Genomic DNA, 72089 nt, shown 5'->3' on the forward strand with positions numbered 1-72089 from the left:
TTCCATCCATTGAAATAAGCCCTATGCCCTATTGTTATACCAAATAATATATACAAAAAAGAAAAAAGGTATGTGATAGTGCCATACACCTGGAATTGGCTAATTATCACCTGACAACTCCACACGTGCACTCGTTCGTTAATTTTCGCTGTTTATTTCCCCTTGAAATATGCCGTATAATCTATTCTCGTAATAAAAATATATGTAAGAAAGGAAGGGAGAAGCCTAAGTGATATTTACATTCACCTGGAACTACCTAATTTATTATGTATTGTCTAGATTTCCTGCCAATCATTTCATAGTGTATATATTAGCAGCTGTCTCCACGCTGACATTGGCAGCATTGCACTCCCCCTAGGCCACCACACTGTATTCAGTTTACTGTCGTCTTTCAAGGTGAAACCACGTCGGAGTCGCGCCTGTCCAATTCCGCAGCTTTTTAGCCCCATGCAAAGGGCCCTGTAACCTCTATTCCCTACTAAACCTCGTGTGGAAAGGGGTAAAGGGCTAAGTGACTGCTGTGGAATGTCAGCTGGCTAATTTATCAATGAAAATGATGGACAGTAACTATGATCTTTCTGGTGAGTAAAACAGTGCAAGTGGAAATGTAAATAATGTGTAAATAATGTGTAAACAGCAAGTGAAAGCAATGAATGTAAATATAAGTGAACAGTGGAAAATAGTTTTATAAGTTACTGCAAGTGACAGTGCATAACACAGTGTAAATAAAATAGAAATGTAAATAATGTAAATATAATAGATAATGTAAATAGAAACGTAAATGAGTAGTAATATAAGAATACGAGTATAATATACTAGGAGTAATAAAAGTGAAAGGGTCACCCTAGTATGTATGAATACTATGAGTTATGAAAGTGGATGTGAAAGTGACAGATTCACTTTCAACACTAGTATACAGGACGAGAAAGTGAATGCTCCGTATTTAACTGAAAGATAAATTGAATACCTAAAGTGACAATAAACTACTATTACTGAAGGAAACTTATGAATAAAGACTGTAGATATATAAAAGTGTTATATAGTAAAAGAAATATAAAGTGTGTTTTTATGAATAATAAATGACAGAACACCAGCGGCGAACGAGCGTAAGTTGGAAGGTCATACGCGCTCGTAATTTTCATTGCTTTCACAGTGTTTTTTTTTTTTGAGAATGGATTTCAAACTATTTGGGAATCATAGAATAGTGTTTCTAGTGATAATATCAGGCTGTGGTAATCATTTTACGGGTTGTCGGGAAGTGTAAAGTGGAGACTTCATTACCCAACTTCAGAAGTCTCCACAAGTCCTATGGTACTCGACGAAGGCTCAACAAACATCCCAGGAGAAAGCTGAAGGTATTTACCAGAAGCTTAAAAATTTTAATATTCTAGGACTAATAACTGATTTTTGGCAAATATTTTTAGAGAGTCTGTCGGAGCGCGAATATGCCCGCGAGACATGCAATACAAGCAAAAACAACCCCGCGGTTTAGGGGTTAAGCAACAACGAAATCGAACAAACACCTCCCAGCCAATCAGAATCTCGGTGGGAACAGTGTTGCCTGACATGCATGGTCAGATTAATTGGTATGAGGTATACAGTCTTTGATTCCATTACCAGCTAACTCCACTTACTCGTTCACACTTGACTGGAGACAGCTGCCTACATAAATTAATTCCTGAATAGGACAGAATATATTAATTTCAATATCTGGAGTATGTGTACATGTCGATGGGTATTGTGGTAAATAGATTTTGCTTTAATTAAATTCAAATCTCTCTCTCTCTCTCTCTGCCCTAGCTTGGAACTAATATTTCCCTTCTCTTACCTCTGCAGGTGGCGCTCAGTCTCAACCACCTCCAGGGCCCCTTCTTGGTCCTACTTTTAGGCTGTGGAGGTGGTGTGCTGCTCTTGCTTCTGGAGATGTATGCTGGCAGGGCAAGAAGACCCAACTAATAAATACAAAATTCTTATTACTTATGACAGCATAATGTATTTCCCTGATAATGCACCAGTTTCAATCATTGCTGTATTCATCTACAAATGATTCTTTAAGTTAAAAAACTGTTACATAAGCCAGTTAAAGAATAAACAATTTGTTCATTTTTCAGTGACAGCATGATGTATTTCGCTGATTGTGCACTAGTTTTAGTTTTTCCTGTCTTTATCTACAGCTATTTCCAAAAGTAATTAAAAAAGGTAGGCGATGATGACCAGCTCTAAGCGAACTAAGTACTATTGTTTTGCCACTATAAATCATTTCTATATGAAGGTACTCCACTGCAAAATTCCACTCAGGAATCATGTCCCTGGCTTAATGATCTTCGCAGCCTTTGCATTTCGCGTGAGCAACGTAAGTATAGTGCTTTTCATATTTTCCGCATTTGATGACTTTTGACCCCTAACCAGGCAGATATTGGTGATGCATGTACAAAGCACACTTGTACTCATTATCGTCTATAACCATGCAAAGTTTCATTCGATTCCATCCACCCACTGTGTAGCTAGGCAACTTGAAATTCGGAGAATTGTCTACCAGAGGTACAACTTCTATGTGTAAAAAGGTGTTGACTCTAAAGGTTATTTTTGTATGGAGATACTCCACTCCAACTTTCCACCCAATAATGTTGGCCCTGGCTTAATACTTTTCAGAACCTTACCATTTTATGCGAGCACAGTTGTTGTTTTAGCTTTTTTCACTGCTTCCACATTTGATAATGTTTGACCCCTGACCTGGCTAATGTAGCACATACTATAGATGTACAGTAGAATGTTCTAGTGCTAGTCAATGTCTGTAAGCATGCAAAATTTCATTCAATTCTATCCAGCCGCTGGGGAACTAGGGGGGAGATATTTGAAAACCAGTACTGGTTGCTAGGGACGCTGAGTCCAATCTTCGCAGAGTTGCCACTCGAAAACTGTAGGACAGAGGGGAAAATTGAGTGGTGCACTTCTGATACGGAATGACATAAAGATTACTCCTAAAGAAGTCAGGGATTTCTACGCCCATTAACCCCTACACCGAGGTCATGTTTTTGCTCTCCTTGTGCGTACCGCGAGGATATTTGCGCTCCAACTGACTTTTTACAAATATTTGCCAAAAATCAGTTATTAGTCCTATAATATTATAATTATATGTGCCTATGGCACATACCTTCAGCTTTCTCCTGAGATGTTTGTTGAGCCTTCGTCGAGTACCGAAGGACTTGTGGAGACTTCTGAAGTTGGGTCACGAAGTCTCCACTTTACACTACCCGACACCCCGTAATATGATTACCACAGCCTGATATTATCACTAGAAACACTATTCGATGATTTTCAAGTAGTTTGGAATCCATACACCCCCCCAAAAAAAAACACTGTGAAAGCTTCCCACTTGCACTTGTTCCCCGCTGGTATTCTGTCATTTATTATTCATAAACACACTTACACTTTATATTCCTATTACTTTATTACACTTATATATATATATATATATATATATATATATATATATATATATATATATATATATATATATATATATATATATAGATATATATATCTATATATCTATATATATATATATATATATATATATATATATATATATATATATATATATATATATATACAGTATTTATCCATACGTTTTCTTCAGTAATAGTAGTTTATTTTCACTCCAGGCAACTTTCTCATTCAGTAAACTAGGATAGAGAGCAAAACTTTGACTGTCATTACTCCAACTATTTGTACTCATATTCTAATATTAGTATTTATTTACATTTCTATTTTATTTACACTATGTTATACACTGTCACTTCTAGTAAATAAGGGCTCTTTTCCCGTGGAGCCAGAATGATCTTGGGACACTGAAGCACTCGTAGTTTATCACCATTTCCTCTACTGGCTCATCACACGATTCACCAGAAAGATTGTAGTCACTGTCCATCATTATCATCCATAAATTAGCCAGTTCACGCTCCACAGCAGAGTCATTTAGTCCTTTACCCGTTCGCACACAAGGTTTAGTAAGGGTAGAGGTCGCACGGCCCTCTAGAAGCGGCAGAAATGGAGGGGCACGAGTGCTACATGCTTTCATCTCAAGAAACAACACTGAACTAAATGACGAGGCGGATATGGGGCCGCCAAGGGTTGACAACGTCAGCGAGGTGACAGCTGCTAATTTATATGCTGTGAAATGATTGGCAGGAAGTTAGGTAGTTCCACGTGAATGTAAATATTACTTAGGCTTCTCCCTTCCTTTCTTATATATATTTTTATTACGAGAATAGCTTATGCGGCATATTTCAAGGGTAAATTACCAGGGAAAATTTGCGAACAAGTGCACATGGGGTGTTGCCAGGTGATAATTAGCCAACTCCAAGTGTATGGCACTATCAGCTACCTTATTTTTTTTGTGTGTGTATATTATTTTGTATAAGAATAGGGCAGAGGGCTTATTTCAATGGATGAAATAAGTGGAAAATTCTGGGGAAGATTTGCTTAGTGCAGCGCAGCCGGGCAGGCGAGAGGAGAGGGTAATGGAGGGGAGGTAGGGAGGGGAGTCAAGAACGGGGATAAATAGCTAAATTGTCAACAATGGATGGGAGTACAGATGACATTAGCAGTGCTGACTATTGTTGGACACCAGCAGTACTGATAGATGATACAAGTCACCACCTGAAAGCCCAGGGGAAATCAAAATAACACAGAATCGCAAAAGTGATGCCCCGCGGTATGATCCATTGTGCCTGAGCATCACGAAAGTGACGCCCCACGGTTAAGGGGTTAATAATGGTTCAACAGCTCAAACCATGAAAAGGACAACAAAGGCGGATTTTCGGCCATTGCTAGACAACAAGCAGTTGTCTAGCAGACAAAACCTTGTAGACACAACTAGGTCATTCTGTCCAAAACTGGTCAGAATTGGTTAATTGTGAAGGGTAGAGGTGCCTGCCACAATTACACAAGAATAAAAAATACAAGTAAGACAACGCGATCAACAATTAGGGCAGGTTGAAGCTGGCCCAAAATATTGTATCAGGCAGTTTTAGAGAATACAATTAGCACACAGCTTTCTTTTAAACACACACACACACACGCACAGGGAAGTCTATTTATGTTTATCTATTTTTTCATATACATATACATTTGTATATATATATATATATATATATATATATATATATATATATATATATATATATATAATATATATATATATATATATATATATATGTATATTATTTATATATGTATATTATTTATATATATATATATATATATATATATATATATATATATATATATATATATATATATATATATATATATTATATATTTATATCTATATATCTATATATATATATATATATATATATATATATATATATATATGTATATATATATATATATATGTATATTATTTATATATATATATATACATATATATATATATATATATATATATATATATATATGTATATTATATATATATATATATATATATATATATATATATATATATATATATATATACAGTAAAACCTCTACAACTTGGCATAATACATGTGCAAGCCTTGCTGAGTTAGCCTATATGCTGAGTCATAGGGATGAACTTTAAGTTCCCCCCCCAGCACACACACACACACACACACACACACAAGGAAAAAATTGAAAAAAAAATGGAAAACAATTAAAAGTTTTTACAATAAACAGTAAAAGCTACCTTACCATGATTCCATGCAGTTGTAGGGTGTATTCCAGGCATGGAGGAGGACTTTGAGTATTTTTTTGAGCTGTTAGGGGGGCTCAAGATCACTTTTGGGCACACCTTTACTGAACTGTGCTTGACACTGTACACTATGTAAAGCACAATTAACACAATAAAGGCCATTACTGTAATGTATTTATCGCTTGTACTATACTGGGGAAATAAACACTAAACACTTAAACATTACTGTACAACTCGGCATCTTATCAAGTTGGGGATATTTTTGCCAACTCTCTTCCTCTCATGTGCGCTTTTTTGGGAATTTTTGAATTATGATTTTTTAAATGAATATTTTGGAGCCTTCCCGAGTTGTAGAGGTTTTCGACTTGAAGGATGCCGATTTGCAGAGGTTTTATTGTGTGTGTGTGTGTGTGTGTGTGTGTATATATATATATATATATATATATATATATATATATATATATATATATATATATATATATACTGTATCATCAGCCACTGCAATTCCACTGCTGAACAAAGGCCACACCCAACCTTTTCCACGAATTCCTTGACTGAGCCAATCTCTGCCATGTTTTGCCTGCAAACTGCTCTATCTCATCTCTTCACCTCGGGTCTGATAATTTTCTGCTATGCTTACAATCTCTTTGAGTCTAGTCAGTCAGGCTCTTTCTCCATTGGTTATCACTTATTCTTGATACAAGACCTGCCTTCTCCATTTCTGTTCTTTTATAACTTCAGTAGTGTCTTTGACTTTAGTCTGCTCTTTCACTCAGGTTGATCATTTCCTGTCTCTAAAAGATATTCCTAACATTGACCTTTCCATTGGACTTTGAGAAAGTATTAGTTGACTTTCTGTTGATTCTTTTAGTTTCCAGGCATTGCATTTATACGGCATAACATGGAATTATACTGCAGGTATCGTTATATACTTTTAGTTTCTACCTATTGACCAGCTACTTTTCATAATGTCTCTATGTTTACTGAAAGCTTTCTATCCAATTGTAATGCGTCTCTTTATATCGCTATCATGGTCTTTCGTTAGTTTTAGTATTGACCCCAGGTAATTGTACTCCTCGACTACAAGAGTTTCTTCACCAATTCTGATGATGTAAATGGTGTATTTGGATTAAACATTTGTTTTACTTCGGTTCATCTTTAGCCCTACTTTGAGACTTTCTCTGTTCAGGTTATTTAACATTTCTTGGAATGTCTCTGCTGTTTCTGAGATTAGGACAATGTTATCTTCTAACCATAAATGGTTTACCTTTTCTCCGCCTACGTTCACTCGTTTGTTTTCCCAGTCTAGCCTTCTCAAAATACTTTCTAATCATCTATCTATCTATCTATTGCCAGACGCCTCAATCCTGTTTGGGGTGGCCACAAGCAAATCGCCTCCAAGTCTCCCTGTCTCCCGCCATTTCACTGCCCTGCTCCCAACTCACACCCCCCTCTCTCATATACCTCTCCACCCCATCCCTCCATCGCATCCTCGGCCTCCCCCTCCCTCTTCCCCCCTCCACCTCACTCACATACACTCTCTTCATCAGTCTTTCACCCTCCATCCTCTCCACATGGCCAAACCACCTCAGTGTGTTCCTCATAATGCTTCCTATCACATCCACGTCCAAACCACAACGCTCCTTTATATCCTCATTCGTCAGCCTGTCTCTCCATGTGACTCCACAGGCTCCTCTTAAATAACTCATTTCCACTGCTCTCACTCTTGACTTGTGTCCTTCCAACAACGTCCAAGCTTCACTTCCATACGTTAGAGTTGGTATCACAATACTGTCATGTAGTAACTTTTTCACTTCCATGCTCACTTCCCTGTTTCTTATCACTGCTTTCTTCCCTGCTGTACCCTTTCAAGCACTTCACCCTCCAAACCTCCATCCTTACTCATCACACTACCCAAGTACTTAAACGTACTCACATTTTCCAATTCCTCACCATCCAACCTCGCTGTACATTCACTGACTTCACCTCTCTCAAAGACCATCACTTTACTCTTCCCTACATTCACCTTTAGATTCCGTTTCTTACACACTCTCCCAAACTCATCCACCAAGCCTTGCAGCTCCCCTTCGTCTTCACTCAACAACACAGTATCATCTGCAAAAAACAGTACAGGGAGTTTCCAAACACTATCCTCTCTCACCAGGGCCACTCCAACATCCACTACCCTACCTTGTACCTCTTTATTACCCCATCCATGTATAGATTGAACAACCATGGAGATATGACACATCCCTGTTTCAACCCAACTTTCAAAGAGAAAAATTCACTTAGTTCACCATCCACACGCACTGCAGCTTTCGCACCATTATACATACTCTTCACAGCATTCAACAACTTCCCATCTACTCCATATATTCTTAACACTTTCCACAATCCTTGTCTATCCACCCTGTCATATGCTTTCTCCAAATCCATGAAAGCCGCATACAACTTCTTTCCCTTCTCTAGAAACTTTTCCACTAAAGATCTAAGAATGAATATATGATCTACCCAACCTCTTCCCTTCTTAAAGCCTCCCTGTTCTTCTCTACCTAATTTCTCTGTTCTTTCTTTAACACTGTAAATAAGTATTCTACCATACACTTTTCTTATTATACTAAGAAGACAAATGCCCCTATGATTACCACACACTTCTTTTTCCCCTTTTCCTTTGTACAAGGGAATAATTATACCTGACTTCCAATCCTCCGGGACTCTACCTTCCTCCCAGGCCAATCTGCACATCTTCCACATCCATTCTATTACTATCTCTTCCCCATGCTTCAGCATTTCACCACACACTCCATCAATTCCTGGGGCTTTCCCTGATTTAACTTTCTTCATTGCTTCCACAACTTCTATCCTACTGATTTCTTCCTGTCTTCTCACCTCCCTCCTTCTCCCAGCCATTCCCCAGCCACTTATACTCGCATTACTTCCATTCTCTATGTTCAACAATTCCTTAAAGTGTTCTCTCTATCTGCTCACTTTTTCTCCCTTCTCCACCAGAAATCAACCATTTTTATCTTTCACACCCCTGGTAATTTCACTTCCACCCTGTCTTACTCTTTTCACCTCTTTCCAGAACATTTTCTTACAGTCCCTCCACTTTACACTCAAATTCCTTCCAAATTCCTCATCCACTCTCTTCTTACTCTCTCTTACTAATCTTTTCACCTCTCTCTTTCTTTCTACATATAACTCTCTCTTCCGCCTCTCAACTTCTTTCACGCCCCTATTTCTCATCCATTGATTGTATGCTTTCTTCTTTTTTGCCACAGCCTGTCTCGCCTCTTCAGTCCACCATGCGTTCCTTGCACCCCCCTCCGTCTTCTCTTCCTTCCACACACCACATCACATGCTGCACATATTTCTTCTGTAAATATCCTACACACACCTTCCACGTCTCCCATCTGCTCCAATTCATATTTGCCCAATCGTTCCTCCACTTCTCTCTTATACTCTGCCTTTTTCTCATCCTCTTGTAACCTTTCCACTCTCCTTGCAACTACTTCCTCTCGTCTTTCCCTTCTTCTATTCCTCCATCTTACTTGAATCCTAATTCTGGCCATCACCAAGTAGTGGTCTGAAAGTCCACTCCCCCAGCCTCTATAAGCTCTTGCATCCATTACACATCTTCATATCCTTTCATCCACACACACATAATCAATCATTGCCTTCCTTTCATTCAGTTCACCACCCACCCTTCTCATCACTCGCCACGTATACCTGTGGATCATTTTATGCCTGAAGAGGGTATTGGCTATCACCAACCCCCTCCCAGCACAAATGTCCACTTACGCACTCCCATTCTCATCTATCTCAGCAGGCACACCCCACTCACCAACTATTCCATCCACCTTCACATTCCCAACTTTACCATTCATATCACCAATCAAAAACACTCTCTCATTCCTTCCAAACTTTTCCATGCACACTTCTACATTTGTCCAGAACTCTTCTCTCACTCTTCTAGCACGATCTTGCGTTGGCGCATACACACACACAATCACCCACATTTGTATTCCAACTTTCAACTTTACCCACACAATCTTTGACCCAACTGATCCATACTGTCTTATGCTCTTCTTCCATCTTTTACTCACAACTATACATACTCCTTCCTTTGCCCTCTCATTCTCACCTACTCCTGCACATATACCCCATCCATATTCCCATTCTCTCACACTTTCTCCTCTCCATTTTGTTTCAGTTATTCCACATAATCCACTTTCGCACCCTCAAGCACCTGGACAATCTCTCTCTCTTTCACCTCATCATTCGCTCCCCTTACATTCCACGTTCCGATAACCATGTCCTTTGTCCGGTCCTTGGTCGTCATCGTTTGGTCAGTCCTTGTCCGAGGCTTATTGTTTGTTTTTTTAGTTAGTTGTTTTCCGGGGAGGGGCACTAACCCTCCGCCAACCCTTTTTGTTGCCTTTTATGACAAGTAGGGATACTGGGGGAGTGTTCTTGAAAACCCCCCCTACCTCCAGGGGGTAGGGGGGTTTCAAATAATTTTCGTGAAATTGTATCTGCCTAACGCACGCACTTCTCAACCATAATTTTTCCTAGTCTTTATGTAAATTACATCAAGATTGTTGCGAAGATTTTTTGAGTTGCATTACATAATTATGTTTGTAATTTGCTTCTTTGTTATACTATGAATACATAATTGGGCACAGACCGGTTTTGTACTATTACTCCTGCATCCAACAGGAAATCTGCTACAATTCCATCCTCTCCTTTGGTCTTCCCTCTTTTCATACCCTACTTACATCGTCTGGTGTTACCTCATGTATTTCACGTCTGTCATCTGAAAAGTTAGCCATTGGAACTATTGCCTTTAATGGATACAGTTCACTGTAAAATTCTTCAACTATCTTCGCCATTCTATCTCTGGATTTAATTACTTCACTGTTTTTCTGTCTTTTAGTGATATAATTGGTTGCAATCCTAGTGTCATTTTCCTTCGGACCTGTTTCAGCCTTTTCCTTTGTTGATGGATTCATTGATATGATCCATGTATCTCTTTCTTTTTCATTCTGTCTGTCTCATGTTGATAATCTTATTTAATTGCATTCTTTCTATTTCAGCTTAGTTTTTACTTTCATCTCCTTCATTACTTTCATGAGCTCGAATGTCATTTTAAATCTTTTTTGGCTTTGGTTGTATTAGCTCGTCCTACAATCTCTGCTGATTCTCGTAGCACTTTTGTCAGTCTATCATTCAACTAATCCATGTCACACTCAGCATGGCTTGATTCCTGAAATTTGTTCGTTATTTCTAACTGAAAGGCTTCTTTGTTTTCGCTTACTTTTAATGGACACACCTATTATTAAATAATCATATTCTTCCTTTCACTTCTGAAATTGAATCTGGCTGTGCAACCCACCATTCTATGGCCACTCCGTATATATATTTTATTGATAACTGTGACATCTATGATCGCGTTGCTCTTATCTGCTATGATGAAGCCGATTTCGTTTTTTGTTCCTCACTTTCATCTTCTCCAGGTTCATTTTCTCCCTGTTCTTTTGTGAATGAATATGTTCACCATTCGCCTCATTCTTGCCTTTCTCCCACTCCGAATTTTCCCATACATGCTTCTTCATTTTTCAATTTCCCAACTTTTGCATTGAAGTCTCCCATGAGTATAGTATATGTGGCTTTTTCTTCTTCTTTAATCCGGGAGATGTCGCCACTGAGTTATTTCTTCATCTGAGTTTTGAGAATTTGGTGCACATACCTGTATTACTTTCATGGTGTATTTTTTGCACAGTCTAAGTGCAATCCATGCTGCTCTGTCAGATACACTGCTAAATCTAACGATATTCTTTGCAAGATTTCTGTTCATTAGAAATCATACACCACTAACTCTTCTATTTTACATTCCTCCATAGTACAATAGGTGATTACCGTCTTGAAGCTCAATTAACCGTACGTCTTTTCTGTGGATCTCACTAAAAGCTACAATATCCCAAGTAATGTTTTCTATTTCGGTAATTAAGTTATGAAGTTTGTAATCTGCAAGGCTACTTACGTTGTACGGATAGATCTTCAAGTATTTCCATTTGCTTAATATCTCGGTCCCTTATCAGCCGAGACAGTGCCCATTGACTTCCGGTGGCACACTGCCCATAACCACAGTAGGCAGTGCGGCTGGACCTTTAGTAGGCAATGACCCAAAAAGGACACCTGTCAAATCATTAACAGTAGAATTTATGTGTGGCTGGGATAATTGTGGCAAATTATCTCACCTCCCTGCCACATACGTTTCTGGCAAGATGTAATTTTTTGTGCCACCTTATTCGGAATATTTGGTGGAACCTTATATATATCTTCAGGGGGTCACAAAGTCCGTGCAGTCTAAGATGGTACCTCATATATTTGCAAGGCCTTCCCCTATCCACCACTGGGGGACGTGTCAGGTGGCTGTGGGATACTGCCCCTTGATTTTGTTTTCTTTTAAGAGACAATGAATACCTGGGTACAGTGATAGAAAAGAGAGGAAAAGGTGCAAAAGAATTTGAAAGAGTGACACAAGGAAGAAAAGTAGCTCGTGTAATGAAGGCCTTCCTAAGAAACAAAGGCTTTAGCACTGCAGCTGCATGAGGCTTACATTAGGGAGTATAAGTGACAACTGTAACATATGGATGTGAGACTATGGTATGACATGAAAATGAAAACTCAAGAGTAAGAGCAGTGGAGATGGGACTGCTGAGGAATGTATGTGAAGTACAGAGGGTGGATAGGATACGAAATAATGTGATTCGTGAAAGGTGTGGAGTTAGGAAGTCAGTGGACACCAGAATTGAAGAGAGTGTAGTGTGATGGTATGGTCATGTGGAGAGAATGAATAACAATAGGGTGGTGAAAAAGGTATATCTGAGAGAATTTGAAGGAAGGAGGAGGCGACGTAGGCCAAGAAGATGGAGGGATATGGTGGATGAGTGTGTGAGGAAGAGAGGTTTTGAAGTCAGTGAGGCTAGGGAACTGACAAGAGATCGAGGTGGCTGGATGAATGTTGTGAAGAGAAGTGCATGATCAGGGATTTTGGCACCACTTTTTAACATGGCAGTGTCTGGATTGACTCAGTCGGATACGTTTATGTTAAGCTACAGAACGTGATGAATGTTTTTGGCATATCCGATAAAGCCACGATTCCGAGGGCTTGAATGATGAGTGAATGGAAGTATGGCCCATTGGATTGATCATATCTGGGCTGTCTGGACATTGCTACTCCTCACCCTGCCCTTGGGTGGGAAAGAAGGTCCGAATGATGATGCTGATGACAATAAATGAAGGAAAAACAAAGGAAAGAAGAAGTACATGTGCCTAAAAGCATCCCCCATGGATAAGGTGACCAGATTTATTGGAGGTAAAAGCGGGACGCCCATGCGTGCTTGCGTGTGTGTGTGTGTGTGTGTGTGTGTATATATATATATATATTTACTTATATGAGTGACAGAGACCATTGCCGTGCTGCACCTCACCATGAGGCTGCTTATCAAACACTAACGTCTCATACGAACTCTAACATTACCGACCGTAAGGTACTGTGAATGGGCCAACCAAAGTTACCAGCTAGTGAGTATTACAGATTTTATATTAGTAATTCGGTATTTTATTTGGTTAGGAGTATGCATAATTTTTCCATTTCATCCTAATTTCATAAAAGAAGGTCATGTTATATCTAATCCAATAGTAAGTTTCTAAAAGTGGGACATTTAACCCGCCCCATCCCGACGTTTTCTGGGCAGTGGTATGCCCCAGTCCCGACATTTTTGAACCCTTTTTTTTTTTTTGGCTCAAACATCCACTTTTGGTGAGAAACATCGAAAATTCATAGAGAAATCGCTCACCTGAGGTTTAAAATACTCGATCTAGGTACGAGTACCTCCTTACCTGAGTGGGTTTTCTAACAGGCTGGCACCAAAGAAAACGAGTTCTATGGGAGGGTAACTATTTTATCCACTCATAAACAGTATTTATTTATTTAACTGGTACGAATTTATATGTAGTACAAGAGTATATTGGTTTTCAAACAGTAATATAGGCATTATAAGCATTGTTTCACTCACTAACTCATCACCATTCATGACCTTTTTTTCCCACATTACCTGATCATCATTTCTGACTGTTTCTTCCTCTAATGCTATGTAAACTTTGTCCTCCACATTGTCATCGATTGGAGAATCACTCTGGCCCTGAGTGTCTTTATTGGCCAGGTCACTGGTAACAGGTGAATTGCCGAGACAATGGCGTGCAGGGGGGGGGGAAAGGTTATGCGGTGTAAGGCATTTTCCCTGCTTGGCATCTTGTAGAGGAATAGAGGAAGGTGTCCTGTGTATATGTGCCAAAAATCACTCGTGAAATCACTCACAAAAATTGAAAATTGTGCAAATTAGGGACCTTGCAATGTTGCCGCGTTAATTCACGTCTCCGGGATATGAGTACACATTATGTGAGGACGTGAATTCACGTCTCCAGGACGCGGCAGGTTAAGATAATTTGCTCAAAAAGCGTGACATTCATGTCACAATTAAAAAGCGGGACAGACGTCCAAAAAACGGGACTCTGGTCACCTTACCCATGGATAAAATATTTATAACAGCTGAATTTAATTAAAAGTGATTTAAATGTTTGTGGGAAGGAACTCCCAGGAAGTGAATTCCAGAGCGTAGTAGTTCTGGGGTTAAATGAATTTTTATAAGCAAAGGCTCTGCATTGCGGGGGAGAAAGTGTAAGTTTATGGGCACTCCTAGCTGCCGTAGTATTTTGGGAGAAAACGTGAAGAGTAGTCACAACTGAAGCAAGTTCGTCGTTGCACTTACGGTAAAAATATCGGTAATCTAATGCTAAAGATGGAACATCTCTACATACTGGTAATGGTGCAAGGCCCTGCCTAATGATTTTATTTGGAGTTTTGTCCAACTGCCTGAATGCAACTGCTCCACATCCGCTCCACAGTGGCGAACAGTATTCGATCAGAGAATGTGCGTGACTGCTCGTCAGTGAAGAATTCACGAACTCTGTATAGAAGTCCCAGTTTTTTAGAAGAATTTTTGGCAAGGGATTTAACATAAGCTGTCCAGTTGAGGTTAGTCTTTAGTGTGACACCTAGGATATCAGTTGTAGTGGATATGGGAATACTGACATCATTTAAATTTGGGGAGGATTCTGAGAGATTCTTTCTGTTCGAGAAATTAATATATTTAGTTTTATGAACATTAAATGAGACCAGATTTGATTTTCCCTATTGAATAATTTTAGAAAGATCCTGGTTCAGAGAAATTGTTGTGTTTATTTGCAAATTTATAATATCAGATTGTGTAAAGGAGGTGCTAAGTGTGAAAGAACTATGAAGTGTCGAGTAATCAACGTAAGAGGGTATTGGGTTGTGAGTGACAGATAGGAGTCATTTTATGAATAAGAAAGAGGGTTGGGGCCAAAACTGATCCCTGAGGTACGTCAGCATTTATGGAATGAAATTGGGAAGAAATTCCATCTACCATGACCCGTATTTTTCTATTAGGAAGGTAAGAAGAAATTAGAGGAACCAGTGATGCTGTAACGGTCAGGATTTTTTTTTAATCTCACCGTTGTTCATCAGTCTAACGATGAGAAATTGGATTTCTCACCGTTGTGGCTCTGTTTAACTTACTCCTTGATAATACAAAGGGTACTCAACTTAGTCTCCCCTCAATGACTGATAAAGTATTCACCTAAGAAAAATAACAAAGGGGGGGGGGAGTATCTTCGACTTTGAATGATAAAGGTTAATTGCTGAAAGGATACTTTTGGTAGCATTTGTATTTTTTTGGCCGAGTCGAAAATAAGTTAGTACCACGTGTGTTAGTCGTTCCCAAAGCGGAGGAATCTTGAACTGGAAGGGGAATGAGTCATGCGTGAGAGGACATAATTCCCTTGGTTGGGTATCAAAATTGCATATACTTTACTTTAATAATTCTATACTTGTTAATCAACAGACATTTTTGAATTACATGACCTTTAATAATATGAAAAGAGTTGTAAATTAAGCAATAGTTTGGGCGATAGTAATACAGTACTGTTACCTAGCGAAACAATTTGAATATTTAACAGTGACTCCTGAGTTCATCACATTACATTCTCGATTATCAGTTATTCTTGGGGTCGTGTATAGCCTCAAGACTGGGACATTTAATGACATGAACTATCTTTTCGGGCTGGCATAGCCTCGAACCAAAAATATTCTCTCTTGTACTGTTTCGTCGGGCCAGTCTAAACTCATCACACAATTCACTAATATTTCATAATCACTCGGGCTTGCTTAGCCTCGAGGAGCAACTCAAAATTACATTTCCTTACAACCACTAAATTCACTTCAACACTCCCAATGTTCCTAACCTATTAATAAAAGAGAGAGAGAGAAAAAAAAAAGGTTGATGAGTTTAAATTCGCCTTTCCGTTACATGATCACATTAACTTTCAAATTTCTGTACCTTATCTACTATAAAAAAAAAAGGTTCACCTGATTGATTCATAATTCAATTGCTACTACATTCACTTATAAATCTATCCGTGGGTAGTGTAAGCGTGTGTGTACGTCAAGTCTATGGGCAATATCACATGATGGCCTCGTGCACGCCCCAAAGTCACGGTGTCTGTGAACTGAATCAACATCTGTTATCCACAGTGTCTGGGTAGCCAAATGTCTACGTTAAGCTTTTAAGAACATTACTTCATATTGTTCACGACAAGCAAGAATTAAAACTAGCAAGGGAGGGAGAAAGGAGGAATGTGTACAGCTCACCTGAATCAACGTCTGTTATCCACAACGTCTGGGTAGCCAATGTGGCTTGTCGGGCACGTAGGGGCGCTACTGCTAGATCAAATGAGACTGTTTTTCCGATATGGTGGGCTTTAATTCTCTTCACTATTTATATAGTAGAGTACACATGACGTTAGGACTTTTGACTGAACTGGGGGGAAATTTGGGATTCATTTCTTACTACATTTAAATTCTGAATTTACTGCCATCCCGCCTTGAAGTTTGGGGTAGCTTATGCCATCTAGTGACGACTAAGGCAAACGGTACTATTTGGTCCTCAAAAATTACATTATCTAGGCCTTTTTTGACTATTAATTTCACATATTTGGATTTTAGCAGCTTCATTAGTAAGCATTTCACAACAATGATACGGAAAGAATTGCATACACCATTATTATTCTGTTTAAGGTTTAAACTTGGCGCCCAGCAACGACGCACCACAAGCAAGGGGAATGTTGCCCGAATCTCTTATTCGTTAACAACCAGATGGGGGGAGCTCCCATAGCTCAACACTCCCAGTTACACTACCTATGCATAGATACATATATATATACATATAAAAATAAAGTTGTCCCTTTATTGATCATTAACACATGAACTACTACTTAGAACAGGAGCCTTACAGACTAGTATTCAGATTACATTCTATCTAACTTAGAAATTACAGTACCTCTAATCATACACATGAATACTAAATTTGTGGCATTACACGGCTCCCACGTTCGGAAGACAAATTTTACCCAAGTCTATCATCTATGACATGTGCATGGATGGAATGTTGTTACTCCTATAACTGCTATTAACACTTTGAATTGAAACATTTTTTCCCCACAATCGGTGGCACCTGTCGGTCCACATTAAACACCTAATGCTTACCTCGGAAGGTCGCTTACTCACTTCATTAGGAGGTATGATCACTCCTTACACTTGATGTGATGAGGGAATTTATGCCTCAGTCAGTCTCAGGTTTTGGAGGATAGCTTGTCGCTCACCGGAGCTTGACAGGGTCTCTCGAGAGTGTGATCACCATGGGGGTGCTTCCTTCCACTCTTCCATTCACATTCACATGCACTCGGTTCTTTTGTTTCCAGCATTCCGCCAGCAAGAAGGTGAGGGCTCATTCTGTCCTGAAGACTCCACTACCTCACAAACCGTGCTAACTGTAAGGTGAGAGGATTGATCACTCCCCTCAAAGTAAGGCACTTCCCGGTTCCAACCGGAAACCTTTTCTCTATTTTTTTTCTGTTTACACCCTCTCCTCGGGCATGAGTCCACCCGAAACACAACCTCAGGCAGTTATGTTTCACAACATTCGTCTCATGCACTTATCTCTACTTTTCTGTTTAACACTCCTCTATGAGCCTCCGAGGGGCATTCCTCACCCATGGTGGTAATCGCTCATCTTTGGGCTCTGAGGCGAGCTCCTGTTGCAACGGTTCTAAGAGCCATTCCTCGGTACCGTAATATGGTTTTACCTTTTCAGCAGCCTTTCATATTCTCTTGCCACTAAATACGTTTTCAATGATTTAAACACTTCCATCTAGCAACACTTCGATCACTTTATGCGGGCCGTCCCATTTGGCATTCAGTTTCCTACAGGTACCCGGCTGTATGGTTTCTTTTTTCGCCCACACCAAGCTATTGACCCCAACCTTCTGCGCTCTCCTCCGCCTGTTGGCCATATCCCGGTATCGCCTGGTCATCATTTGGTGGGTTTTCTTAATAAGGGTGTGTGTTATCGCTAGGTCGTCCTCCTCTGCGTCCACGGAAGGCAATGAGGTACCATTGAGGCGAGGGGGATGGCGTGAGAAGAAGGCATAATAGGGCTGTTGTCCCGTGCTCGAGTGCACCGCTTGATTTATGATGGTTTGGCACGACTGGAGCAGCTGAGGCCAACACAAGGGGTGCCCGTTGCAGAGGGATGCTATGATACTTTTCATAGTCCTATGCATCCTTTCGGTGGTGGAATTTCCCTGGGGATGATAAGTGGTGACGTAGAACAAGTCCACCTGGTTCCTCCGGCAGAACTTCTTAAATTCTCCACTCGTGAACTCTCCACCGTTGTCCAGGACTATACCTCGTGGCGTCCCAAAGTCGGTGAAGTATTGCCCAAGACAGTGTATGTTGTGTTGTGTATGTTTGTCTCTGAGTGGGTAATATTTGTCTAGAGAACCATAATTACCTAACCCTTATTAGCTATAATTTGAATTTATTTTCATGACAACATACCAAGTATTACACTATCAGGATCTCTATACTGCTGGGGTATTCTAAGCTGGAAGGAAGGAAGGAAAAGTGAAGAATTAGCACCAAGCTTGAAGGAAACATGGAAATATCAAGACGAGAGGTAGGACAGAAGAGCAGAAGAGGACAGTAAGGAGACAGACTGGAGACAAAAAGGCCCCTTTTAGTCGCCTCGTACGACAAGCAGGGATGCTGGGGAAGTATTCTTCCCCCCCCTCCCCAGGGGTAATACCAACTAGTACACTATTAGAACCTTCTTACTACCAGGATGTTCTGAACATAGAGTTGCGGAGGTATTTGGGAGTGACCAACCAATGCTACCCTTAACATTCTCACTCTCTTTTGCTAGTCACATTCCTTCACTTTCTCACCAACGCCACTAACTGGGGAACAATGAATATCCCACCGCTATTGCCACTAGTGTAACAGTCAGGATTTTTTTTTTCTCCCACCGTTGTTCATCAGTGTAACGATGAGAAATTGGATTTCTCACCGTTGTGGTTCTGTTTAACTTACTCGTTGATAATACAAAGGGTACTCAACTTAGTCTCCCCTCAATGACTGATAAAGTATTCATCTAAGAAGAAAAATAAAGGGGGGGGAGTATCTTCGACTTTGAATGATAAAGGTTAATTGCTTAAAGGATACTTTTGGTAGCGTTTGTATTTTTTTGGCCGAGTCGAAAATAAGTCAGTACCACGTGTGTTAGTCGTTCCCAAAGCGGAAGAATCTTGAACTGGAAGGGGAGTGAGTCATGAGTGAGAGGACATAATTCCCTTGGTTGGGTATCAAAATTGCATATACTTTACTCTACTTTAATAATTCTATACTTGTTAATCAACAGACATTTTTGAATTACATGACCTTTAATAATATGAAAAGAGTTGTAAATTAAGTAATAGTTTGGGCGATAGTAATACAGTACTGTTACCTAGCGAAACAATTTGAATATTTAACAGTGACTCCTGAGTTCATCACATTACATTCTCGATTATCAGTTGTTTTTGGGCTCGTGTATAGCCTCAAGACTGGGACATTTAATGACATGAACTATCTTTTCGGGCTGGCATAGCCTCGAACCAAAAATATTCACTCTTGTACTATTTCGTCGGGCCAGTCTAAACTCATCACACAATTCACTAATATTTCATAATCACTCGGGCTTCCTTAGCCTCGAGGAACAACTCAAAATTACATTTCCTTACAACCACTAAATTTACTTCAACATAAAAGAGAGAAAAAAAAATGGTTGATGAGTTTAAATTCACCTTTCCGTTACATGATCACATTAACTTTCAAAATTCTGTACCTTATCTACTATAAAAAAAAAAAAAGGTTAACCTGATTGATCCATAATTCAATTGCTACTACATTCAGTTATAAATCTATTCGTGTTAGTGTAAGCGTGTGTGTACGTCAAGTCTATGGGCAATATCACATGATGGCCTCGTGCACGCCCCAAAGTCACGGTGTCTGTGAACTGAATCAACGTCTGTTATCCACAACGTCTGGGTAGCCAATCTTCTACATTAAGCTTTTAACATTACTTCATATTGTTCACGACAAGCAAGAATTAAAACAAGCAAGGGTGGGAGAAAGGAGGAATGTGTACAGCTCACCTAAATCAACGTCTGTTATCCACAACGTCTGGGTAGCCAATGTGGCTTGTCGGGCACGTAGGGACGCTACTGCTAGATCAAATGAGACTGTGGTTTTGCGATATAGTGGGGTTTAATTCTCTTCACTATTTATATACTAGAGTACACATGACGTTATGACTTTTGATTGAATTGAGGAAAATCTGGGATTCATTCCTTACTACATTTAAATTCTGAATTTACTGCCATCCCGCCTTGAGTTTGGGGTAGCTTATGCCATCTAGTGACGACTAAGGCAAGCGGGACTATTTAGTCCTCACAAACTGCATTATCTTGGCCTTTTTTGACTATTATTTTCACATATTTGGATTTTAGCAGCTTCATTAGTAAGCATTTCACAACAATGATACTGAAAGAACTGCATACCCATTATTATTCCGTCTAAGGTTTAAACTTGGCGCCCAGAAACAACGCACCACAAGCAGGGGAATGTTGCCCGCATCTCTTATTCGTTAACAACCAGATGGGGGGAGCTCCCATAGCTCAACACTTCCAGTTACACTACCTATGCATAGATACAGAGATATATACATATAAAAATAAAGTTGTTCCTATATCGATCATTAACACATGAACTACTACTTTGAACAGGAGCCTTATAGACTAGTATTCAGATTATACTCTATGTAACTTAGAAATCACAGTACCTCTAATCATATACATGAATACTAAATTTGTGGCATTACAATGCAAGGCCATAGTGTGACATCTTAGGCAATATGGCCTGGTGCCATAATCTGTCAAATGCTTTTGAAATATCAAGCGCTTTTGTGTGCGTTTCATTATGCTGGTCTCTTGTTTTGTTAGTCTGATGGGTAAGAAGGTAAAGAATGTCTGCAGTTGAACGTTCTTGTCTAAATCCATACTGTTGATCATTGATTAATTTATTGATTTCTAGGGGCTTTATTATGTGTTTCTTTACCAGTGTCTCAAAAACTTTACCGAGAATGAAAGTTATAGCGGTTGGCCTATAGTTTGATGGATCGAAAGTGGCCCCCATTTTCGGAACCGGATGGATATTTGCTTCTTTTCAAGAGGTTGGAAAACCTAAAGTACTGATGCATAAGCAGAAAAATTTTGCCAATACAGGAGCCAACAATGGGGAACAATTTTTAAGTACTATTGAAGGAATTTCATCTAGACGAGTAGCTTTGTCTGCTAAGAGATTCTGTAATACAGCTTGCATGTATCTTGTATGCTTCTTGAAAGGAGGTATTTGAGGAGAATCAAAAACAAGTACCGGAATATTGTGATTTTCTATATTCAGGGTTGAGTTTGTGCAAAAAAATATCAACAAGAAGGTTGGCTTTTCTACATGGGTCATTTACTAGATTTCCACTGGGGAACTGTAACGGTGGAATGGAAGAGGTGGTAATGAAGTTAGATCTGAATGAATTTAGGGCAGACCAGAATATTTAGTTATCATTTGGAATGTTTAGTCGTTTGTTAGCTTGTCTATGAAGAAAGTTTAATTTAGATTGATAATAATTTTAGCATGGTCTCTTATATTTCTATAAGTATTACAATAGTTATAATAGTTTTTGGTCAAACTATTTAGGTGAATTACATCATTTTCTGTAACTATGATGGGGAATGAATGTTTCCATTCCCACTTTAATGAAATCCTGTATGTGGCCCAATGTGGAGTTTCCATCTTGAAAGAAACAGAAGGTTCAAGGAACATCCATGAAAAAATTATATATATATATATATATATATATATATATATATATATATATATATATATATATATATATATATATATATTGTTGCCCAATGTGGAGTTTCCATCTTGAGAGAAAAAGAAGGTTCAAGGAACATCCATGAAAAAATATTATATATACAGTGGGGCACCAACTTTCGCTACAGCAGGATTCACGGAATCCACTTTCGCGGCATGCGCCAAATATTCCCTAACTTCCACTTTCGCTTGAAAAAAATCGATTTTCGCGCACAAATTTTGGGTTTGGGACAATATTTTGAACTTTGAATTTCCTGCACCACCCGCCCGCAACCCACCGCCGTCTTGAATGACGTCATGTCAACACTCTGTCCACCCATTCCCGCCATTGTGTACGAGCGTGCTAGCTCCATTGTGTTGGATTCTCATGGCTCAATGGCCTCTACTATACCTGGTAGTGTGGGGAAAGGGCCTGGTGGTGTGGGGGGAGAGCCTGGTGAAGTGTTCAATAAACGCATCCATGAAGGGCAGCAGGCTCTTATCACATGCTACCTGCAGAAGACTAAGGAAATAACGGAGGTGGAAGTACCATTGGAAGCCGAGGGGGCAGCCGACCATGGTGCTATCCCTACTGACAGTGCCATAGAGGAGCTTAACCTGGATGAAGATTTCGATGGATTTGTTCAAGAGAACCTAGCACAAAGGGAAATTCAGCACAGAGTGGAAGTGTTGCATCAAGTTGCATCTGAGGAGGCAGAGAGAGAGAGTGGTAGCGAGGCAGCAAGAGGTGGCGCCAATACGTCTGGAATGGCTAAATAAGCCCGCCACGTGCCTCGGATACTTACCCCCAACATCCATTAAACACCTCAACCTGGTCTCTGTGGTATGTTTCTCCTCATATAATGTGTACTGTACAGTTTTTATTGTTTGTATCTCACAATGCAATGTACAATAGTGATTTGATGTACTGTATTGCAATTGAAAATGAAAATCTGATGTTACTTTAGGATAACCGGGAACCAATTAGCCTTTTTGCCATAGAGACAATGCCCCAACTTTCACTAATTCCACTTTCGCTCAATATTTTTGGACCCAATTAGGCGCGAAAATTGGTGCCCCACTGTATATATATATATATATATATATATATATATATATATATATATATATATATATCCCTGATTTATCCGGACATAACAGACCCAATGGCATGTCCGGGTAGTGTCAACATCCGGATAATGAATACTATTTCCTTAGCACACCCAGACCAATCCTATACCCATTTCCAACCTATGCCTAACTTGTTTGCACAGAACCTATGCTTAATCTGGCAATATTTTCCGATCATTCAGGCATATTTAGACATCAAAACACACAGAGGAATATCCAAAGTAATGCTAAACACCAAGAAAACCATGCAGAAAACCACTGGAAAAAAAAAAAAAAACTTATTTATACACCACTGTATGCATAGTACCCCTCCTAATTTTGGCACTGTTTTCAAGTCAATCTGCCACAATTAAACATCAAAACACACATAGGATTATCCAAAGGAATGCTAAACACCAAGAACACCATGAAAAAAAAAAAACTGATAACCAAAAACCACCCTGCCTGTACACCACTGTATGTACAGTACCCCTCATAATTTTGGCACTGTTCTCAGGACAATGTGCCAAACTTAGACCTCAAAACACACATAGGAATATCCGAAGTAATGCAGAACACCTAGAAAACCATAAAAAAAGTTGAAAACCAAAAAAACACCCAACCTATACACAACTGTATGAACAATACCTCTCCTAATTTTGGCACAGTTTTCAGGTCAATCTGCCATTTTCAAGCATCATAACACACATATGATCATCCATATTAAACCGAGGAGAAGGATAGGCCTCATTTGGGACTTGATAGGGTTGAAAGTAATAGGCCTCATTTGGGACTTGATAGGATTGAAAGCGACAGGCCTTAAAAGAGCGCGATTTTCAAAGGCATACCAAAACCGTGCCACAAGGAGTAGGTGGCTGAAATTTGTATGGGAAATAAGGGCAAGTGGCATCTCTTGATACCACTCACACACTGCCCCATTTAAGTGAGAGAGAGAGAGAGAGAGAGAGAGAGAGAGTTACGAGTATATTGCACGGTCATTTATAGTAGTTTGAGAGAGAGAGAGAGAGAGAGAGAGAGAGAGAGAGAGTTAAAAGTATATTGCATGGTCATTTCTAGTAGTCTGAGAGAGAGAGAGAGAGGGAGAGAGAGAGAGAGAGAGAGAGAGAGAGAGAGTTAAAAGTATATTGCATGGTCATTTCTAGTAGTCTGAGAGAGAGAGAGAGAGAGAGAGAGAGAGAGAGAGTTAGGAGTGTATTATATAATAATGTATCCTTTGTCGGCAGTGCGTAAGATAATTTATCGTAATTTGAGTGAGAGAGAGGGAGAGAGAGAGATTTACGAGTATATTGCACGAGAGAGAGAGAGAGAGAGAGAGAGAGAGAGAGAGAGAGAGAGAGTTACGAGTGTATTGCACGGTCATTTCTAGTAATTTGAGAGAGAGAGAGAGAGAGAGAGAGAGAGAGAGAGTTACGAGTGTATTGCACGGTCATTTCTAGTAGTTTGAGAGAGAGAGAGAGAGAGAGAGAGAGAGAGAGAGTATGGGTTGATGATACAGTAATCACTAGTGGTCCTTGTCCAAAGCCATTTTAAATATAGGCTGTTTTTCCCGGACAATGTCCTTCCTCACCTCGCTCACCACAAGTGGTGGGGTTGCTCGCATCACTAGCTGTTCATCTTTTGGCCAATTTATCTCGCCACACCTGACTTTAGATGGTTTTATATATATATATATATACACACACACACACATTTACTTGTGGCTTGCGGACTGTTAGACCCCGAGTGGCCATGCGGAAATATAATGCATCATGACTGGAGGACTTTTGACCTTTGATAGAGAGGCGGACAGCCACTGTCGCCAAACATGTACTCATGGTTTGTGGTCCGTGTTTGATGAGGGTGGCGGTTGAGAAAGACTTGGCTCCCGTAGCCGTGCGATCTTGGACATTTGGTGGGGAATGTGCATGATTTTTTTGACACTGTGTGGGGGTTACAGTCATATTACTCGGGTGCTGGATGTTCGTTGGGAGTTATAGGACGAACATGCGATTTTGACCATTCAGTACAGGGTCAGACAGACAATCTTAGTTCTGGTTGTGGGTTACAGACTACTTTACACTCACAGCTCAAGCCCAGCAGCCACGATACCGGATGTTTGGACATGTCGGCTGGTTGGCTGAAGTTCTCAGGCACATTTACGCCTGGATAATAGCAAGTAAATTCAGACATTGCTTTAATAGAGCCAAGGCCCAGCATCCAGATACTGAGCACGTTTGGATAATGAGCATCTGAATAACTGAGGGATCACTACATATATATATATATATATATATATATATATATATATATATATATATATATATATATATAGTCACTGGCGTACTTACCCCAGTAGCAAATGGGTGAAATAGAAGATAAGATGATAATGAAAGGAGAGAGAAGTGAGCCGTTAAGAACATTAAATCTTTTCTCTTATCAGTCTTGCTGCCTCTAAAGGGTAACCCTAGTCCCCATGTGTATTTACTTAGCGGTCAACTGGACTGATGACACACCAGATGTTTTTCTCACAAATTACACAGAAAATCCCTCTTGTCCTTGAACTGTGGGTGTAGCTTATAGCGTGGGAGAAACTAAAAGAGGGTATTTGCCAATAGAAGCCTAAATAACATTTGCTCTGCCTTCTTAATGGCACGTCACCTGTCTTGTGTAATTTGTATAACTTTGCCATTGGCTCCCCTTGGTAGCAGGTGCCTCTAATGTTTCTGTATGGACGGAGATTATTTTTAAGACAGCCTAGTGGTTAATTAGCTGAGAAAGGCGGATTGATTGATTGATTGAAAATAATAAAAATCTGGCGGCGCAACTGCCAGGGTCATATGCCGCCGAATGACAAAGTAAAAGACACAGCAAAATAAAAAGTGCCTATTCAAAATAAAGTTAATATCTGTTAGTAGGAATAAAACACTAAAAATAATAAAAGGATAGTTTATAAAATAACAATTATTTATAAAAGTGAAAGGAGGCCCGCCTCCTGAAGAAAACTAAAAACATCAGTAAAATCATTAAAAGCCTCACCAAGCATCGAGGACAAACAGTAGGCTCCATCTGCCACCCCATGCCTATGAAGGAACCTCTGACGCAGGTCCCCCAGACTCGGACACTCGACCAGCAAGTGACGAACAGTGAGGGGAACAAGGCAGTCATCACAGTACGGTTGAGTCTCACCACACATGAGGAACCCATGTGTAAGCCGAGAATGCCCAATGCGAAGCCTAGCAAGAGCCACCTCCAGTCGCCGAGACATAGAGGGAAGAATCCTTGGCACAACCACTCTCTGAAAAATTTCTTTTAGTTTATTATGAGAAACACCATCCCAGTGTCTCTGCCAACAAGAACGAATTGCGTACTGCAAGTAAGGTGTTACATCAGAAACAGGAAGTGGGTAGTCGGTTGGGGGCTGTTGAGAAGATGCAGCTTTAGCTAAAAAATCTGCCCTCTCATTGCCCACCACACCAACATGTGCAGGAACCCAACAGAAGTCTACACGGCGGCCACAGCGGCCAAGAAGAAAAAGCCATTCTAAAATTGATAAAACCAATGGATGGGATGCATTAAAAGACTCCAGTGCAGACAAAGCACTACACGAGTCACTAAAAATCACAAAAACGGATTGGGGGAGAGTAAAAATGATTTTAACAGCATATAAAATTGCAGTCAGTTCTGCTGTATACACTGAAGTAATGCCAGGAAGGCTACCACCCCTACTAAATGAAGGGAAGACAACACCATATCCTACTCCAGTATCAGTCTTAGACCCGTCAGTGTAGACGGGGACAGAACCCTCATGAATAGAGGCATGTTCTAAAAAGAGAGAGAGGGACACCTGAGAGGGAAGTGAGCCCTTTTTTCCAACAATGGACCTACAGAATGTCACGCAAGGGAGTAGCCAAGAACCCACCCTTGGGATCCGATGTGGACAAACTGCCAGTCTTGGGACAGAGAGGCCTAGCATAACAGACCGGACCCTGTAACCAAATGGCTTTGGGAAATTAGGACGGGTCTCAAAAACAGAAGATCGGGAATCCTGGGAGACAATGGTACATGAAATTGAGTCTGGAATGCGGTGAAGACGATACCAACACCTCATCATTAGCAACTGACGTCGCAAGTCCAAGGGGAGTACACCAGCATCTACCAACAAACTTGGAATTGGGGATGATCTGAATGCCCCGGTTGCCAGACGTACACCAGCATGATGCACAGAATTTAACAACCGGAGGCGGGCATCTGTTGCAGAGGAGTAGACCTCACACCCATATTCAAGTTTAGGAAGAATAAGAGACCTATACAAGAGGAGGAGGGTCTGACGGTCAGCACCCCAAGAGGTATGAGCTAAAACCCTCAAAAGACTCTTTAAGACAAGCCACCTTAACAGAACGAATATGGGGAACCCAGGTTAATCTTCTATCAAACAGAAGACCCAGAAACCGTGTCTCTTCCACACAGGATATTCTCCTACCATAGAGATACAAGTCAGGGTCTGGGTGGAACCCTCGAAGACGACAAAAATGTATAGCCACTGTCTTTGCTGAAGAAAAATGGAAACCACGTGTTTCTGCCCAGTCAGAAATTCTATTGAGAGCCAGCTGCAACTTCCTTTCTATCAGAGACATTCTAGACGCGGTGAAGGAAATTGAGAGGTCATCGACATACAGTGATCCTCGTACACCATCAGGAAGTACACTGATGATGCTGGTAATGGCTACAGCAAACAGAGTAACACTAAGGATACTCCCCTGTGGTACTCCATCTTCTAGTGCTCGGGCATTAGAAAGCACTCCTCCCACTCGCACCCTTAAAATTCGGTTAGATAAAAACTGTTGAATAAAAATAGGCAAGCATCCTCGAAGACCAAACTCATGAAGAGAGAGTAAAATACCATGACGCCAGGCAGTGTCATATGCCTTCTCCAGGTCAAAGAAGACCGTGACCTGGTGTTGGTTAGTGGAGAAAGCCTCACATACAGAAGATTCCAAGGACAGCAGTGCATCAGAGGTAGATCGCATTGTTCGGAAACCAAACTGGGCAGGGGATAAGAAGTCACCTTTCTCCAAAAACCACACAAGCCTAACATTGACCATCTTTTCCAGAACTTTACATATACATGATGTTAGAGAAATAGGCCGATAATTCGTTGCCTGTAGGTGGTCCTTATTTGGTTTGGGGATGGGGATAACCACAGCAACACCCCAACTAGCCGGAAACTCCCCGGAACACCAAATCTTATTAAACAGAGAAAGCAAAAACATAAGGGACTCATCAGATAGGTGACTTAAAAAGGCATAAGGAATATCATCATAACCAGGAGAAGAGTCATGGCACTGCGACAAAGCTGCCTGGAGTTCAGAAATTGAAAATGGAACATTGTAAGGCTCTCCCCCAGGAGAGGTAAAACTGAGATCACGAGACTCTAGGCGCCGACGGTGGCAAGCTGAAGGCGTATCTGCATTCTTCTGTGACACACTGGCAAAATGATCAGCAAGCATCTCTGCAACAGCAAAAGGATCAGCCACAGTTCCACCTGCTGCAGATAAAACGGGAGGCGAGGGGGCAGTAAATTTCCCTGAAATTTTCCTTACCCGGTTCCACACCTGGGTGATGGAAGTCCTCGAATTGACGGAGGAAACATAACCCTTCCAGGATGATCGCCTGGCCTCCTTTAAAACCCGCCTCATATGAGCTCGTGCCCTCTGATACGCCACCAAATAATGAGGATCCCCACAGTGATGACGAAGTCGAGAGAAGGCGACTCGTTTAGCTCTCACTACGGAACTGCACTCAGAGTTCCACCAAGGAACCGGACGTTTAGGAAACTGACCTTTAGTTCTTGGAATAGTTAAAAGGGCTGCTGAGTGCAACAAGTCAGTGAAATATGACACTGCCTCAGTAAGACAGCTAAACTCATTGACAGAAAGGGAAGTGGAACTTAATTCCCTGAAACGTGGCCAGTCAGCCTTACCCAGAAGCCATCGAGGAAGACGTGGCTGAGGTCCGCCTGCACTAGCAGTTAAAAGTAAGGGAAAATGGTCACTGCCATATAGGTCTGGCATCACATCCCAGGTAAAATCTAAAACTGCATCAGCTGAGCATAAAGATAAATCAATGGCAGTAAAAGTTCCAGTCTGGCTATGGAAATAAGTCATTTTATCAGCACTGAAAATGCCCAACCCCTCATCTTCCACTAAAGAGGCCAGCATGACACCCCGAGGGTTGGCCTCACTGTTTCCCCACAGTGGATGGTGTCCATTCATATCTCCTAATAACAAAAAGGGAGAAGGAAGGCCACGAATAAGGCGTTCCAGATCCGCCCTTTCAACAACAGCACTGGGAGGTAGATAAAGACTGCAAACTGTATACTGCCGATGTAAAAACATCCGGACAGCGACAGCCTGCAGGGGAGTAGAGATGTCCATATGACTGTATGGAATATCCTCGCGAAGGAAGATAGCAGCACCTCCATGACGACCTTGACCCGGCACAGGATCTGAATAAAAGGTATGGTAGAGAGAGGGACCAGAAGGAACAGCATCACCTACCATGGTCTCCTGGATGCACATGCACAGAGGAGTAACTTGAGAAACAAGATGACAAAGTTCCTCATAGTTAGCACGTAAACCTCGACAGTTCCACTGGATGATAGAATCCACAATGGAGGAATGATGACTAAGTGCGGGACTGTACACCTGACAAGTGAGAGGGTTTGGATTGATGCTTATGAAGGCCCTTCGCAGGGGCCTGCCCAGCAACAGAAACCCGCACCCTCTGTCGAACATCTGTGGGCAAACGAGAGGACGAGGAAGGATGTTTTACCACACTCCTTCTTGGAGTGGGCAAACCAGTTTGTTTGGAAGGTGGCTTGGGGGGTGCCTTTGGAGGCGTGGGTCGGGCAGTGCCCCCACCAGAAGTCCCAGACGTGGAAGTAGAGTCCACAGGACTTGAATAATTTGAGGATGGCATCGTATGCTTTAGATCTGAAGCGCCAACAATTTGTCCAACAACTTCCCCAAGTGGGGACTGAACCATATGTGGACCATCAGCTTCAGCTGTCACCTGGCTAAATTCCCCAGCCTGTGGGGCAGAGAGAACAGGAGAGGGGTCGACACAAGGGTCGACAACAGAGACCTTAGGTGGTCGGTCCTCTGTCTCAGAGGACTCTGACGAACAACGTTGGCGTTTGCTAGGTACGGATGGAGCCTCGGTCACACTGGGTAAGCCAGGAGAAGGAGTTCGGTTGGTGTGGACATCTGCCACCACAACAGAATTGTGTAAGGCATCAGCCACGGAAATGTGAGGAGAAACTGCAAGTTTAGAAGGTGGGCGAGGTTCAGTCTCACAAATAGTACTACCCTTGGGGACATCAATCTGCAAATCACTAGTCGAAGCAGAGGGCACTGGAATGGGTTGAGGCTTCCTCTGAGATACAGGGCGCCGCACCGACACTCCAGAAACGACAGCAGCGTAAGTAACTCCCGGCTGGAAAAAGCGAGTCTGGGCTCTCTTCTTAGCTTCAAGAAATGAAACCCTCTCAGTTGTTCTAATATACAAAATCTCCTTTTCCAGGCAGTAGCGAGGACAGTTTTAGAATATACAACATGAGGGCCCCCACAGTGATAGCATTTGAGGGATCCTGGACAGTCATTGGTATGACTTAGTCCACCACAGGAGACACATACACCAGGAATGCCAGCCTGTGCACGGCGGCAAAAGCGGCTGACATGTCCATATCCCTGGCAGTGGAAACAGCGCTTTGGGGTTGGTATGTATGGTTTCACCGGAAGTGATAGCCAAGCCAACTTCACAGAGGCAGGCAAGGTCAACCTGTCTAATGTTAGGAACAAAGTCGGTGTAGGGGTCAAGACACCATCTACCTTCTTCTGCAAGCACTCTACATTTACCACACCAGCAGATCGCAGCTCCTCCAACAATCGCGCCTCCGAGTACCGGAGGAGGTCATGACAAAATATTACTCCCTTACTTCTGTTAAATGTAGCGTGTGGAGTGCATGTAACCTCTGTACCAGAAACTGAGGTCAAAGACATCAGCCGGGAACTCTCTTCCGGTGAGGAGACCTCAGTAAGGATGCGTCCATCCCCCTGAGATGAAATTTTTGGCTCTCTCTTACAGGCTGCTAAAATTGCATGGTATAACTCAAAAATATCTATCTCTTTCACTGATCCACCTACAGAGGATTTTAAGACTAGATATTTTGTGAAAGACTGTGGCACCGTGGTTTCTGGGGAGAGCTCCATAGCTAGACCAATCTGTCGGAACTTCCTCCTACTCCCAGCAGAACGCTGGGGAACAAGAGGAACGTCCCCAGGGGCCTGGAAAGGCTCCAGGGTGGCAATAAGTGAGGAGTCCGAAGAATGTCCGGGGGCAGAGCCAGCGTCATCAACAGAGTTATAAATATTCTTTGCCATATTTTGACACAAAACAACTTCATTCCCCCACCCCTCCACCCTCCACGGAGCCCAACAAGGGGAGGTCATATGCCATGGATAACACCACTGGCGACCCCAGAGGTAGCGGGAGAGTATACGTGGGTAACCACTGGGGGACCTGGGCAAGGGTGACACCAGGACGATAGGAGCCACCAGGCCCCCCAGTGCCCACTTGACCCTAGCCAACGCATGACCAGCCGATTGACCTGGTCGGGCCCAACCAGGCCGCCCGTCTAGCCAGAATAAGGGACCAAAGAGGTGTATTGCTAGCTGCAGGGCGCATCGTGCAGCATCGCTCAACCTCCAGGACTCCCGTCTCCTAGCATTACGGGACGCCACGCACGGCAAACACGTGGGGAGGCAACAGTCCTGCCCTAGATGGCAAGTGGGCAGGAACTAACATCACCAGCAGGCCTCCTCCACCAGTGATGTAGGGGGTGCTTGGTCCACGACACTGACAAATGCCGAACCCTACTAAGGTAGGCATGCCTCCAAAGTAGGTGGCACTGCCAGCCACGCTTCAAGCCCCGCCACCACGTCAAGGTGACCCCCCTCAGCGGGGAGAGAAAGGCGGAGTAAGTCTGCTTTATAAGGTCAAGGAAAATATGAAGAGGCATATTTTGTCTCTTTTTGTACAGACACACATTTAGTCTCATTTTGTATACACATTCCTGTACACATTTTTGTACACATTTTGTCTCATTTACTGTGACATTACACTTTTGTCACATTGTGTTGCACTTTTCCCCAACACTACTCACTACGTGACTTTGATTACAAAACACACTGTTTGTGCACCATTTCCCATTTTTGGTTCACTCCTCCATTTACACAAGTGTGTGATTTATATCTGGATTTAACCTTCGAAGTCTCCACATTTCCTCGAGCTTTGTGAGTACTTAGCCTCCACTGAGTGTATTCTGGTTAGGTAAAAAATAACTTGTTTTCTATTTGTATCCTGAGGCCTATATAAATCCTTCTTTAGCAATACGAACCCTGGTTTCTTCTTTGGTTGTGAATGTTATAATGTACAGTAAAGTTAAGTTGGTTTTCTTGCAAGCTTTACCTTATCCCTTTTGGTGCTTAATTTATGGTTAAGAGTGCACCGTAATATACACCCCATAACAATTTGACGACCTCGCCAGGATAGCTCTGTGACATAATATTGGCAAACTTGGCCACATACACAGTGGTTACTCTTACCTACATAACTATAATCAGTAATCATGGCCCTAATGAGTGATAGTGATGTGAAAAGATTTTTGGATTCTAAGCCATCCCCAGAGTGAAAACATTCACAAAAACGAGCTCATATTGCTTGCCCAGGCTTTACAGTTGAGATTTCCTGCCTCAGTCACTAATACTAAGTTACTTGATTTAATATTGGACACCATGTTTGAACAAAGTGAGTCCTCTATAGCTAATTCTGAGCCATTTGATACTGCACAAGGTGTTGCCCTCGAGCCTTTGGCATTGGAGATACCTGGCCCTAGTGATTTTTCTGCCCATGATACTGGTGACAAAGTGCAACTTGAGTTAGCCAGAATTAAGCTGAGGGAACTTAAAGTGCATGCCAAAATGAAGGAAATCGAATTACAGGCTCAAATGAGGCAAAAGGAAATGGATCACGAATTCAGACTGAAGCACCCTGATAATTTACCTAGAGCTGGTAGTTCATCTGCCAAGGAATATCTTGATGTTGCTAGGAACATTATGCTAGTACCCCCCTTTAATGAGCAAGATGTCACCAAGTATTTCCATATGTTTGAAAAGGTGGCAGGTCGTCTCTCGTGACCAAAAGATTCTTGAACGGTACTGCTGCAGAGTGTTTTGAAAGAAAAGGCTCAAAAGGCTTATATTTCTTTATCTGTTGACCAAAGTGCCAACTATGTTTAAAAGATGCCATTCTCAAAGCATATGAACTCGTGCCAGAGGCATGTGGGCTTAAATTTAGATCCACCTTTAAACAGAATGATCAGACTCATGTGGAATATGCTAGAGTACTCACAGACTTATTTGATCAATGGTTCCAATCAAAGAAAGTTGATGATTTATATAAACTTAAAGAATTAATGATCTTGGAGAACTTCACTGGTAAGATAGATAGGGATGTGGCTACATACCTAGTGGAGAAAGATTTAGATACCCTGGCTGAGGCTGCCGTTGTAACAGATAACTATAGTATAATTCATAAGCATGAACGTAAGCCTCAGTTATTTGTTAAGGGTAGGAGAGTGAACCAACCAGTTTTTGTGAACCCTTCTTCTGGTAAAGGCAAGTTAATGTTAAATGACACTAGCGGGAACACTGCAACCCCAGAGCATGTTAGTTCTACGAAAGTAAGTGAGGACAGTGTTGCCAGAGGGTCAAGAAAAAGTGTCAGGTTTTGCTAGTATTGCCAGAAAACGGGGCACTTGGAGGATTGGTGCTGGAAAAAACGAGGGAAAAGTTCCTCTGTAAAACTTGTTTCTTTGGTAAATTCCTGGGGATCTTTTGACACCAACAGAGAGCAGTCACCCACAGATATTGTTAGCGGTAGTCAGACACCACCCCCGTAGGTGCATATTGTTGATAAGGCCAGATTGGAGCCGTCGGTGATGGATAGACAGACTCCTGTAGAGCCATTGTTAGACACTAGTAAGACTGGAGCAGTGCAGCCGTCAGGTTCAGGTGAGAGTGGTAATAAGACCCCATCAGACTGTCCTCCCCAAGGCAGTACTTAAAGTGACTCCACCCCAGGTCATTTATTTGCTAACTCTATTTCTAAGGGGTTAGTTTCAGTTGATGGAAAAGGTGGTAAGGAAGTCACTATACTAAGAGACACAGGAGCTTCACAGTCACTAATGTTGAAGGGGATTGTTGATGTAGCTGACCCTATGGAATGTGTCTTGCTGCAGGGTATAGCTGAGTTTGTATCTGTTCCCCTAGTTGAGGTGAAGCTCCATTCAGAGTTAGTTACTGGTTTAGTGTGTGTGGGTGTTGTTGACCAGCTTCCTGTAACAGGGGTCACTCTCCTTTTGGGTAATGACTTGGCGGGAGGACAGGTGAGTGCTGTTCCCTGCGTGTCAAAAAATCCCCTGAGTGAGGATAGGATCAAAGGGTTGGAAAATACACGTCCTAAATTGTTTCCCGCATGTGCTGTAACTAGAGCTATGACGGCAAAAGCCAGCCATGAGAACGTTGACAGTAATGGCACTGGCAATGCCGATGATGATATTGGGCTTCGTGATACCTTTTATGCCCAGTTAACTGACTCAGAGATTGATGATTCTCCCCAGATTGATGCAAGTGCAAAGTTAGCTGATATGCAAAGATCTGATCCAGAGATTGCCACTTTAATTGACTCAGAAGTTAGGGAAGATGAATGTGAATCTGAACTGACAGAATGTTATTATTTAAGACCAAACAACGTGTTACTGTTCAGACAAACCTTTAAGGAGTTAGGAATCTCCCAGATCACATCCTCAGCATATCATCCTCAGAGTCAAGGTGCATTAGAGAGGTATCACCAAACTTTGAAGAGTATGCTCAGAAAACTATGTGTTGATGAAAAGGAATGGGACAAGTGTTTGCCTTTCCCACTTTCTGCAACCAGAGAGGCACCGAGCGTGTCCTTAGGCTACTCCCCATTTCAGTTAATCTTTGGCCATGAAGTAAGAGGTCCCCTTAAACTCCTCAAAGAACAATGCGTCAAGGATGATGACCAAATTAACTTGCTAGACTATATGTCAAAATTTAAAGAAAGACTGGCCTATAGTAGGGAAGTAGCCAGGGCACACTTGAAGTCCTCTCAGGAAAAGATGAAGAGGTGGTATGACCACTCTAACCCGCGCCGTCCCGAGGACGTACTTCCACGTCCTCACGTTTTGTCACAGCCAGTTCCGAGGACGTACTTCAACGTCCTGCAATTGCAAGGTTCATAATTTCCACAAATTTCAAAATTCGCGGGAGATTTTCGTTTCGCCCTGGTACCCAGGCCGCCAGGCGGGCAGCGTCCTAGACCCCGCATGACCCACGCTCGCCCTTGTCTCGGTCACTCACCTGCCAGCAGTGACCCAGGTCAGACATGGCGCGGAAAGGTCTCTCAGATGAGCAAATTGCATCCGTCCTGGAAGCCTTCACTGGAGACAGTGATTCTCCACTCGATGATGATGTGGTGGATCGTGATTACATCCAGCCAGAGGAAGAAATAAGTAGCAGTGATGAGGAGGTCCCTTCGCCCCGAAAAACGCGGTATGTGACATACCGTAAGGCAAGGGAAGGCCAGGCTGCTCCCCAACCACGTGCACAGCTATCTCTCCATCACGATTCTGATCAGGACGAGGATGAGGACGATGAGGATGACGGAGGGCTAGGACGTGATATCACCGAGTGGTTGGGAAAGGAAAAAATATCACCACGTGGATCAGAAGGTGGGGCGAGACGACACCTAAGGTATGGTTCAAGTACTTTGTCTGGGGAAGTAGCAAGTGGTGTGGTGGGATTGCTGGGAGAAAGGGAAAGTGGTTGTGGCGGCAGCGCGGGTGAAAGTGAGAGTGGTGTGGGGGTAGTGCGGGGTGAAGGGGCCATTGGTGGGAGGGAGGCAGCACGAGCACGTGGTGCTCGTAGGCCTAGGGGAGAGGAGGTTGAGTCACTCCCCAGCACTTCTTTCGCCCCTGAATATGCCCAAACTTCCTCCCCACAGCCCCAGGATGTGGGGAAAGGAAAGAAAGGGAAGGGAAAGGGTAAAGGAAAAGGGAGAGGGAAGAGAAGTGCGAATGATGAGAGGCGCCGCTCTCCACCTCCCCAACCTCCCCCACCACCCTCACCTCCCCACCCTGACGAAGGGGACGATGGTGAAGTGGCTGGAGACGGTGGTGTCACGTGGAACTGGGAGGATGGGAGTAATTTTACTCCCATCATTCACCAGTTCACTGAGGAGTGGCGGTCAGGTTGCACGGCTCCAGGTGTAAATGCTGGGTCGTCACGTTTAGATTTTTTCAATTTGTTTTTTGATGAGGCGTTTGTTGGGCGCATGGTAGAACAGACGAATATATTTTCACAATCCCAGCGCCTTGAAAATGAACGCCTAGGAACCACAAGCAAGCATGCAGAACAGTATGACTTTCCCGTGACTATATCAGAGATGTTCCTATTTTTGGCCCTGGTAATCTTGATGGGTGTGGTGAAGAAAAATCAAATTCCTGCCTATTGGACAACGGACCCAATCATCCTAACACCTTTCTTTGGAAAGGTGATGGGTCGTAATAGATTTCAGTTTATTCTCGGCCGCCTCCACTTTTTTGATGCAGATGATCCAACCAATGCAAATAACACCGATAAAATGAGGAGAATTAGGCTGGTATTTGATCATTTACGGGAAATGTTCCGCTCCTCATTTTATCCCTACAGAGACCTCGTCATAGACGAGAGTCTTGTATTGTGGACAGGCAATATTTCCTTTAGGCAGTATATACCCAGCAAGAGACACCGTTTCGGGTTCAAGATCTTTGTTATGTGTGACTGTAAGACTGGTTATGTGCAAGACATAGTCTTGTACACGGGCGCACAGACAGATATAATAGAAGATCGGAGTATAGGACTCTCTGGGGCCGTGGTGAAGACAATGATAGAAGAGTACCTTCATCGTGGTCATGTTTTGTACCTGGACAACTGGTACACTAGCCCTCTTCTCGCTAGGTTCCTCCACCAACACGACACCGGAGTCTGTGGTACAGTCAAGAGAAACCGTCGCCATATGGTCAAGATAGGGAGGAAACTTGACAAGAATGAGGTGGTTTTCTTTCCAGGCCAATAACATCCTTGCAACCCTGTGGAACCACAACAGGGAAGTTTGCCTCCTATCAACTGTTCACAGCCCCCTGATGCACCGCACAGACTCCGTGGATCACTGTAGCGAGAGGAGGCGCAACGTATGGAAACCAGAGCCTGTACTTGCCTATAATCTGAACATGAGGCAAGTTGATCAGTCAGACTCGATGATTTCAAGTGTTGACTGTGCCAGGACAACGATGAAGTGGTACAAGAAACTCTTTTTCCACTTGCTCGACATCACGGTCCTGAACGCCCACTACCTGCACGCAATGACCACCGGAGTATCCGAGACCTTTGAGGGGTTTGTGAGGGAGCTGGCACGTGAAATAATCGCCAAGCATGCCCAGGAAAGACCCCCACACCGCCCCCGCGCCCCCCGTGCTGCTCAGACTCCCCTACGTCTTGCAGGCCGCCACTACCCCAGCGCAATCCCTTCCGAACCAAACCGTCGTAAACCCCAGCGTCGCTGCCATGTATGTAAGCACTCAACAGTCAGACCATCAACGCAGAGAAAAGACACAAGATACGAGTGTGTCGAGTACAATGTTGCGTTGTGCCTTCAGCCTTGTTTCAAGGAATACCATAATCTCGTACACTTCTGAAACTGTGTGGGAAGGCGAAATGACGCTCATGATAATGGTAAGGCCAGTCAGTAGGTGCTAAGTGAAATATAAAGTTGAAACGGGTGTTATTTTTTCAGAAAAGTAATGTATAAGATGAGAAGTAGTGTAAGTGGAAAGAATTGTTATCAAAACTACACCCACTGTGTAAATCTGGTCAGTAAATATGTGATAGCAAGGAAATAAAGTGGAAACGGGTGTAATGTTAGCATGAATAAAATGTATAAGTTGAACATTACTGTAAGTTGTCATAATTGATGTCACGATTACACCCACATTCTGGTCAGTAAGTATGTGATAGGAATTATATACAGTGGATGATGTTGTAATGTTAGTAGTAAGGTATTTTATAAGTTGATTACTTGTGTAAGATGAAACAAATGATATCGCGATAACACTCCCTGTGTAAGTACGCGCAAATATGACGCTAAGTTCCATCTTACGTTCAGAAATGATGTAATATCAATTATATCAAGTGTTTACATGTGCAATGTTAGTGTAGAATAATTATATAAGTAAAAAAATAGGTTGTAAGTTGAATTAGTTGTCATAGCGACTTCACCGTGTGTGTTACTATGCGCTATTATTACGCTATATATTTACGTAAGGCCTGAAATAATCTCAAAACAGTTCTATGAAGTTGAAAAGTGTAAAATAATATTAGAAAGGTATTATGTTAGTAGAAAAAGCACAATACGAGTTGAAACATCAGTCACAGCGAGTTCACTCACTACATAAATTAGCGCTAGCATTACGCTAAATGTTATCAAAAGGCCTGTGAATACGTAAAAACAGTTCAATATAATGTAAAATGATATAATGTTATTGTAGAAGTATTATGTAAGTAAAAAAAATTATATGTATCATGATTTTAGAATGTTAGCGATTCATGGGAACCAAGTTGGCCGATTTTGCTCGTTTCTCACGATGGTACAATGGTTATTTCTGCTCTATTTTTGTATAAAATCCAATATACTCTTTTATCACATGTTTTTATGTTTGTAATAAATTCATTTCTACTTACTTTCATTGGTTTCCCAAACTTATAATACCATAGAAAACGTTTGATGCTCACACCGCATAGGGAGAACACGGGGCCAGGTGGGACCATCGCATACCTGGTTAAGCTAATTAGGGACCCCAGGGACCACTTTCTTTGCCACCGGCCATTGTTTCTGACCAAAAGCGAAAGTTTAAGCAAAAAAAAAAAAGGTCGAAAATTGCCCAGGATTGGGGGGTACCAGTGGTCGAAAAGTTGCCGGGACGGGGCGGGCTAAGGAAGTTAGGCACAGTGTTTCACCCAGGCGATCAGGTTCTTGTCTTGCTTCCCGTTCATGGTCAGCCTCTGCAGGCAAGTTTTGCAGGCCCTTATCTAGTGGAGAAGAGGGTAGGTGAAGTAAATTATGTTATTTTAACCCCAGACCAGAGGAAGGAACGAAGATTGTGCCATATAAATATGTTGAAGGAGTACCACAGGCGAGACATGGACCCCCTTAGTGCTGCATGCATGGTGTCGGCTGTCGAGTTTGGGGACCCCCCTAGTGCTGCATGCGTGGTGTCAGCTGTCAAGTTGACAGAGGACGAGGGTTGCCCTTTGACTTTGGACCAGAGGACCAGTTGGAGAGAAAATCAGGAAGCTTGGAGTACACTGACTAATAAACTCTTCCACTTGACTGCAGACCGGTGTGCTGAGTTTGTTGCCCTTCTCAGGAAGTTCCTTGATATCTTCCAGGACACCCCAGGATGGACGGAAGTGGCACAGCACGACGTGGACGTTGGAGATGCCAGCCCTGTAAAGCAATCCCCCTACCGGGCTAGTCTGCAAAAGCATACCAGCATTCGAGAGGGACTGAACTACATGTTGCAGCAAGGGTTAATCAAGTCCTGTCAAAGTGAGTGGTGCTCCCCAGTCACAGTGGTTCCAAAACCTGATGGGTCACATCGCTTTTGTACTGATTATTGTAAAGTCAACTCCCTTACCAAGACTGATACTTACCCACTTCCTAGAGTAGATGATTGTGTGGACGCGATAGGGAGTGCTAAGTTTATCACAAAAATAGATTTAATGAAGGGATATTGGCAAGTCCCACTCACAGAAAGGGCCCAAGAAATTTCCTGTTTTGTGGAAAGTGGCAGGACTTATAAATGTAAGGTCATGCCCTATGGTATGAAGAATGCTCCTGCCACCTTCCAAAGGCTGATGAATGATCTCACCAAGGATGTTGAGAATTGTGTTACTTACATTGATGATGTTATTTTTAGCAACACCTGGGAACAACACTTGAGCCAATTAGTTGCCTTGCTTCAGAGACTGTCCTTTGCTAATTTAGTGCTTAATTTAGCTAAATGTGAATTTGTGAGGGCTCGAGTGAAGTGCCTAGGTTATGTGGTCGGTTTAGGCCAAATGAGTCCACCTGATGTTATAGTTCAGGCCATAGTCAATTCCCCCCAGCCCAAAAATAAGAGAGAGTTGCAACGATTCTTGGGTATGGTAGGGTACTACAGACGTTTTGTCCCGAACTTCTCTGATCTTGTAGCTCCCCTCACTGATTTGTTAAGAATAGGAGTCAAGTATGAGTGGAAGTCAGAATGTGAGGAAGCCTATTCTAAAGTCAAAGCCATCATGTCGAGTCACTCAGTGCTTCAAGCTCCCTATTTTGACAAATCTTTTAAATTAGCTGTTGATGCCAGTGGCCTTGGGGCCGGTGCAGTTTTTCTTCAGGACAATGATCAAGGCTTTGAGATGCCTGTGTGCTATTTTGGCAAAAAGTTCAATAAGGCCCAGAGAAATTATTCAACTATTGAGAAAGAACTCCTTGCACTCATTCTTGCCCTTCAGCACTTCTCTGTGTATGTTGATCCAGGGTCAGGTGATATTGTAGTGTACACTGATCACCACCCTCTGAAATTTTTGTCCCGATTTAAGGACAAAAATCTTAGATTGACCCGCTGGGCCCTATTTTTGTAAGCATACTCCCTTGACGTAAGACATGTAAAAGGTGTTAGTAATGTTTTAGCAGATTACCTGTCCAGAACTTGTTTGTACAGTATCTAGAAATTTCCCCTTGGGAAATTTCTTCTCTCAGGAAGGGAGGTGTAACTGGCGTAGTTACCACAGTAGCGAATGGGTGAAATAGAAGATAAGATGATAAGGAAAGGAGAGAGAAGCGAGCTGTTAGGAACATTAAATCTTTTATCTTATCAGTTTTGCTGCCTGTAAAGGGTAACCCTAGTCCCCATGTGTATTTACTTAGTGGTCAACTGGACTGATGACACACCAGATGTTTTTCTCACAAATTACACAGAAAATCCTTCTTGTCCTTGAAATGTGGATGTAGCTTATAGCGTGGGAGGAGCTAAAAGAGAGTATTTGCCAATACAAGCTTCAATAATATTTGCTCTGCCTCCTTCATGGCACGTCACTGGGCTTGTGTAATTTGTGTAACTTCGCCATTGGCTCCCCTTGGTAGCAGGTGCCTCTAATGTTTCTGTAAGGACGGAGATTATTTTTAAGACAGCCTAGTGGTTAATTAGCTGAGAAAGGAGGAGTAAGTCTGCTTTATAAGGTCAAGGAAAATGTGAAGACATATTTTGTCACTTTTTGTACAGACACACATTTAGTCTCATTTTGTACACACATTCCTGTACACATTTTTGTACACATTTTGTTTCATTTACTGTGACGTTACACTTTTGTCACATTGTGTTGCACTTCTCCCCAACACTACTCACTACATGACTTTGATTACAAAACACACTGTTTGTGCACCATTTCCCATTTTTGGTTCACTCCTCCATTTACACAAGTGTGTGATTTATATCTGGATTCAACCTTCGAAGTCTCCACGTTTCCTCGAGCTTTGTATGTATGTTTGTATGTATGTAGGTAGGTAGGTAGGTATTGCAGCTCGATACTCAGGTCCATCTATCCTCCTACATTCTAAACACTTATTCCAGGCTAACACCCACATTCCAATTTTATACATGCTCGGGCTGTCTCAAACGAGACTGGTGTATTGGTATTACCAGGAATATTTGAAAAAGACAGTTGGTCATTTGGGAGATCAGTAAAGTTTGCTTTAACAAAATTCAAATTCTTGAATTATGCTATGTCCCAGATGATTTCGAGCACGGGCCCATTAGGACTGTAGGCCACTTCTCTACCGACTGGTCAAACTCCTAGCGATACTTTGTTTATGGTTGATGCAATAACCCAGCAAATTAATCAAAACTTTTCCATGCATATTATTTCAACAGGGATTAGTATCGGTCCCTGAGGATCATGAGTTCAGAACAAAATAAAAATGTTCATTTTTCTTTTCGATTAGGTATTTGAAGAGGTTACTTTTCATTGCATCTTGTTTTCGATAGCAGTAGGATTTTTTTAAGGGTTTCCATAGGTTTTACACTTGTGAGATGAAGCCAGGATTCAAAACGATTTCATGATGTTTAAATGGCTGCATGGACCATTTCAATGGGGATACAATCGCATTTTCATACTTTGTCGTAATTTTCTTTTAGATCTTGGCCACAATTTGCTCTTTAAGTGTAAATAAGGAAAAGGATTATTCATTAAGTCTTTCAGTTTAATCAACTTCTATTGTGTTCGAGCACTCTACCCAGTGAAACTGATATACATGTTCAGAAAACATTTATCTTTTAGTAAGGTAATGATTAACTCAAGGCATACATGATTCTATGCACCTTAATGAGGTGCTAAAAAATCCTTATTTGTTACCACACAAGGGTATACAAAATACTTCGTATAAGGGAATAATAATCATTCGGAAAAAGGTAGCATACATGGGTGTTAAGGCTAGTACAGAAAAATTATCCCCATTCTCAGTTTTGGTTGAGAATAATTTAAAACAAATGAAACGACTAAAGACTTGTCTGTTGCAGATCCTCTGTATAGGATGGACTATAAGGTGTCTTGAAGACAAGGTTATATTATTCAAAAGATGTTATTTTAGAAACTGCTTTTTAAAGGTGGATTAATACTGTAATTTTATTTCTTTATATATTTGCAGCCATAATAACTGTTTCTACACTTTTCATTTGATTTTGTTTTCTATAACTGGGGAATTTAATTAAATTAGATTAAAAATATTAGTGATTCATCTTCTAACTTCTCCTATAATAGCTCTTAGAACAGGAGCTATTTTAAGCGGAGCCTCTATTTAAGGGTCAACTCTCTCGTGTTTGCTTCTTTTCGAGGATATCATTCCACAGAGTAAGTCAACAACGCCTGAGATTGTTAGCTGCATATAAAGTTGAAAGCAATAAAGAGGACAGGGATGTAGTTGAAGGACGTTTGCATAGCCAAACAGTTAAGCTGTCCAACTACTCTGTGCCCTCACATGAAGGCGCCCTCTTGCAACACCACGTGATCTGTATAAAGTGGTTTCACTGTTTTAACACGAAATTAAAATGCTCATCAGAGTTTTAGAAGAAACCGTATAAGTATTCTTCTGAGGTGTCATTTACCTTCAATTAAATAAATTCACTGCTACCAAACATTTATGTTTTAAACATTTTATGGTATCCAGCCTTCATCATCTAGCTTTTCTGTATCCCAAACAACCCTAAAGTAATGAAAATATAATGTTAATATGCTAAAAATAATTTGCTAAAAAAAAAATCTCCTCCTCTTGTTCTCGTTTTCGATAGGCCTAGGTCTAAAGTGGGAAAACGAATCTCATTTTTTTTTTTCAATCATAAAATATTTAATTTTCCAGTGATCATGGAAGCGATATTTATATTGATCAAAAAAGGTCGACCTTTCTATCTACCTGTCTGTTGACAGAGGCCTCAATTCCGTAAAGGGTGGCCAAAAATAAATAACCTCCATGTTGCCCTGTCCCCCTCCATTTCACTGTCCTCCCCCAGCTCACATCCCCCCCCCCCTCTCTCATATACCTCTTTACTCCATCCCTTCATCTCATCCTCGGCCTCCCTCTCCCCCCCTCTTCTTCATTCACATATGCATTCCAATTCTGTGTATTATTTCTAACAGCTTCTATCACATCTACTGTACATCCACACCACAACACTCCTTCACATCGTCATTTGTCATTCTGTCTCTCCATATATCTCCAAATGCTCCTCTTAAATAACTCATTTCCACTGGTGTCAAGCTTGATTTTTGTCCTTCCAACAAGGTCCAAACTTCACTTCCACACATTAGAGTTTGTATCACAATACTGTCATGCAGCAATTTTTTTTCTTCCTTGCCCATTTCCCTATTTATCAACACTGCTTTCCAAGAGCCAAGAACGGTCATAGGTTAGAAATTGCTTAACTTTCGTATTTTTAAATCTGAAATTGACCAATCTTGGTGGAAGGGTTGAAGATTAAGAATGGGTGAAGTTATTAATTAGTCAAAGGTAAAGATCAAAGAACATAGTAAATTGGGGGGGGGGGGTCTCAAAACCTGACTATTCAAATTGGATTAAACTTTATTTTTCAAGTTAGCCTAGGATTGTGTGATTCTTTTGGAGTAACAACAACCCAGACATCAAGGTCACAGACCATGGTGAACAAAAACACTTTTGAATCTGTTTAGACCAAATACAGCTGAGTGTCTCACAAGGATGAAGTATTTCAAGTTTGAGAGCAGTTTAGTCAAGGGTCAAGGACACTTGGCAGAGTCAAAGGTTCCGCCATATTACAAGTCAGATCTGAACCTCTTCGGACACGAAGGCGATTGTTAGCGTGAATGTTGATTGGGACAGTGGAAGTGGTATTACAAATGAGGCACTGAGTTCATTACTGGGCTAAGCGCCAAAAGTACAAAACACCAGAAAATGAGTTTACAGTCTGACAACTTCAAAACTTTGATATCTCAGTAATTGCTTGTTATTTTGATGTGTGTGTGTTTTTTTAAATGTAGCTTATGGTATTTTCTTTATTGCAATAACCTCTGTTTTGCTCTATCTGTCATTAATCATGATGATATCGTGTGAAGAAGTAAAATTTTGCCTCCCACTGCTGGACAGATCAGCCAAGGAAATATTTTTATCCTACTAATAACTACAGCAATACATCATAAGATGTCAATAATATATTAGCATAATGTCCCAGGAGTGACATACTGTGGAATAATGTCAAAGTTCTATGACATAAGTATTATTATTTTCACAATAATAGCAGTTGAAAGGTCGGAAACTTTGTGTGTGTTTTTCTCGGAGTTTTTAACCACCATTAAAGACGAACCATATCACAAACATCAAGAAAAACATAATAAATTATTATATTGCTAATAATAATATAAAAGTAAGACAGCATTCAATGTAAGAGGACATTATTAGAAATCCCCTGTAACTTGTATGATAAAAAAAAAAAAAATGAACCTGTAACCTGAATTAAAGAAAAAAAAAAACACTGCCATGAGTACCAGTAACTTCACAAACACAATGGCAATAATAATAATAGTAATAATGGTTAAAAAATAATATAATAATAATGGTTAAAAAATAATATAATAATAATGGTTAAAAAATAATATAATAATTCATTCATTCATTGCCAGACGCCATGTATCCCAGACGGGGTGGCCAAGGGCTTAGAGTTAATTGTTTTACAGGGAGGGGCACTAATCCTCCACCAACCCCATTTGACGTAGGGATGCCAACAGCATCTGGTGTTCCCAGGCGGTCACCCATCCAAGTACTAACCAGACCCAACGTTGCTTAACTTCGCTGATCGAACGGGAAGCGGTGTACTCAACGTGGTATGGCCGTTGGCAATATAATAATAATAATAATAATAATAATAATAATGAGAAAGCAGCAAGTTACTATGCACCACAGCTGCTGGTGGGAGTAGTGTCAGGTGTCAGCTTATTGGCTAGCTGCAGTGCAACCCGACCATCTGATTGGCTAGCTTCAAGGGGGGTAAGGAAAGGGGCTGGGATATTGCCTTGTAATGCTCTCACATTCGCTTCAGCACCACGGGGAGTCGACATAAGGAACATAGGAAAGGCTGAACTCATAGGAAAAGCGACCATACAGCTGGCAGAATTCTGGACCCAGTTGTCCGCCTTGAGCACTAGTGTGGAACCAGACTGTTTTTTTTGCTGCGTGGCACGACGGCGCAACACACGTCTACTTAACCAGGATTTTGACGCCTTTGTAGGTTGTTTCTGAACACTTTTTTACTTTCAACTTATAGAGTGATGGTTTAGCTACTTGTTGGTGCATGCAGGTGCTTGGCGGCCATTTTGGTGCTTAACCCGGTAATGAACTCAGCACCTCAAATCATCCCACCACACATCAAAACACGCGCTCTTCCGACGATCTGTTGTGTACCAACCTATGCAAGATAATACTGAATATGGAGATTTGCCTTCATATCGATATATACATGTAATAATATTTTGTCACTTCGTTATTACTACCAGCATAAATAGGAAGATGCAGGCAAAGAAGAAAATGGATAGACACAGGGATGAAGAAAGCATTCGGGAGAATAAGGAGATGAGGAACATAGCCAAGAAAGAGGTTGCTAAGGCAAAAGAAAAAGCATACCAGAAGCTGTACAAGAAGGTGAGTAGTAGAGAAGGGGAAGAAGACCTGTACCGATTAGCGAGGCAGAAAGACAGAGCTGGGCGGGATGTGCAGCATGTTAGAATGATAATGGATGCAGATGGCAATGTACTGACAAGTGAGGAGAGTGTACTAAGAAGGTGGAAGGAGTATTTCGAGGAGTTGATGAATATAGAAAATATGAAAGAGGGAAGGCTGGAAGAGTTGGAGGTAGCGAGTCAGGAAGTGTAAGAGATCAGCAGAGAGGAATTGAGGAATGCCATGAAGAGGATGAAGGATGGCAAGGCAGTGGGCTCAGATCGTATACCAATGGAAGCATGGAGGAGCTTAGGAGAGATGGCTGTGATGTGGTTTACCAGATTGTTTTAAAAAATCCTGGAGGGTGAGAGGTTGCCAGAGGAGTGGAGAAAAAATATTCTAGTTCTGATTTTCAAGAACAAGGGTGATGTGCAGTGCTGCAGCAACTGCAGAGGTATAAAGCTGATCAGCCATGCCATGAAGATATGGGAACGAGTGGTGGAAGCTAGGCTGCGAAGAGAAGTGAGGATCTGTGAGGAGCAATTTGGTTTCATGCCAGGGAGAAGCACTATATATATATATATATATATATATATATATTCTGTGTTTGTACGTGTGTGTGTGTGTGTGTGTGTGTGTGTCCTCCCAAGGCAACAGAAAGGCAACTATAACTCTTTCGACTTTGTCTGAGGAATAATAGACAATATTTCCTTTTATGACTACAGCTTATGCAAACGTTACCAAAGTTATGCAAAAAAACTTGTCAGAAATATAGTGAAAATTTAATATCTTTAATTCTGTGACAAACAGTCCTCATTAAAAGTTAGAGATGTTCCAGTAATATCTTAAAATATTTCCTCTATACTTACTATAAATCTGTATGAGTATGACAAACCTGCAGTCCATATAACAATGAAATTTTGAGAGGCAATTTTTCTTTACCGTGAAATTGACAGGAAAAAAAATGTTTCATAACCAGGATTTACTGATACACTCTCTTTCTTGCGAGACTGTTCTTAATCTAAATCACCCCCTGGGCATTGCTGGTAGGCTGCTACTGTTGTTCATGGAAGTGTTCGCTAACTACCATGGATCAACTGGAAAACTATGAATTCACTTACAATTTGCAACTTAAACCTTTGTCTGGGTACAGCTAGCAGTGCCATACAACTGGGGACTTGGATGTAAAGCTGATTGTTGCTGGTCACGTTCGTGGGGAAGGTTGCTGTAATGACTCTCGTGCAGATGATATAGGCATTATTCTATGCCTCTGTCACTCATCGGCGTATCATGTCATAAAAAATAAGTTAGTTTATAACTTGACCAGTTTCTTTTTCGTGATAATATGCGAATTGTAATAGAGATGACTGGAACTGTGTGTTGACTTCATAGTTCTGTATGTTGTTCAAAAGGAAGAAATGCGCTTATATACTGGCCTTATTCTGTTATGAAAAGATGGAGGTGCTGTCGAGGGACGCCTTCACGTGGTGACACTGTTATGAGTCCATATTATATTTACAAATCATAATAGATAGATAGATAGACAGCTCTATGCGAGCCTGGGAATGGGAAATGATCTTGCAAGTTAAACTGAGGAAAAGCTGATGACAGATTAGGAAGTAGCAATGTCAGGAGATGATGCAGGTAGTTTGTCAGCGAAATACCAGGAGAATAAAGCCTAGTGACATACACACATACTCACACACAGGTTTCTGGAACTTTCCAACCACAGTGTAACACACGTGACACGACCCCTGTTTCACCAGAATTTAGGAAAGAGAGCTCAGAAGGAGACAGGCCATAGAACAGGCAGGTAGTAGGGAGAAGGAGCCTAGCAACATGGGCGAGAGGAGAGAGAGAGAGAGAGAGAGAGAGAGCGAGACAAGGAGGTAGCTAGCGGGACTCTACTTTCTACTTCACTCATGTGAGAGACTTTGTTAATATTTCCAAAACAAATAAAAATAGTCCCATACTATTCTTTACCTCTCCTGTCATTGCATGACAAAAGGGAACCAAGATTATCTACTTACAAACAACTCAATTATAACAACCGCTGGTCTACAAGTTCAATATATATATAACTTCTCTACAAGTAACTACAAAGTCCTTTTTTGTGACATTTGGTGGTCAGTGAATTTCTACAAAAGCAGGCGACACTCTACAAGATTAGCTTCAGTTCTACAATGAATTCCTACAAAATACAAGCCCACGAGTGTACAATTGATTCTTCATTATGAAGAGTGAAAACAAAACAAAAAATACCTCTCACAACCAACAACTCACAACCAGCTCCTGAAAGAATTCTCTCCAACCCCTCCTCTATCTCCACGATCATCGTGCTGATTTAGCAGTGATCACACAACGTCTTGCCAGTAGTTTAACAATATATTGATACAAACAATCGTGCAATTTCTATGACGAACCAACGAACTACAACCATCTACAATCAACTACAAGTAACAACTCCACGAGTCGTCTGTATAATCTGCACGCACCTACAAGTAATGACAGTCTTCATCCTACAACGAGTAAATCACAAGAAAAAAGGACCGAGAATATATCAAGAAAGAAAAAACAAAACAAACGAATGAAGAGTGAGATACGACTCACAACTCACAACCACCAGACCTCACCCTCCTCTCTCTGCTACATCCACCCAACCTCCACCGCTGACGCAGGAGTGAAGAGGTCAAGACGACGAAGCAACTACCAAGCCCATATTCACAACTCATCTTACTCACTCATCTTCACTCAAGTTACTCATCGCTACTCGTTTACTCACCACAGCTACCAGTGTGGGAAGTCGACGTCACCATACGTGTGCTGAGACGCCGACAAGCCGTGTGTCTGACACCCCACAACACGTCAATCAACCCGTGAAGAACAACGCTATCACCACGTGCAACACCACTCACACCATTTCCACCACGGTAAAAATTAGTGAGTTACATAGTTACTTCATTCATACGATACACAGTGATAGACAACACATTTTGCACAAACATATAAAACGTGCTGTATAGTTACAACTTAAATACATATACCTACTTCAGTTATCATCATAATTCAATCATTAAATACTTGCACCAGCAATAAATATTCTACACTGTATATATTCATTCATTTATTATAGCATTTATTTACTACCAACGAGTGTTACCACTTATACCTACATAAAATACGTGTTTCATACATACAGCTATACATTATTATATCTACAAAGTGATAAAGAAAATATACCATCACAGTTACTCAGTGAGCGATTAAAAGAACTGTATTAAACATTTATTAATTAAAGCTACCTTGTGGAAACAGATAAATTAAGTTACAAGGAAGACCAGAAAAAAAAAATGGCCAACACAAATGACGTTAGCAAGAATGAACATCTTCCACACAGTCGTGACGACAAAGATTTCCACACAGTGCTGACACATATATTGCCCACGATAGGTGCAAGTGAAGAACAAGTCAGTGTATATAGTTAATACTGTATATAGTGTATATATATTTTTTATATAAAAAAACAAAATATGGGGCTATATAATATCATTTTCAGTAATATCTGTGCAATATAAACTAAACCTTAAAAAAGGATCCTAAGGAAATTAGCCAGCAATTGTGCAACATCGAACAACACCGAAAAAGCGTAGACAAACGAAGAAAAACAACCTATAGAGAATCAATACATACAAAAAAAAAAAAACGAAAAAAAAATACAGTAAGATCACATAACAAACAAATGGAAATAAGCGTAAGTGTTACTACAAATCCCAAAATACCACATAAACTTCTATAAGTGAAACAAAAAGCAAATTGTTGTCTCCACGAGCCAGTGGCATGGCACATCATATCATCGACCGCAGCATGACCGGATTCAATGTCAGGACTGCAATTATTACAATTATGTTACTACAAACGATAAGTAACAATTATGTAACGACAAACGATTCCATTATGTTACACTTGCTACAATTATGTAACTACAAACGATATGTAACAATTATGTAACGACAAACGATTGCATTATGTTACACTTGCTACAATTATGTAATTACAAACAATATGTAACAATTATGTAACAGTTGCATTAACAAGATGTAACTTTTATGTAACTTTAACTACAATTATGTAACTACAAACAATATGTAACAATTATGTAACAGTTGCATTAACAAGATGTAACTTTTATGTAACTTTAACTACAATTATGTAGCTACAAACAATATGTAACAATTATGTAACAGTTGCATTAACAAGATGTAACTTTTATGTAACTTTAACTACAATTATGTAACTACAAGCAATATGTAACAATTATGTAACTGTTGCATTAACAAGATGTAACTTTTATGTAACCTTAACTACAATTATAAGGCCCACACAATTATGTAACAGTTGCATTAACAAAATGTAACTACAATTATAAGGCCAACACAATTATGCATTACCACAATATTATGTAACAATTCATAAATTATTACAATTATGTATTACCACAATATTACTACAATATTATGTAAAGTCATACCATTATACCACAATTCTGTATTACCAGAATCATCTTACAAGTTAGGTGAAATATTAGACATTACTAAAAGGATAACTCAATATGTAGTGTGTAACCTAGCAGGTATTGCCATTGCACAATTATATGCGTACGTCTGTTGTACATGCACGTCTTACAAAGTGTCATACAACAACCATTGCATTTGTTCAATTATGTATACAACTTGTTTAAAATGTAATATCTTGATCATTGCAATTTACTATGAATATTATATGTATAAAATATTATAATCAATATTATATACTAATAGATTAGCATATGTCAATGATAATTGCTGTCGGAGGACCTTCAGTGGCGTGGGCCAAGCAATGTTATGAGTCCATATTATATTTACAAATCATAATAGATAGATAGATAAATAGACAGATAGACAGCTCTATGCGAGCCTGGGAATGGGAAATGATCTTGCAAGTTAAACTGAGGAAAAGCTGACGACAGATTAGGAAGTAGCAATGTCAGGAGATGATGTAGGTAGTTTGTCAGCGAAATAGCAGGTGAACAAAGCCTAGTGACATACACACATACTCACACACAGGTTTCTGGAACTTTCCAACCACAGTGTAACACACGTGACACGACCCCTGTTTCACCAGAATTTAGGAAAGAGAGCTCAGAAGGAGATAGGCCATAGAACAGGCAGGTAGTAGGGAGAAGGAGCCTAGCAACATGGGCGAGAGGAGAGAGAGAGAGAGAGAGAGAGAGAGAGAGAGAGAGAGAGAGAGAGAGAGATAGCGGGACTCTACTTTATACTTCACTCGTGTGAGAGACTTTGTTAATATTTCCAAAACAAATAAAAATAGTCCCATACTATTCTTTACCTCTCCTGTCATTGCATGACAAAAGGGAACCAAGATTATCTACTTACAAACAACTCAATTATAACAACCGCTCGTCTACAAGTTCAATATATATATAACTTCTCTACAAGTAACTACAAAGTCCTTTTTTGTGACAACACCGATATAGCCAGGTGGCTCAACTGCCTAATTACACCAACGGCTCTCAACTACTTTCTTAGCCTCAGAATGGAGGATGGTGGACTGCAAGAGAAACGCAAACTAAGCCTACAGCCTACCGAATTCACGTTTCAAATTAGACTAGGATCAAACCGACAAGATGGAGTATTTTAGGCCAGACTTTGAACAGGAGTAATATTCATCCAACGCTCGCGAAGTATCTCTCAGAAACAACTATCACAGCTACGAGGATATAATGACAAGACTATGACCTCCATACATAACTTACTTGGATATTTTCTTCACAGTACATAATTTAGGGATGAACTGTGATGAACCTGATAACAAATAAATATATGTGAAGAGACTCAGTGTCGTTTATTTTCAAGACCAGTTATATCTTTCAGTACGAAGACGTCATATTTTGTTGTAATCTTTGCTACTTCCATACGATATTAATCAACTTCTAAAGGATTTCATCACAAAACACACACACACACACACACACACACACACACACACGTGCGTAAGTAATCCCCCCCCTCGAAAAAATAAAATAATTGAAGGCCGGTCGACGAGAAGGGCAGACAGGCCTCCACAATGACTTTACACTAGTTAGTGATGGGATAAAGTCAGCATTAAATTTTGGAGCACGCTGTTAAACCATAGAAGGAGGCATTCTAGGTAAAATAGTCACGTCATAAATTCCCTCTCCCCCAGTGTACAACCAATCTTATTAATGGTTGTGTTACTTGGCCTTCAAGGTCAACAAATGCCAAAAAAAAAAAAAAAAAAGGCTTATTCTAAATTTGATTTTCTTAAAAGTCATGAAAGAGTTATAATTCGAGGACAAGGTATAAAACAAAAAAATGTTCCTTGCCTCCCAGAATTGTATGATGAACATTATTAGATTTGACATTCAAGGTCAAAAATTAGTCATAATAATGTTAAGTTTGGCTATAGCGAAAAATTTACGTCGAGAGGTTGTGTCAAATGCAAATGTTCCGACAGTGGCCATCATCTTTATTGATACGAATCAAGCGTTTAACAATCTTTTGTGTGATCAGAGAAAAAAACAAAAATTGTTTACGATGTGCTAAGGTGGTACAACATCAATTTCTACTGCCTGGCCATCAACAAATAAGCCTATAATCATGAAGTGAATCACTGGATTTTTTTTCATAAAATTTTCTAAGTAAGTACTAAGTAGGTTACTACTCCATATAGGGGACAGTTTAATTAGCAACTTTTTAAATTTTGAGAGCTACGAGTAGAATAGGAGTAGTGATGCGAGAGCTGTAAAGCCTCCAGGATCCACTCTTGGAACGTGTGGGCCCTGATACTGGTAAAATAATATTCTATTAAGTCTTCTCGCTCCTTTATGCAAATGTTTGCGCCACCCTTTTGACGGTAACTCCCCCAGGTTTACCCCTTTCTACGATTATCTCTTATCTTGTATTATTATCACTTACTGACGATTTTATTCTATTCCTGAACGATGGTTTCGTGCTCAAGAAGTTCATCAGGACCATATCAAGGTGCTCAAGTTAAGAGAAAAACTGTCTTAAGCTTCTTGGCATTTCTTGGAGGTAGCTAGTATAAAATATAGGAGATGCCTTTAGCCTAAGTTGGTTAAGAATCACAGCTCCTTCGGTGTAAGCCATCTCTCCTAAGCCTTGTTACAGTGTATATCACCATGAGACTGAAATATAAATAAAAATTAGTAAATATATAGGCTAAATAAATAATTAAATATTCATCCGTGAACAAAATTACTCTAGAGAACATATATAGTGTTCTGTGGTATGCTCAAATAAGCAAATACATATATGATTTAATTTGTACATGTATTGTTCGTTAAGATGAATGTACAATCTCTCTCTCTCTCTCTCTCTCTCTCTCTCTCTCTCTCTCTCTCTCTCTCTCTCTCTCTCTCTCTCTCTTGCAAACAAACTCGCATTATCGAAGTAGGAAACTGTCCAATCAGAGTTGCTGTGTGCGTGACGTAATGAAGGGGGCGGCTCTCTCGCCCCAGCTACTGTACGTATATATATTTATGCAGGTCATGGCCACTCCACGGACACCAGCCGTTTCCTGAGGACATTTCTACGCTGTAAGTCCATGGTTCGTTTTCTCATCAATTTCACTCCGAATATATCTTTCGTACTTCATCCCTGCTGTCTAAACTTTTTTTTTTTTTTTTTTTCAGTTAAGAGAGACATACCAAACTGGATGGGGTAGGGTGAGCCTTCTTTAACTGGGTTTCACTATGCTGGAAAACTCGCATTGTAGTAGAAAGACGGATATGTATGAAGGCATAGTGATTCCGAAAGTGCTGTATGGCTGTGAGGCGTGAACACTAATCGGTAGGATCCAGAAAAGGTTTTATGTGCTGCAAATGAGGTGCTTAAGGTTTCAGGTGTGGTGTTAGATGGTTTGACAGTGAGAAAAATGACACTGCAAGTTAGAATGTAAAAGCAAACTTGACAGAAGGGAAAGAGCAGAGTCGGGTTTGTGAAAGTGGTACCGTCATACTAGAAAAAATGGATGAAGAGACAGTGATAGAGAAACATTACGTACCGGTGCAGTATAAAACCTGGAGGGAGAGAGAGGAAGAGGGAGCCTTCGTGCTTTACTATCCTTATCCTTCAGCATGTTGAGTTAGATCTTGTAGCCATAGTCTACTCTCTTACAAACAGCCTCGAAAGGACCATAAGGCCTGTTGCTGTTTTTTTCTTTTTATGTGGGGAAGAAAGAACCAAAGGCAATGAGCCCGCAAAACTGTTCCTTCCAAGAGAAAAACAAAATACAAGAGAGAGACAAATTTAAGATCCATTCATTTCGAGATGCCTTGACACACTGCGTTTGAAAGACTGGAGATCATAGGAAGTAGGAAATACAGACAGAGGGAGAAAGTTCCAGAGTTGACCTGTTTGCTTTCCTTTGTACTCCTTTGTACTCCTAGGAGAAGGTGGAAAGATAGAGCAAGACATACCGTTATTTACTTGCCTGGACGGTGTCCGACGAGGTATTGTTTTTGTTCGAATTAGTTTGTTTGTTTGTTAGCATCATTACGGAAAAACGGCTGAATAAAATTACATGAAACCTTCAGGATATGTGGGCACTGGTCCCCAAAGAAAGTGATTACATTCTGGAGGTAATCGAGTGAACCTGAAAGGTCAAACTCATGGTCATGGATTTTCAAAGGGCTATAACTTGAAAACTGTTGACAATAGAGATGTTTAGTATTAGACACATAGAGGAACGCGTAATTTGGGTTTTTATTTGGCACCAAGACCTGTGACCTTGAATGAACCTTAAAGGTCAATCTGAAGGTCACAGATATTCAGCAGGCTATAACTCGAAACTGGTTGAAGATATTTACTATTATCGACATATTGGAAGTCCCATATGGGTTCTTCATTGATACCTTGACCTTTGACCGAATGTGACTTTGAAAGGTCAAACTCAAGGTCTCAGATATTCAGGGTGCTATTACTCGAAACTCGTTGAAGATTGAGACAATTACTATTACCAAGATATATGTAGTCTCATATGGGCTTCCATTAGGCAGCATGACTTTTGACCTTGAGTGACCGTGAAAGGTCAGAAGCAAGATCACGGATTTTCAGAGGGTGTAACTTGAAAACATTTGCGCCATTACCCTAGACTTTAACCCATTAACTCCCAGGGTTCCCGTGTGAGGGATTTTGTTGTAAGGGTACTAAGTGTACTGCCCTCCGCCTATCGGTTTATAGTCGCAAAGCTCATAGGTCCCTACCCCTGGGTTTCCTCTTTTATTATCTTTTAAAAATGCCCAGTTCCGTCCTATATTGAGGCCGCTGGCCACAATGCATTGTGTACTGACACAAAATGGCAGAAACTAGCAAGTGTTTAACAGCAATAAAATAACTGCTGTCGGGCGAGGTTTGTTGTGTCTGGCACCACTTGTTTAACAGAGGTTTGAACATTCAGAAGGGTAACTGATGCAAACTGAATAATGTATAGCAAATAAAAATGAAGTGGTTTGTGATGCGATAACAAGCTGTCAATGATCTGTAATACAGGGAGTGAAGACACTCAGATAAACCGTAATTAGCAGGCAGGGTTGATGATGGGCAGAAACTGTTTTGGTATCGACCATCATATTCACTCACTGAATGTGTGTGAATGGGATTTACTTGTCTTGTTTTCGACCGCCACTCCGAAGGAGCAATTAGTGAACATATATTTTTAAAGAGTAGCATGACGCAGAGTGGTGAAAGAGACTTCCTACCACCTCCGCCTGGAGATTTAGTTAATTCTGGTGATCACCTGGTGCTCATCTGATTCTGGTGATTTAGTTAATGTCATATCTAAGCCCTGAAGTTCGAATAGCTTCTCCTTGGCAAGATAATATGATGGTACCAAAAGTAAAAAAAAAAAAAAAAAGAGGGGGAGAGGGGGGGTTCATGTAATGTACAACAGTGTCGTCGGCTTAGGAGCTTTCTCCCACTTCTGTCTGTCTTAGTGAAACAGGTTACCACGGACAGAGTTCTCGTTGACTCTGGAGGTTCTCGTACTGATATACTGAGCATATACTGATCTGTTCAGCTCTGCATCCATGCCTCCACCATTAGGGCAGGCACGCATCACCCATCTAGGTCCACACTCAACTGATTTCTATGCAGCTGTTATTCAGAGAGTTAACCAGTATGCCAGGTATTTCATGTATGCAATTGTCTTTGATCTGTTTTTTTTTTTTTTCTTTTTTTTTCTCCCGTGCCAATAATTTCAAACTGTTAAATGCAGTATACATATGCGTCTCAAAATTTACGAGTCCTGAATCTGAATTCCCAACCTCATTTGGGAATGGCAAGTTTTGCTAAATCTTAGGATCATTCTTTTCTGCATAAGAAAATACTCTACCTTATCATCATCTACAATATAGGGAATATTATCTAAATATTCCCATACTGCATCAATAACACACATGAGGATAATAACGTTTTCAGTTTGATGATTTCTTAATTGTCTTATTCTTGGTATATACAAACGATTTTTATCTAGCTGAGGATAGACTTATCATAATGAACGAGGTTAATATGCAGCCTGTATCCAACTCCCTCACTTTAAAAAGTCTCTGCTAAGCTAAAAGGAAAAAAAAATGTTGCTCAGGATCAGCAAGGCTATTCGTTCAGGAGGTTATAGATAATAATATTGTCCTAAATCCTCTTCTTCTTCAGATATTTAACTTATGTTCAGTCACTCCTTCAATACAATCGTTATTGTATTCTATCTACCATTACATGATTTATTTTTTCTGGTGGGGCAACTCAGATTTAGGGAGTGAGATCTTTGCACACATTATTTATTACCATCATTATCCATTATCACATCATTATTATCATCACCGCCATCATCGCCCATTGTCACCGTTATCATTATCATGGCTATCGTCATCACCATTATCCAGCATCACCCATCATGATCATCATCCTCATTATTTTCACCACCACCACCATTATCATCATCTTTTACCAATATCATTTTCACAATATCTGCCACCATCACCAACACTATCATCCTCATTACCATCATCAAAGAAAAAGAAGATGGGTTTATATCAACAGAACCGTGGTTGATTAGTGGACCAGTGATCGAAAGGACGCAAGATCGATCCTCGCTTGTGGCAAAGTACAGTTCGGGAATTTAAATTTCGCTAAATGTTAGTAACCCATTGACTTTGATGCCAAGTTTTTCACTTTAATCAGGCTGCCTTCACACGATCTTTTCAGCTTCAGCACTCACTTTACTGATAAGGGTAAAAGCAGCTATATTTTAACCTTCCTGTACATTATATATTGTTTTTGCTGCTGCGAAGGTGATGGACAGGGACGCCTTCACGTGGTGGCACCGATATGAGCGGACGGTGGAACTGCCTGGTTATACGAACGTCCCTCAGTCCCCTCCCTATCCCCCGAAAGTAGGATGGTGGCTGCAAAGGAAGGACTACTTAAGTCTGTAGTCCACTGGGTTCAAGTTCAGATAAGCCTGGGATTACAACGACTACTAAATCCTACCGCCATTTTAGTTTCAGATAGACTGTTGGACGGAAAGGGTTAAAGATATTCTTCAGTTAACCCAGTTTGCCCAAGGATGTCATTCTCATTTTAACCATCCTATTTTCGTATGATTAAATTCGGTTTAGATAGCATTTTTCGAGGTGGAAGTTTGAGATGAAGTGTTCATGAATTTTTTCAGTGTGTGAGACCTTCCTTAAATATAAATCGTCCGGAGGTAACAATGAATATTCTAAACTATTTTGTCATCATAATTTAAAGAGGTTAACCTCCTTATATCGCTTATAGTTTTAATTCTTACTGCCATCAGATGTTTATATTTAAGAGAGCCTTGTATTGAAAGGTTTAGAAACAATTTTCGTTTAATCCGGTCCGTATGATGACGTCTGTATATTATACCGTGTTCTTGCTACGGCTAGAGGTAATTTTATCAGGCTTCTGGGAGACAACTTCCAGTGTAGGCGTTAATGAAGACAATATCTGACCCATTCAGTCGAAAAGTATCCCCTAAGCTGAGAAGTGTTGTTGTAGATTCGTCCACCTTCACAAAGAAGAGAGGACGCGGGCAGATGAAGACCGTCAGACAGTAAGCAAGATGGAGATCAGGGGGAACTACTCCAGGCATTTATACAGCTCCAAGTTGCTCGTCAGTTTGATTCTCTTCATGACGTTGTCGACGAACTTATCAGCGTCAAACTTGCTCCAATCGATGACAATGACGTTGCTAGTAGGAGGAGACACGCTGGATGTATAGTCGCTGGCAAGCTTGGTCGAGGGTGGAGGCAGGTCGAAGCTCTTAAGAACCGGAGGTTGCCTTGTCGTCTTCCCCGCCTTGCTCATTTTAGTTGGAGGTGGTGTAGGTGAAGGAGAAGCATGGTGGTCTGGAGGTCTTCTGTGGCAGGTGGATTGCGGTCGGCAGTGGGTGGCAGTGCCGGGAGGGGAGGGACGTCCGCGCCCTGGTGGGTAGACTGGATGGGAGATGCAACTCTCTCCATGACTGTTGACGGTGGCCATTGAGAGGCGGGAGGAATGTCATAATCAGAGTCCATAGGCAGGGCAGGGGTGATGGTGGTGGAGGAAGCCGTCGCCATGTTAAGGGAAGCATTAAGCTGCAGCTTTTCCGAGATGTTGTGTGGAGGGAGGCTGCAGCTTCAGGGCACGACGCTCCTGAAGAGGGGGTGGCTGTGCACCACGGGCGAAGCTCTGAGGGATGACAAGGCGTGGAAGCCCATTCCGCTAAAAAATCGGAGGGAGAAGAACGAGAAAAGCATCCTTGTCATCGCCACAGAACATCGCCATTGCGATGCACGTGGCGATGATAGTGTCGGTCTCCCCAGTACATCGCTGATTCTTGGGCCGGCGTCCCCGGGTCACAGGGTGCTGCAGTGCATGGGCAAAGCCTTGCACAGCTGCACTCCCCGGCCCAGTGACGTCCTTAGCCTCGGGACTCTTCAGTGACAGGTGGTGATGGAACACAACCGTCTCACCCTCGCCTAACGAGCACTGGAGGCATTGTGAAGTGGGTACAACGATCCCAAGGTGGTGCACGAAGACATCAGCGCCAGTGTCCTGGCGCCAGATGAACCCGTACCCACCCTTCACATTGTACCACTTCACTGTCCCCGTGATGGTCTTGGCTTGTGGGTGCTAACTGCCAATGTTAGCCCCCCATCAATGGGTCGAAGGTTGAGACAAGAGAAGAGGCCATGGCTGGAGAGAGACGTTGACTCCACCACTGCTGGACATTCTCTGAAAGCTGAGAAAACTGTCTGGTGATTAACATCTGTACAATGTCGTCATTTCTATTGTATTACTGTATTGTTACTACCTGACAATGTGAGGCCCTAAGACGCTACTGGTAACGTAACTAAGAAGAAATGTTTTATTATAAAATAATTGTTATGATATTGGTATGAAACAGTCCAGAAAAAAAAGTGATCACACACACACATACACACACACACACACACACACACACACACACACACACACACACACACACACACACACACACACACACAGTCCTGTGCGTATGTAACCCCCTACCTTGAAAAAAGTAAATTAATTGGAGGCCGGCCAATGAGAACCGCCGTCCGGCCACCACAGTACGTTTACGCTAGGACGTGGTGGGAAAAAAAAAAAAAACACTAAATTTGGGAGGATGCTATAAAACCACAGAAGGAGGCATTCTAGGTAAAAAAAAAAAAAAGGAACTTCATAGACTTCCACCCCCAATGTGCAACATAGGGGCATTTGTCTTCTTAGTATAATAGGAAAGGTGTATGGTGGGATGCTTATAGACAGAGTTAGAGAAAGAACAGAGAAATTAGTTGGAGAAGAACAGGTAGGCTTTAGGAAGGGAAGAGGTTGTGTAGATCAGATATTCATTCTTAGATCTTTAGTGGAAAAGTTTCTAGAGAAGGGAAAGAAGTTGTACGCGGCTTTCATGGATTTGGAGAAAGCATATGACAGGGTGGATAGACAAGGATTGTGGAAAATATTAAGAATATATGGAGTAGATGGGAAGTTGTTGAATGCTGTGAAGAGTATGTATGATGGTGCGAAGGCTGCAGTGCGTGTGGATGGTGAACTAAGTGAATTTTTCTCTTTGAAAGTTGGTTTGAAACAGGGATGTGTCATGTCTCCATGGTTGTTCAATCTGTACATGGATGGGGTAATAAAAGAGGTACAAGGTAGGGTAGTGGATGTTGGAGTGGCCCTGGTGAGAGAGGATAGTGTTTGGAAACTCCCTGTACTGTTGTTTGCAGATGATACTGTGTTGTTGAGTGAAGACGAAGGGGAGCTGCAAGGCTTGGTGGATGAGTTTGAGACAATGTGTAAGAAACGGAACCTAAAGGTGAATGTAGGGAAGAGTAAAGTGATGGTCTTTGAGAGAGGTGAAGTTAGTGAATGTACAGCGAGGTTGGATGGTGAGGAATTGGAAAATGTGAGTACGTTTAAGTATTTGGGTAGTGTGATGAGTAAGGATGGAGGTTTGGAGGGTGAAGTGCTTGAAAGGGTACAGCAGGGAAGAAAGGTTGCTGGTTCCTTGAAAGCAGTGATAAGAAACAGGGAAGTGAGCATGGAAGTGAAAAAGTTACTACATGACAGTATTGTGATACCAACTCTAACGTACGGAAGTGAAGCTTGGACATTGTTGGAAGGACACAAGTCAAGAGTGAGAGCAGTGGAAATGAGTTATTTAAGAGGAGCCTGTGGAGTCACGTGGAGAGACAGGCTGACGAATGAGGATATAAAGGAACGTTGTGGTGTGGATGTGGATGTGATAGGAAGCGTTATGAGGAATACACTGAGGTGGATTGGCCATGTGGAGAGGATGGAGGGTGAAAGACTGACGAAGAGAGTGTATATGAGTGAGGTGGAGGGGGAGAGAGGGAGGGGGAGGCCGAGGATGAGATGGAGGGATGGGGTGGAGAGGTATATGAGAGAGGGGGGTGTGAGTTGGGAGCAGGGCAGTGAAATGGCGGGGGACAGGGCGACTTGGAGGCGATTTGTTTGTGGCCACCCCAAACGGGATTGAGGCGTCTGGCAATAGATAGATAGATAGATAGTGTTACTTTGGCCTTCAAGGTGAACAAAGGCCATAAAAAGGCCATTTCAGAAATTGAATTTCCCAAAAGCCCATGAAGGAGTTAAAACACGAGGACAGGGTTTAAAACAAAACAATGTTCCTCGCCTTCCAAAATGGTGGGATGGACATAGGTTTGGCACTGAAGGTTGAAGAAGGTCATTATAATGAATAAAGTCAGAGTTTGCCAATAGCGAAAACGACGTACAGAGGTTGTGTGTGTCAAATGCCTCTTTTCCGACAGTGGCAATCATCTTTATTGATACAAATCGAGCTATACTTGTTTTAGGCATTAACCATTTTTGACTGATCAGAGCAAAGACAAAAATTGTTTATGATGTGCTAATGTAGTACAACATGAATTTGTACTGTCTGGCCATCAACAAAAAATCCTACAAACATGATGTGAATCTTTGAAAATTTTAATTTTCTCATAAAATATTCTAAATACTAAAAGGGTTATTACTATTATAGTGGACAATTTAATTTGCAACTTTTGTTTTTAACTTTTTGGAGGAGTAGAATTAAAGTAGCAATGCGAGCGCCGTCCGGCCTCCAGGTTCCACACATGAAATGTGTGAGACCCTTATTCTGGTATAATAACATCCCACTACGTCTTCCCGTTCCTTTATGCAAATTTTTGCGTAACCTTTTTGACGGGAACTCTCACAGGTTAACCGGCGTTTTACGATTATCTCTTATTATTACCACTTACTGATGATATTATTCTATTCCTGAACAATCGTTCGTGCTCAAGAAGTTCATCCGGACCATATCAAAGTGCTTAAGTTGAGAGAAAAAATGTCTTAAGCTAATTGACATCTCTTGGAGGTAGCTAGAATAAAATGCAGGAGATGCCTTTAGCCTGAGTTGGTTAAACTATCTCTCCAAAGCCTTGTCACAGTGTACAGTATATCACCAAGCGACTGAACGATAAAGAGAAATCAGAAAATATATACGCTCAATAAAAAAAATAAATATTAATCCATGGACCAATTTACTGTAGAATCCATGTACAGTGTTATGTGATAATTTATCCTCTGATAAGCAAATACATTATGATTTAATTTGTACACTTATTGTTACTTGTTGAATGCAGAATCTCTTTCTCTCTCTCTCTCTCTCTCTTACTGCTTGCGATCAAACTCAGACTATCGAACTAGGAAACTGTCAAATCAGAGTTGCAGTGTGCGTGACGTAATGAAGGGGGCGGCTCTCTCGCCCCAGCTACGTGTATATATTAATGCTGGTCGTGGCCAGTCACTCCACAGACACCAGCCGTTTCCTGAGGACATTTCTATACCGTAAGTCCATGGTTCGTTTTCTCATCGATTTCACTTTGAATATACATATTGCACTTCATCCCTGCTGTCTGAAGACAATATTTTTTTTCTGTTGTTAAAGACATACCGAACGGGACGGGTTAGGGCGAGCCTTCGTTAATCCCGACACTAATAGTGGGTTTTACTAGCTGGATAAAATCGCATTGTAGTAGAAAGACAGATATGTATAAAGGCATAGTGATTTCGACAGTGCTGTATGGATACGAGGCGTGAACTCTAATCGGCAGGACCCGGAAAAGGTTTTAAGTGTTGCAAATGAGGTGCTTAAGGGTTCAGTGGTGTGTTAGATGGTTTGACAGTGTGAGAAATGACACCGCAAGTTAGAATGTGAAAGCAGTCTTGGCATAAGGAAAAGAGCAGATTAAGGTTTGTGAAGGTGGTACAGTCATATGGGAAAAATGGGTGCCGAGAGAGTGATAGAGAAAATCTACATATAAAACCTGGATGAGTGAGAGGAAGTGGGGGGCCTTGGGGAAAATGGAAGGATAGCGCAAGACATACTGTTAATTTTATGGAGGTCTGAACATTCAGAAGGGTAACTGATGCAAATGGAATTTTGTATGATAAATCAAAATGAAATGGTTTGTGAAGGGATAACTACCTGTCAGTGATCTATAACATCGAAAGTGAAGTGACTCGGATAAACAGTAATTAGCAGGCAATGTTGATGATCGGTAGAAATTGTTTTGGTATCGACGATCATATATGACAAATGAGAGACTGAATGTGAGTGAATGGTATTTACTTGTCTATTTTTTTTTCGACCGCCACTCCGCAGCAGCAGATAGTGAACATATAGTTTTAAAGAGTACCATGACGAAAAGTGGTGTAAGAGACTTCCATCTCCGCCTGGTGTTTCAATCCTTGATTCTGATGATTTACTTAATAAATGCTATATCTATGCCCTCAAGTTCGAATAGTTTCTCCAAGGCAAAATAATATGATGACAGCAAGAATAATACAAAAGGGGGAAGGGTCATCTAATGTGCAGTATTCTTGTCGGTTTAGGAACTTTCTCCCACATTTGTCTTAGCGAAACAGGTTCACACTGACAGAGTTCTCGTTGATTCCGGAGGTTCTCATACTGGTATACTGGGCATATGGCCTACTGATCTGTTCAGCTCTTTGCATCCATGCCTCACCATTACGGCAGGCATGCATCACCCATCTAGTTCCACACTTACTCCATTTCTATCCGACTCTGATTCGAAGAGTTAACCAGCACACCAGGTGTTTCATGTACGCAACTGTCTTCTTCAGTCTGTTTTTCCCTGTGCCAATAATTTTCTATCTTTTTAATGCAATATGCATATGCGTCTCAAATTTTTCGAGTCCTAAAATTGGATTCCCAGCTTCATTTGGTAATGGAAGGTTTTGCTGAATCTTGGGATCTTTCTTTTCTGCATAAAAAAATATTCTACTTTAATATTATCTTTATATTCACATGATGCATCAATGACACACATGAGGATAATAACTTTTTTCATTTTGATGATCTCTGTCATATTCTTGATATAGGCAAATGATTTGATCTAGCTGAGGAGAGACTTATTATACTGTACGGGGTTAATATGCAGCCTCTATCAACCCCCCCCCCCCTCCTTCAAAAAGTCTGCTAAGCTACAGGAAAAAAATGTTGCTCAAGATCTGCGAGGCTATTCGTTCAGGAGGTTTTTAAAAAATTGTAATAAAACATCTATTACTTAAGATGTTTAACTTATATTCAATCACTCCTTCAATCCTCTCGTTATTGTTTTCTATCTACATTTACACGATTTTTTTTTTTTTTTTTTATGTGCGGCTACTCACATTTAAGGAGTAAGATCTATTCCCACATTAACATCACCATCATTATCCATTACCACGCATCATTTATTGTCATCACCGCACTCATCACCCATAATTACCATCATCATTATCATCGTTATCGTCATCACCATTATCCAGCATCACCATCATGATCATTATCCTCATTATTTTCACCACCACCACCATTATCACCATCCATTAACAATATCATTTTCACCATATCTGCCACCATCACCAACACTATCATCCTCATTACCATCATCAAAGAAAAAGAAGATGGGTTTATATCAAGAGAGCCGTGGTTGATTAGTAGACCAGTGATAGAAAGGACGCAAGATCGATCCTCGCTTGTGGCAAAGTACAGTTCGGGAATTTAAATTTCGCTAAATGTTAGTAACCCATTGACTTCGATGCCAAGTTTTTCACTTTAATCAGGCTGCCTTCACACGATCTTTTCAGCTTCAGCACTCACTTTACTGATAAGGGTAAAAGCAGCTATATTTTAACCTTCCTGTACATTATATATTGTTTATGCTGCTGTGAAGGTGACGGACAGGGACGCCTTCACGTGGTGGCATCGATATGAGCGGACGGCGGAATTGCCTGGTTATACGAACGTCCCTCAGTCCCCTCCCTATCCCCCGATGGTGGCCTGCAAAGGAAGGACAATTTAAGTCTGAAATCCACCGGGTTCACGTTCAGATAAGCCTGGGATTGCAACGACTACTAAATCCTACCGCCATTTTAGTTTCAGATAGAATGTTGGACGGAAAAGGTTAAAGATATTCTTCAGTTAACCCAGTTTGCCCAAGGATGTCATTTTCATTTTAATCATCCTATTTCCATATAATTATATTTTGTTTAGAGAGCAGTTTTCGAGGTGGAAGTTTGAGATGAAGCGTTCATTAATTTTTTCAGTGTGTGAGACCTTCCTTATATATAAATCTTCCGGAAGTAACAATGAATATTCTAAACTATATTGTCATCATAATTTAAAGAGGTTAACCTCCTTATGTCGCATATAGTTTTAATTCTTACTGCCATCAGATGTTTATATTTAAGAGAGCCTCGTATTGAAAGGTTTAGAAACAATTTTCGTTTAATCCGGTCCGTATGATGACGTCTGTATATTATACCGTGTTCTTGCTACGGCTAGAGGTAATTTTATCAGGCTTCTGGGAGACAACTTCCAGTGTAGGCGTTAATGAAGACAATATCTGACCCATTCAGTCGAAAAGTGTCCCCTAAGCTGAGAAAACTGTCTGGTGATTAACACCTGTACGATGTCGTCATTTGTATTGTATTATTGTTACTACCAGACAATGTGAGGCCCTAAGACGCTACTGGTAACTTGACTAAAAACAATTATTTAATCATGAAATGATTGTTATGATGTTGGTATGGAATAATCCAGAAAAAAAAATCACACACACACACACACACACACACACACACACAGAAATAAGACAATTATTTAGGAGTTTCGTACTTTCCACCAGCTATAAACATTTTGTGAGTACAGTGGGGAATGTAGTAACACGCATACAAATCGGAACCTCCTTCCATCAGTCTCGTTTCTCGTCTCTGCATTTCTTTTTTTCTTTTTTTTTTTTTTTTTTTTTTGCTATCAGTACATCTTAACAATCATTTTAGACTATTTACTAATGGTTTATGATCTTATCATCGAAGCTAGGTACCAAATGCTCAATGCCTATAATAACACTACTTACAGCTGTGTAATAATATCTACCTGATTTACTGATACACACGTACGGCATGTAATGTGTTAACCTTGAATGAGGCAATGCAAATTCGCGAAGTTTTACATATTCTGAGAAGAGTTCTGATGTTACAGAATTATTTTAGGCTAAAACTCGCGATCTGTAGCTTAAATGATGCTTACATCCCTGACTCTTAAAAAGCGTTCTGGTTCATATCACGCTCATGCACGCCTCTTCGTTTTGGAGTTTTTATTGAACAAGAAAGATGAAAAAAAAAAAATCAAAAATTTTTGCGTCCTGATTCCACAAATCCTTAAGATTGGGGAAGATTTGCAAGTGTCTTTGCCCTTATAAAGCGAATGTCATTTAGTCTGTACTTAAAGGCGGGCTTCGTCAGGGTTATGGTGCGTGAACCCCATACCTTATGTACGGGACGACACTTTAACCTGCGCCATCCCTGCGTAATAATCGCGACTACGATTACTGATACAGTATTTTATGCTGGTTGATAACAGATAATTATATTCATATAAATGCAACCCACGGTGAGATGAAGGCCAACACAGTAACAACAATCTCTCCTTTGCACTTACCTCTGTATCCTATTCCTACTACCATGAAGCCAATGGATATATTCTAGGAAAAACATCGCCAAGGGAAGGGCAATCTTGGCATAAAAATGTCCGGATAATACTGAAAATCTAATGTATTGCAATCATTCCATGTCAGTGAACTTGAAACCGATATGTATCACAATCTATTTAGAGGGTTCTGTATCTTTATTTGTATCATTCCATAAAATGAACATATTAATAAGGCTTACTGACTGAACAAACTCTGTCCTCAGTGAGTGTTACCAAAAAATTAACACCTCCCTACGAAGTATGAATGGGGAAGGGGCGTCTGTAGAAAGTGATGTATGTGAATGTCAAAATGTTGCAATGGCTGTGCCTGTGTATGACTGAACCCAAATACTGTATACCACTGGGAGAAAGGACAGGATGAAAACACATGCAAGAATATGAAAGGGCATGATCCCGACGCCCACTTTAAATGTCCACCACGGTTTTAGTTCGAACCCTACTGTCGGGGCACCCTATCGAGAAGCTATAGGTATTTCACCATAAGTTGTCCCAGATTTTCATCTTTTCACAAAGCTAATTATTAGAAACAAACAATGCTATCGTCAAATATCCTTTTCATTACACTTTTTCGAAGCTAGTATGATATTAGAGTGTTAATCCATTGTTACATCTCGCATTCAAGCTGGAAAGATGGTAATCTTTGGCCATGTTAAGTTAAAGAAGTGTAACATGCGACAGATCCTGCCGCCTCAGTTACAGAGGGTGCTGTTAACCAATCAGTGTCCACAAGGTTCCTGTGTGAGGGATTTGGCTGGAAGGGTACTAAGCTTACCAGTCCCCACCTATTGGCTCATAGCTGCGAAGCACATAGGTCTGTATCATGAGGTTCCCCTTTATAAATTTTCGAAAATGACTAGTTCCGTCTTTAATACTCTGGGAACAAATGGGTTAAGCATTTAAATATCTGCATTCCTTACTACTGTGAGACTCGTGTTCTTTCGTTCTTTTCACTTACAATCAATGTATTAGTCATCTTCGGCGATATTTCCTAATACCTATGACAAATTTTATGCAGGAGTCACAGCAGGAAGCTCTCAACATGCTTGCTGAAATGACATAACATACGTCACATACAAATTTCACTGAAAACCTTAAATACATTAAAACCTCTCCATGAACCCTTACACTATGATGATTGTCATCTTTATTCTTGCTGCATCAGTACGATTTTAATAAGCTCAAAAAGGATATATTAGTTAAACGGTTGAAAATTTTTATTCTAGCTGATGGCAGATAAAGTTTTGCTAATCTAAAGACAGAAAACATATTTATTTTACTCCATTCATATCTTGGTCAATCCAGCTACTTCCGACAATACAGTTCAGGTCAGATAAACCCATAGCGAATCAGAGTTGACTACTACAGGGAAGACCTTCTGGATTTCAGGGCTTACCTCCAGCCATGTGTTGATGTATACTTTATTAAATATTTGCTCCTGTTTGACTATTTTCTTCAGTTTAAGAAGGCTATCAAGTGTTCAGCGAAATAAAATTTCATTCAACCACTGTAACGAATCTGTTTAGCAACCCCCCTCCCCCCAAAAATAAAATATACTTCCTCGGGTTGCAGACATTATCTGATGTAAGATGACAAGGCGAACTGTCAAGAGCCCACCTGTGACCTTAGAAACTCGCTGCAAGATCGTGTGGCTGTGGCTGGAAGGGATGGGGGCGATGGATATAGCTATTCAGGTTGGCACTAGCGTCTCCACTGTCTACCGTTGGATCCATCGCTGGCAGAATAGAAGATCCCTGGCCTCTCGATCCACAGGAGAAACCTGCTACTTCGCCAGCCCTCTGATTGAAAATGGAAATAAACCTTTGGTTAATAATGCAAGGAGATTTCTCTCAACTGCTACAGCGGGATACATATCTAACAATAAAGCCAGAACTATAACTGATAATACTATACGACAAATGACTAATTCTGCAACTGTCGTAGACCAATACATTCACCCTCGACAAAGATTTACACGATTTCCATCTCCTTCTTCGTGTTACACGTTGAAAAGCTGTAATCTCTCCCATGGCATTCATCCCCCAATCAGGAATGAAGGAAATGAGACCCTCACGCACCGTACAATTCCAGGATACATTTCGTCATTTAGACAACATTGGTGTTCACTATGTTCATATTTATATATAAGAGAACGTTGACTAGTTCAGTACAGTGATGTCTACTGTAGCTTTCCTACTATGATTATTTTATTTTACAAGGGATAAATCTCATGTAAGCAAGAGATGAACGAAGATAAATTAAACACCTAAAAGTTTCACCTAAATGTACGAAAGTCGTCTGGAGAGAGGAAAAATACAACAATTAATAGGTCACACTAGAGTAGTTAACGACATTTTCTTGAAAAAAGATAAATGCTGATTTAATGTACATTAACAGGGGTAGATGTAGCACCAGTCGAGCAGGGCAGTACTCCCAAGGTGGATGGAAAGCTGATGACAAGGAGAGCTGGTCCTCCCGTTTCATTAGCCCTCGGGACTAGGTCCCGACCATCCCCCTTTGCTGAACTTTTTCAGTGTCTCAGTAACACAGAGAGTAGGCCAGCATGCTCTCTAATATATGATTCTCTAACTGTCAGCATCAAACCACATGCACAGTACACACTTCACTTCCTTTCCCAAAATTAAAAAATCATGGCAGCACTACACGTGGCCTCGGAGTCCCCAGGGGGAGGACTATAAATGCCCCCACCGTCCGCCCCTCTCCCGGTGACGACACGAGCTACCTGGAACCACTGTCTGACTCTCTTCTTCCTTTCTGCAACATTCGCGGCCTTTCCTCTAACTTTCGCTCTGTTGAGCACCACCTCTCCTTCTCTAAACATCACCTTCTTTTTCTGAGACTCAGTTGTCTGAGGTAACTGACAGCAAACCCTTTTCTGTATCCTCCTACTTTCTCTATACTCATTTCAATGTCAAAGGTGGATGCTGTGTATATGTACGCAACGAACTATCTTGTTCACGTGTTCCTGAGCTCGATTCTTCTGAATTCTCTACACACTGGTTTCAGCTTTCCTGTCATTCTCTGACTAAATATATCTGCGCTGTTTACTTATCTCCTAATTCTAATGACTATCAAAAATTCTTTGACTATCTTACATCTACGATGGAACACATTCTATCCATTTCTCCTTTCTCTGAAACGTCCATTCTAGGAGATCTCAATGTTCACCACCACCTTTGGCTCTCCTCTCCTTTCACTGATCCACCTGGTGAACTAGCCTACACCTTTCCTATCCTTAATGACCTAGAGCAGCTTGTACAGCACCCTACACATGTCCCTGACTGCCTTGGAGAGAGTTCCAGCATACTTGACCTCTTCTTTACTACTAATCCTTCTACTTACACTGTTAATTTTTTCTCTCCGTTGGGCTCCTACGATCACAACCTCATCACCTTAACCTGTTCTATCGCCTATCGCTCTGGTATGGCCTGTGGACTCTCCAAAGACACGTTGCCTGTGGCACTTTGGAGCTGCGGATTGGGAGGCCCTCATGCAGTACTTCTTTTATTTTCCCTGGAATTATTATTGCTTCCATGGCCGGGAGCCATCTGAGTGTGCCTTGCGCATTACAGAGGTTATTCTCTCGGGCATGGAAGCATACATTCCATTCTCATATCCTCTGACTAATGCAAAAAAGCCTTGGTTTAATCACGCTTGTTCTAATGCTGTCGTCTGCAAAAAGGAGAGGGCCTACAAAAGGTACAGGAGCCAACCCACCCCTGAATCACATCTTTTATACGTTTCTGCCCGGAATCGTGCTAAGTTTGTTCTTCGCTCTGCTAAAAATAATTTAATCCATACTAAATGCTCTCAGCTCTCCAACTCAAATTCTTCCCACTCCTTCTGGCTCCTTGCCAAAAACTTTTCAAATAACTTTACCTCATCATCCTTCCCTCCTCTTTTCTACTCTGATGTCTCTGTAGCTATTTCTTCTACTTATAAAGCAGATCTCTTCACTCACACTTTCTCCTCCAATTCCACCTTAGACGATTCCAGTGCTGTTCCTCCATCACTTCCCCACTCTGACTTCCTCATGGCTGACATTAAAATTTCTTCAGCTGATGTATTTTCTGCCATTGTTGGCCTCAGTACTAATAAGACATATGGGACTGATGGAGTCCATCCTGTTGTTCTCAAGAACTGTGCTTCTGTGCTTACACCATGAATTGGCAAGCTCTTTCGCCTTTGTCTATCAACTTGTACCTTTCCTTCATTCTGGAAGTTTGCTCTCATTCAGCCAGTCCCTAAGAAGGGTGACCATTCCCAACCCTCTAACTATCGCCCAATTGCTTTAACATCCTGTATCTCAAAAGTTTTCGAGTCAATTCTTAATAGAAAAATTTTAAAGCATCTTTTCTGTCAAACTCTTCTTTCTGATCGTCAGTATGGGTTCCGTCAGGGACGCTCCACTGGCGATCTTCACACCTACCTTTCAGACTCCTGGTCATCCTCCTTTCGGGACTTTGGCGAAAGCTTTGCCATTGCACTTGACATCTCTAAGGCTTTCGATCGAGTCTGGCATAAATCTTTAATTTCCAAACTGCCCTCCTACGGTTTCTATCCTTCTATCTGTACCTTCATCTCTAGCTTCCTTTCTGGTCGTTCTATAGTCGCTGTTGTAGACGGCCATATCGTTCTTCTCATAGATCTACTCAA

General features: G+C 41.1%; 1 non-coding gene across 1 annotated transcript; it reads right to left on the bottom strand.

The window, feature by feature from the left end:
* Positions 1-45787: 45787 nt before the first annotated feature.
* LOC145401823 (5S ribosomal RNA) lies at positions 45788-45906 on the bottom strand. The gene has a single exon (XR_013897666.1). It is a non-coding gene; the product is annotated as a 5S ribosomal RNA (ribosomal RNA).
* Positions 45907-72089: the final 26183 nt, after the last annotated feature.

Source organism: Coenobita brevimanus, chromosome 56, assembly GCF_032717465.1.
Source record: "Coenobita brevimanus isolate Jiangsu-jjx chromosome 56, ASM3271746v2, whole genome shotgun sequence".
Classification (NCBI taxonomy): domain Eukaryota; kingdom Metazoa; phylum Arthropoda; class Malacostraca; order Decapoda; family Coenobitidae; genus Coenobita; species Coenobita brevimanus.